Source organism: Lissotriton helveticus, chromosome 11 (genome assembly GCF_964261635.1).
Source record: "Lissotriton helveticus chromosome 11, aLisHel1.1, whole genome shotgun sequence".
NCBI lineage: Eukaryota > Metazoa > Chordata > Amphibia > Caudata > Salamandridae > Lissotriton > Lissotriton helveticus.
Window position 1 is genome coordinate 605036261 of NC_136072.1, and position 72089 is coordinate 605108349.

At 43.7% G+C, this 72089-nt stretch overlaps 1 protein-coding gene across 1 annotated transcript; it reads right to left on the bottom strand.

Moving 5' to 3' along the window:
• Window positions 1–29159: 29159 nt before the first annotated feature.
• Window positions 29160–41622, bottom strand: PAQR9 (progestin and adipoQ receptor family member 9). The gene has a single exon (XM_078666424.1). The coding sequence runs from the start codon at window positions 40292–40294 to the stop codon at window positions 39173–39175; it is 1122 nt and encodes a 373-aa protein (XP_078522550.1). The 5' UTR covers window positions 40295–41622; the 3' UTR covers window positions 29160–39172.
• Between the last annotated feature and the right edge of the window lie 30467 nt (window positions 41623–72089).

Below are 72089 nucleotides of genomic sequence, written 5' to 3' on the forward strand. Positions count from 1 at the left end.
CTATTTTGCACAGTTTACCAGCGATTTTTTAACCTTGTCTAAAATCGTTTTTATTGTTTTAAATCTGTCTGCTGAATTAATAGTTTTGACAAATCCTTACTGCCTGCCATCACGATGTGTCCCTGATCCTCCCCAGTGCAGCCGAGTAGGTGCTGCCGGGGTTCCCCGCCATCTTGGGTGAGGGCAGGTGCAGGGCGACCAGGCGAGTGCTCAGCCCCTCCCACCTCCCGCCCCTCGCCAGTACAAAAGATCAAACGACCTTTCCCTCAGTGATTGTTACTGTATGGGGAGCGTAAGTTAAAGTGTCCTGAGGCGGAAAGCCGGGACTTTCATTTGAGCTATTTTGCACATTTTACCAGCGATTTTTTAACCTTGTCTAAAATCGTTTTTATTGTTTTAAATCTGTCTGCTGAATTAATAGTTTTGACAAATCCTTACTGCCTGCCATCACGATGTGTCCCTGATCCTCCCCAGTGCAGCCGAGTAGGTGCTGCCGGGGTTCCCCGCCATCTTGGGTGAGGGCAGGTGCAGGGCGACCAGGCGAGTGCTCAGCCCCTCCCACCTCCCGCCCCTCGCCAGTACAAAAGATCAAACGACCTTTCCCTCAGTGATTGTTACTGTATGGGGAGCGTAAGTTAAAGTGTCCTGAGGCGGAAAGCCGGGACTTTCATTTGAGCTATTTTGCACATTTTACCAGCGATTTTTTAACCTTGTCTAAAATCGTTTTTATTGTTTTAAATCTGTCTGCTGAATTAATAGTTTTGACAAATCCTTACTGCCTGCCATCACGATGTGTCCCTGATCCTCCCCAGTGCAGCCGAGTAGGTGCTGCCGGGGTTCCCCGCCATCTTGGGTGAGGGCAGGTGCAGGGCGACCAGGCGAGTGCTCAGCCCCTCCCACCTCCCGCCCCTCGCCAGTACATAATGGAACCATCACGCCGGAAGCGCAGCGGACGGGCGCAGCGGGCGCGCCGTCAGCGCGCCGAAGGCGCGCCAAAGGCAAGCCCGTCTTTGCCCGTCCGCGCTCGGCCCGGGCTCAGGGCCACCCCCCCTGGCCAAATTGCCCCAGACAAAGTGACACTTAGATACAGCAGAGAGACACTAATGGGGCTGGACCCATTATCAGGTAAGGCAATCTGCCCACGATTAGCACCTAACCTGAAATCCGAATACAACTACTCCTGCCCTATCTGTCTCACCTATCCACCGCATATAAATCCCCTCCCAATCGACCTAATGGCCAAAGTAAATCAAGTCTCTGATAACAACCTATACCCTTCTGGAGAGACACTGTGTAGAGAACCGGGATGCAGATCCAAAGAAGAGCTGAGAAGCGGGTTATTAAACGTGAGATCTCTTCCCAAACATGCCACCGAGATACAGCTCTTGATCGAATCCAATAACTTGGATATTCTGTTTCTTACAGAAACCTGGACGGTGGCTGGTTTAGAGCTTGAACTAGGTCCAGCATGCCCAGAGGGTTACAAGATTCTCCATAACCCAAGGCCAAAGGAACGAGGGGGAGGAACGGGAATTATTTTCAGGGAGGATCTGAACATCACCTCGCTGGACATAGACAAAACCTCCTGCGCTGAATTATCAGGGATATCTATCAAACTCGGCTCAGGTTACTGCCTCACTGGCCTAATCTGCTACAGGCCACCAGGGTTCATTAATGCTATGCAACAACAGGAATTAATCTCAGTCATTAACAACTTGACACTCACCCACAGCAGAGTACTAGCATTGGGGGATTTCAACCTGTGGACTAACGGCACTTTGGATACTGCCTACCACAATATCATACAATCCTGTGCTAATCTAGGATTAAAACAATGGGTAACCGCTCCCACACACAGGGAAGGAAATACTCTAGATTTAATCTTCGCCGAAGAAAATCTTATAACCATGGGAGAAATCCAACCAGTGGGATGGTCAGATCACCATCTCATAATGTTTGATATTCATACCCTGGGCAATACAGATCAAGTTAATACACAAGTTAGAACTTTTATCAGCCGCGATTGGAAGGGATTACTGAAGAGGAAAGGAGAAAAGGAGACGGACCTCTTTCAGATGCAGACCCTCCTTAAATCAGAAAATGATATTGCTACGAATTACAGTTTACTTTGTGACCATGTAACCAAGAGACTTGACTGCATAGCCCCCCTGAAAGCAATCAGGAAAAGAGGCAGCCCCTCCGCACCCTGGTATACAGATACACTAAAAGATCTGAAAAACGTCTGTAAAAGGGCAGAGAGGCAGTGGAGAAGAGGCTACGAAGAACAGAATAGACTACTCTGGAGACTGACTATAACTCAATACAAGAAAGAGATCGCCACAGCCAAAGCAGAATACTTTGCTGCTATTATCTTAAAAAGCTCCAACAAATCACGCAATATCTTTAAAATTGTAAAATATCTGTCCCATCCTGTTTGTACTAACAGTAATATCAAACCCTCACAGGAACTATGTGATGGTCTGGCCTCCTTCTTTCAGGAAAAAATTTCCAAACTTATTGAAAGTCTGGAGGACGCCCCCTCCTCCATAGTGCAGCACCAAAGCAACATGGAGAAAGATGACAGGGATGAGGAAACAGAAGAACGCATGATACCAGGGGCTATCCTGGACACTTTCGATATCCCCGCAGAACAAGAGTTTGGACAATTAGCCCTTAAAGTAACATCTGGATCCCCCTTGGATCCTCTACCCCACAAAATAGTGAAAGAACTGGGGGCTGAATTCTTTCCTGTACTGCGCCAGCTATGTGCACAATCCTTCTGCACAGGCACTGTGCCGAGGGAGTGGAAGCAGGCAGTGGTCACACCCCTGTTAAAGAAATCCAATCTGGACCCAACTGCCATAAGAGCTACCGACCTATCTCTCTCCTGCCATATCCAGTAAAGATCATGGAACGGATGGTCAGTAGGTCTCTGTCCCTCTTCCTGGAAACTAATAACATCCTTGAGGAGGAACAATTCGGGTTCAGACCAGCCCATGAAACTGAGTCAGCATTACTGATGGTCCTGGATGACCTAAGAATGAGGGCGGACAGGGGGGAGTCAGCAATTTTGATTCTGCTTGACCTGTCCGCCGCTTTCGATACGGTGAGCCACGACATCTTGCTGACTCGGTTGAAAACCGCTGGAGTAGAGGGTATGGCTTTTGAGTGGTTCCGCTCTTACCTGTTCAGATAGATGGCAGGCAGTGGCACTACCCCCGTATCAGTCGGAGTTTGCTATGGTCCCACATGGGGTCCCTCAGGGGTCTGCAATCAGCCCGATCCTTTTTAACGTATATATGCAGCCCCTGATGGCCATCATCAAGGCTCACGGCATTAGCGTGATGAACTCTGCGGATGACACGCAGCTGATGATTTCCCTTGATGGTGCCCATGCAGAATCTCTTGAGACCTTCCACACCTGCATAAGGAAAATGGCAACCTGGCTAAAAAGAAACTCACTACAGTTTAACAGCAGTAAAACTGAGATAATGCAATGCAAAGTGGGAAGAATAGCTAGAAACCTGCCCGTTGACTTCTGGCCTCTGGACTCATGTGAGCCATTGGCACCAGTAACAACCGTACGGAACTTGGGGGTTAATCTCAATGACAAACTGAGTCTTGAGTCCAACGTCAACAGACAGATGAGCAGCTGCTTCACTTTAATGCGGGGCCTTTGAAAGCTGCTGCCCTTACTTCCAGCACACACCAGAGCAACCGTGGTCAGAAGCATCATCCTTAGCCGCCTGGATTACTGCAATGCTCTGCTACTGGAATCTCCTGCTTATCTGATCTCCAGACTTCAGAGCATCCAGGCGGCAGCTGCAAAGATGGTGCTCTCCCGAGGACGTCGATCTTCCACCACTCTTGCTCTGGCCGAGTTGCACTGGTTGCCCATTCAGCAGAGGATCCATTTCAAATCCCTGTGTACCGTTTTCAAGGCTGCACATGGCTTAGGTCCTAAACCCCTTCAGACCAAATTCAAGTGGTATGAACCTACACGGACCCTCCGTTCCTCATCCACCAATCTCCTTAGTATACCCAGGATCAGGAAAGCCACTCATGGGGGCAGAGCCTTTAGCATAGCGGCAGCCCACCTCTGGAATAGCCTTCCTCTGTCAATTAGGAAAACCAACGAACTGATGCTCTTCCGCAAAAGGATAAAGACCTGGCTATTTCCTAATGTCACACCTCCATAAAGCTTCTCCCCTCATTTCTGCCCTTACTGCTCAGCCCCTCAGATGCATTTTCAGCGCCAGGATGCCCGTAGGGTTACAGCGCGCTTTAGAAATGATATAAATAAATTAAATAAATAAATAAATAATTTTTACCCCTACGCTATCCAATGTTTTCCCTACTGTTGCACTCTCTGGAGTGGGAATAGTAATTTTTACCCCTACGCTATCCAACACTTTCCCTACTGTTGCACTCTCTGGAGTGGGAATAGTAATTTTTACCCCTACGCTATCCAACGCTTTCCCTACTGTTGCACTCTCTGGAGTTGGAATAGTAATTTTTACCCCTACGCTATCCAACGCTTTCCCTACTGTTGCACTCTCTGGAGTTGGAATAGTAATTTTTACCCCGACGCTATCCAATGTTTTCCAATGTTTTCCCTACTGTTGCACTCTCTGGAGTGGGAATTGTAATTTTTACCCTTACACTATCCAACGCTTTCCCTACTGTTGCACTCTCTGGAGTTGGAATAGTAATTTTTACCTCTACGCTATACAACGGTTTCTCTACTGTTGCACTCTCTGGAGTGGGAATGGTAATTTTAAGTTCTATGCTATCCAACATTTTTATTACTGTATTTTTTTAACTTATGGATTTTGAATGGTATTTTTATTTATTTAGTTATTTAATTTTTTTGGTATAAATGTAGATAATGTAGTATATAATTATTTTTAAAAATATTAAAGGTATATTTAATTTTTGTAATGTATTTAACGTAATTCTTAACTTTTTATTTATGTTTTTGTTTTATGTTTTTAAATGTATTTGTAATTTATAATATTTTTTATTAATTTATAAATTATTAAAATAATTATTACAACTTATGTATGTGTGTATATATTATATATTTCATTTATATGCCTAAATAATGTATTATTATTATTATATATGTATTATTTATTAATTTTAAACATTATTAGACATTTTTAATTATGTTTATTTTATTTATTAGTGTTATTTACTTTATTTTACATTTATATTTTTACAGAAAAAAACGATATTTTCAACATCGATATTTTTAACATCTATATTTTTTTCCGATATTTTTGTACTTACCATGTTGTAGATAGGATGTCGATATTCTTGACTTCGATATTTCTGCATCGATATTCCTGTAGGTCGATATTTTGTAGGTCGATATTTTGACAGTGATTCTGGGTCCGCATCTCCCGGCTTGAGGCAATACAAAAATGCCCCAGCAGGCTTACCGCTCTGAAATGGTGTCTTCCATTCCTGGTATTCTCCAGGTGCTAGTATATGGCAGGACTACCACAGGAAAACAATAGGTGCTGCAAACCTCCATGGTGTAAAACAGTTGTGCCTGTAGGCCTTGTCTGCCATGTAGGAGTGCTGAAAAAAGAATGAAGAAAAAATATATATATAAAAAAAAGACAGCAGAATATGAAAAAGAAGGGAAGGGAGGGTGGTAAGCAAAATAGTCATGTACCATAGAGAGGAAAGAAGCAGGCATTGGTCTTCTCTGTAAAAGCAAATGAAGAATATCTAACCAGCCAGTGTGTATCATTTAAACTACTTTTGCACTGATATCATATAAAGCATTAGTAACTTGTGAGCATTTTGTATGCCAGTGCATAATCCGTGTAGCTTTTCCTTGTGGATGATTAAACATTCATGAGGCAAAGTTATACCAAATTACACTTGTGTATAGTAAAAATAAAGAGTATGCACTGCTTAATTTGAGCTGGTCGTTGCTGGTAGGGCCCACACCCACTCATTTTTGGAGACCAGCACTTATTTTTCCTCATCAAACATTAACCAAGAGCAAGAGAGGGAAAAACACACAAAGCAGAAAGACAGGGGAAGAAAAAGACAGAAGACCCTTCACAAAAGGAAGAAGCAGGAACCTGAAAGGGTGAGATAAAGGGTCAGGGGGTGTCTGGTAGTGGATTAAAAAGGCATGAGGTGGATTTAAGAATACACAGACACAATATTTGGCATGCATACTTATATATCTATATATTTATTACTTTACTCTTTTCAATGTACTACCCTATGTTTCATCCAATAACTCTCTCAATATATCCTCTACCTCCACTCTCTGACTCATCCCAAACCTCATTCTACTTCAAAGATCTCCATAATAACCCTTTCTAGACTCTTCTCTCTTTGCACCACCCCTAACCTCATTTTACCACCAAGATCTCCTGAAAAAACCTTTGTAAATTCTTGCCTCATGTATCCCTCCTTGGACTCATCCAACACCTCATTTTACTACTATGATATCCCTAATCCATTTCCAGAGACTCTTCCCTCCTCCATCGCACCTTTACTCATCCCAAACCTCCTCATACTACTATGATCTCCCAGTAAACATTTTTTAGACTCTTCTCTCTTATATACCTCCATTCTCTTTTTCAATCCAACTAATAGGCTTAAGTTACATATCCACCACTCAAATTAGTTCATATGTCCCTATGCTAATTAACCATTAATCCTTTTTTGGTTCTGGAGTAGCGTGCTACTCCCCGGACGGCGCTTTGAGGCCTCACTAGGGGTAGTAAGGCCTATATAAATACAATAACAACAAATGCAATAGCTCCGGATGCGAGTTTCTGAGAAGAGCTTTGGGGACTGACACTCATTCTTTTACAATTAAGCGCTGGGCGTATGATAGTAACACAAAAGTCTTGATTTTCATCTGAAAGCTATGTCAAGTAGAACTAAGCATCCTTTGTGTATTTTTAAATATTTTTTTTTTTTAGCAAACCCATTTCCATTCAGGTTTGGAATTAGGTTAGTAATTCCTAAAGGTTCATTGAGACCTTGTTGAGTAGTCCACTGAGTCCTGTGGGGCAGTGGAGACCCAAGTTACATCTACCCCATCGTCAAATTGGCCACCCTATTTTGAGTTAATGGCCACATTGGCTGTTAATTTCTAAACAAAGTGCTTCCACCAGTACTCCAAAAGACATGCCATCATCAATGAACTCTATATGCATCACGAGAACCAACTAAAATAGGACAGACCTCTTGATGCCCTGTGGCTGACTGGCCTCTACCAATGTTTTGCACCAGCGAAACACAGAAACTGAGGGACTGGCAGACCAGAATCCTCGATGATTTGAGGTGGGGTCTTGCTTCGACTAACCCTAAAGGAGTCCCTTTGATATCTGGAGCCTCATTTATGAGGCTATGCGTCACTTTTACGCCGCTGGTGCGTCACTTTTTGTGACGCACCAGTGGCGTACAAAATGTGCCTTGTTGCGCCATATTTACAAAGTGACGCATCTAGGTAGATCCGTCACTTTGTAAACCCCTGCGCCACATTATACCTGCGCCAGGTATAATGTATGCAAGGGGGGCTACTTGACGCAAGAAAGGGTCATAGAAGTGATGCAGTGAAATCTATAAGATTTCACTGCGCCACTTCTAGGACACAAATGCGTAAATTTCTTACGCCTGCCCCATGTGAAAGGATACATTGCTGGAGTTGCGTCACTTTTGTGACACACTCCAGCAATGCGCCACTTTTGCGCCATACAGATACGTCAGAAATACTGACGTATCTGTAACTCCTTGCGCAATGATGCGTCATACTGTAAATATGACGCATCATTGGTGGTGCAAGGAGGGCGCAGTGAAAAGTGACGCATCGCTGTTTTCACGCAGCGATGCGTCACTTTTCATAAATGAGGCCCCATGTATTTTCTTAATGTGGTCTGGCTTAAATGGCCGACATAAATGTTTAGCCGATCAATATATAAACAGAGGGCCCTAATTCGTGAAGGGCCACCACACCCGCGGCAGATGCCACGCAATCGTGGCGGGTTCTTCCGCATTGCAGTTTCTCATTTTGGTGGTCCCACCACCAGTGGCGAAACATAGTGCCCTGCAGCCCCGCGGGGCGGGGGGCGAGCTCCAGGGTGCCCCCTTAGCACAGTACCCTGGCCTGAGTACTCCTAGTTGAGTCCGGAGTGGGAGGAGTCTCCATGTGCCTGCAGGGGTGCACCCTCAAGTTCCGTTATGCTACCGCCCACCACGAGAGCGCCTCCACATGACTGCGGGGTCTCCGTCACAAGTGTGGAGGACTTTTGTGAATCAGGCCAAGAGAACCTGATTTTCCAATTAATGTATGCATGTATTTTGTACCCTTTAGAGTGACTGTACTGAAAAGTCTTAGGCGTAGACACAAGTATTACAGTTACCAAACTTATGAAACCCTAGTGGTAACCAAACCCATGTGTCAGTGTTGCATGTCTGGCACAAACTGGGACAGGGAATGTTTTTATAGTAAGTCCATTTGTTATAAACAATAGAGGGATTTTGCTTCTACTTGTTGTTGAAATTTGGGTCATGGTGTAAGAGATGCCAATGTTATTTGAGAATTTTAATCTGCGACTACTATGTGAGGTTTAGAGTGAGCTGTGATGTTTTATTAGTAGCATAAAGGCTTACAACAAACTGAGGTGAAGTGTCTCAAGACGAGATCATGAGAGTAACTCAAAATAGCAGTGAAAACAGTTAGGAACAGTGGAAGAAAGTATCAGAGTTTGACTGAAAGAGCTGTAAACTGACATTAAGAACCCCTTAAACGCCCCCATTTGGGACAACCAAAATTAAAGTTTTACACAAGAAAGGTGGGTTAATTGTGTTTATCTTATTTGGAGTGTTATTTTATTTACAATTATTTAGAGCAACATCCACAAGGCTTCTAGGTACTGTAGGTATAGCACACAACCAACAGATAGAAGTAAAACTTAGAAAGAAACCCTCCTTTGGATAGGCTTAAGGCATCAACTGGGAAAAGGATTACTATTGTCTCCCAGTTTCTAGTATATATGTGGAGACACAGACAGAAAAAGATTGATACCTTGCCACCCAGTATATAGCAACTAAGATTCTTTGTGTGTCTGAGTTGCACTCCGATGTCATTTATGTTTTTTTAATGGACTGTGCAACAGTGGATAACCAGTATAGGAGTTGTTAGATGAAATTGACTCTTGCATCTTAAAACTGTTGTGATGTTTCTCCTATATGCTGCTAGCCTTAATTGTTGGGTGTTATAAATATTTAATTATGTTATATTCTATATGTTATGCTCCCCCTATATGCTGCTAGCCTTAACTGTGGGTTTTATAAATATCTTAACTATTTAATATCTTCTATGTTATGTTTTTAAGTGTTTTATGCATGATTTTAACATTTTAAGTTATTGTGTTTCCTTTTGTGGCAATTGCCGTAATAAAGCTTATTATGGAGAAATAAATACATATGATTACAATTTTGCACATAATAAATTACAAGAAGTGGATCCTATTTGTTAAAAACAACACATTATATTCAACTTGCTGAACTTCCTCAAGCTTGGCTCTGCACCAAAAGTTTGTGAAAGTAGATTACATTGCCTTTGATGCAACCACTGACAATGATCTGCCTCCACAAGTAATAGTTCTAATTTTTGGGATCTGGATTGAGGACTGGTACACAGAACACAAGCTATGGACAAAAGTATGTAATTTGCACCTTACTACCCTGAAATCAGGAGTGCTTGCATAGAATACCTTAGGAAAGATGGTAATAAGTTTAGAGGAAATCCTTTGCCTTATATGTAGCCAATGCAAGGATTTAAGAACTGCTGTAATACCCGAGGTATACTTTAGGAACAAAAAAATGAAATATTGGAAATTCATTTTTGTGGTTATTTCACCACCGCTCCCCGAAAAAGGGGGTGTTATTAGGGCATGTGTGAAGGCCTCAGAAGCATCCTAAATGTATTCTCCCTTCCCACCTCCTCCAAAGAACATCCTTTCTCCATATCAATTATTACAGACAGCACCATCTACTGTATAGTTGCGTTTTTTTTAAAATATACATTTCTGAGCAGATGGAGGTGAAAATTAGAAAATAAGCAGCCACGCTATTTCTCTAGAGGCTGAAGGATTCTTGGAATAGGGCGTTCCTGGGCCTGTGGTATAGTCAGATGGCAGGAAGCCTCACACAGGAATGCCCAGTTGGTGTTTCATTATAGGCATAGGGCTCATGTTCTGGCAATAGCTTTGGTTGTTATTAGCAGACATTCCCTGAAGATTGGGCAGAAAATGGACCAGGGACCCCGCTGTGTGGGCTTCTTACTCCAACTGGCTTCAGGAGGAAGTGGTTTCAATATGGCACAATATGGAAGAAGGGTGCAGCCTCCCTAGGCAGTGAAAGTATATTGACTGCATTCCTGTGACTGGAGTGTGGAGAATCAAACACCGAAGTATGGAAGGATGATGACAGGTTTGCCTTTATAAATTCCATGTGCTCCTTTTAGCAAAGGGTTGCTGATTAGTTCCTCCTGAGTACTGACATTTGATAGTGATAGAGGAGAGATGGTGAGTCAACAGATTCAGTTTTTAAATGGAGGAAGATATTATGTATGTCCCTGCCTTTTTCTCTGTCCCTACTTACCACTTCAGAAATGATGCTGACAGTCAGGTGCAAAGGTCTCACACACAGTCGTACCCATCTGTTGGGTACTCCTGGTTTGAGACAGCTTCATCACTACTTGTTATGAGTGCCATCATCTTGCACTAAGGCTGTGTCTGCACTACAGCCAGAAAATTACATTTGAAAGGGAGTCACTCCAATGCATTTCCAACATCTTAGACAGTATATCCACATCTCCCATATAAACGTGGTACACAAAACTATCCACCTGTGTACTAGTTCCAGGAAGGGACTTCTCTGCAGAGCACTGGTAGAATTTCTGGTCAACAAGATCTGGTATCTGTCTGACAGCCAGTTCCCCAAGAGAGAGCATCACCTGAAGGCTCAGTAACTATTTCAAGGTGCTGTGGGTCTGCATAGTAACTTGAAGCCTGTGGGGGGGCGTGGCCTGGAGCCTAAGATGGTGGACGTGTAGTTCTTGAGCTCCGTCCATAGCCCGCAAACACTGGCAAGTTATCCTACAATCCCCGATAGCAACCCACCTGATTCCCACGCCGGAAGCCCCCGGGGGGGTGCTGGAGGCGGCGGAGCGGAGCTTTCCCACTCGATCCGCAGCATACGTGCACTGCGCCGCCGGACCTTGCAGCGGCCTTTGTGATGAAGCGAAGCCCCGGGCTCGATTAGGTTACCTACCCGGCCTGCACACCACCATCAGCGCGGTCCGATCGGGACCCCGGCCGGAAATGGTTGTGGACTCCTGCTGAGACACCGGGGCAAGTGATGACACCCTCGCATGCCCGTGGCCCTGCTAACGACCTGTCGGCTACCCTGCTGTGAGGTCCGCGAGTTACGCGGGAACATCCCCGGATCGTCTTGCCTGCTCCTCCTTATACACGGTGGCGTCTACCCCAAGCGGCACTGTTTATGGACAGCAAGGGAAGCACTGCCGCGCCCCGGACATCGGTTCAGGGAGCCCGACTCCACCCGGATTCCCTGAGTGCGTCGGATCTGGGTGCGCACTCTCTCGCCGGCGCCATTTTACCAGCACGTCAGGTCAGTGCATCGCCCTCGGGCCCGGGACTGTGGCGCTTTCAACTTGTGATGGGGCCTTGATCGCGGTGCCGTTTCCCTGAGACCAGGCGCTTCAGAGGGGGGGACATACCCCCGAGAGTTCGGAGTGCTGACACCGGCCCCCTGCACTAGATCGCGGAGCGTGCTTTGCTGCCTGGCTGTGCAATTCCTGCGTGGGCGCTCCTGATCAGGTTTCCACTCTCAACACCTGGGATCATACGGTCTCTATTGATTAGCCCCCTGGAGACGGGGCTCTCATCTGTCATCTGCCCTCTGGGCCACAGTGAACATACTGGATCCCCAACGGCGGCGCAGCGTGCATAGACCCTGCATACTTTCTACCAGCCTTGACCGCTATACCCTGTGAACCGGTGTTCGTGGTCCTACGTTCTGGTTGGGCATTGGAGTGGACAGCTGCGTCCGAAGTTGCCAGTTACAGCGCCATCCTGCACACGAGATCCATGGGCAAGCCCAGGGGCAGGACACATGATAAGGGAGCTGCAATGGACCTGCAGTCCACGGGCTCTGAGGACCCCCTGGCCTCCTCAAATGTGGACATCATCCCTCCGACCGGCAAAGGCTCCCAAGACGCAAAGTTGGACCTCATCCTAAATGAAATACGTGCAACGCGCGAAGCTCTGGAATCGCGAATAGACAACATGGCGACCGGACTATCTCTATTGAAGGCTGACCATCAGAAGCTTGCAGAACGCGTAGCGGAACAGAAGATCACACTAAATGACCTTGTGCCTCAACAGACGGAACATTCCACGAAATTAGAGGGTGTGGAGAAACAGCTTAAACAACTGTGGGATAGAGTTGACGATGCAGAAGGGCGGGCCCGCCGCAATAACGTCCGCATCTTAGGTATACCGGAGAGAAGCGAGGGGAGGAACCCTACCCAGTTTGTAGAGGACTGGCTGCGGCAGTTGGTAGGCCGGGAGGACCTCACTGCCCTCTATAGTGTGGAGAGAGCACATAGGATGCCGCCGCGGCCCCCCAGACCCGGGGCACCTCCTCGTCCGCTGATTGCACGCCTCCTCCATTACAAGGATCGCGACACTGTCCTGCGGGCTGCCAGGGAGAAGGCGCCGATACGCTTTGAAGACAAGAATATCTCAGTCTACCCTGATTTCACCCCTACTGTGCAGCGTGCCAGATCCACCTTCATGAGTGTGAAACGCAAACTCAGGGACAAAAACATGAAATATGCACTCCTGTTCCCTGCACGTCTCAAAATTCTACACGGCAACAGGTCCCACTTCTTTGATTCGCCAGAAGAGGCAGAAGAATGGATGGAAGTCACCCTAACACCGCCAACCGCACAGGACCCGTTTGAGGATCTGCATGACGGGAACCGTGGGCGCCCTCCGGATCGCCGGGACAACGACCCCGGCCCGGGACAACGCTCCGCACATGGTGCATCTCCGCGGCCGCACCCTTCTGGGGCCCGCGAGGACGAGCTACCGTCTTCATCACAGCGACAACGGCTGACGGAGGGGGCACTGGCCGCGCATGATGCGGACTTGACCGACGACAGGCACACCATCACTACTGGCACCCATACGGAGGTGTCTGATTCGGCTGACAGCTTGCAGCTCTTCCCGAAGGTCACGGCCCAGATGGCGGAGGAGTTCTGAACTGCTGCGGCTATGCTCCCCTCCGGGCGGTAACGTATCGATGTTTCCCCCCTCTTATTTAGTGTGTGGTGGGTTGCTTCGAGGGGCCTATTCATTGGTGGGCTGTTGAACTGATGTAGGCCGTTAAGAGACAATTGATAGCGGCCTGTCACCCCCAGAATGCACACAAACTTAACTGACTTGTGCCCACGTTGGGCACCATGGTTTGGATCCCGGGCACGTTTGCCTGGGGACCCTTCTGTTCAGGGACTTCGGGGTTACAGGACACTCTCATCTTTTTATGGAACTGAACTGACATGGGTACCTGGGTGTTTTACCAGGCAGCGCCACATGAATGGAAATGGGGCCACTTAATAAATACCAAATGTGCACTTGGAACGTGCGTGGCATGGGGGCAGTGCAGAAACGCCATAGGATATTAGCACAGCTTAACCGCAGGGGGATACAGATAGCTTGCCTACAAGAGACACATTTGAATGCTGCTGAGGCCATGAAACTGCGCAAGAAATGGAGGGGGCAGCTCTTTGCTACCTCCTATTCTGCGTTCTCAAGAGGGGCTGCAATCTGGTTCCGCAGCTCTGTTCCCTTCCAGATGTTGGAGCAAAGAATAGATAATGAGGGACGATATGCATTTGTGCGGGGGCTGTTGGACGGGGATGCTATTGTGTTTGGGTGTGTGTACTCGCCGAACTCAAATCAGTCGGAGTTCCTTATGTCAGTGAATGGGGTACTTGCAGGTTGGGCGGATTATCGCTTGTTGATTGGTGGGGATTTTAATGCTGTACTTGATGTTTCATTGGATAGGTCACATCCCCCTTTGCAGGCGGCTGAGAGTAAGAAACAGGCGGAGGCTCTTGAGAGATGGTCTGGGGGCTGGGACCTGGCAGACGTGTGGCGTAGCGCTCATCCACGAGACAGGGAATATACTTTCTTCTCCCCACCCCATCAGCTCCACACCAGAATCGACCATATTTTCTGCTCCCGTTCCCTAGCGGATTCCATACTCCAGGCCCAACATATGGGGAAAACCCTGTCTGATCACAGCCCTGTCGAACTTACCTGGCAGTGGGGTAGGCGTCTGGCCCCCATCCCAACTCCAGATCTCCTTGAAGACTCCGTATTTCGGGCCTCCCTATCAGATGCTATAGTTACCTATTTCTCCACAAATGCCAATACAGCCAGTACCCGGCTAATAGAGTGGGACGCTTTTAAAGTTTGCCTGAGGGGAGCGGCAATGGCCACGGGGATGGGTAGGAAGCGAGAAGTAATTGCTAGACTGAAGGAAGTGGAGAACTCACTTGCGCCCTTAGAAAATGAGGCAGCCGGCACCAATGCACCCTTCACACCATTACAGGAGGCTCATATTAGGCACGCGGAACTGCTGGAAGACCTGAGGCTCCTGGACTACAAAGAATACACGAACAGGCAACATACACAGGCGGATAGGGCTGGTCCCCTTCTGGCTCGTCTTCTGCGTGACTCCCCAATCCATCATCCCATTCTGACTATCCTGGACCAGGCGGGCAACCCAGCTAATACCCAACTCGGGATTAACACAGCGTTTAAGGACTATTACACTACACTTTACAGCCCCCCGCAGCCACTACCCGAGGAGGCATTTGAGACCTTCATGAGGGACCTGCCTCTACCTCAACTCACTGAGAGGCAGGCCAAAGATCTAAAGTGCACCATTACGATAGCCGAAATTAAGCAGGCGATAAGATCTCTTCCGAAGGGCAAAACTCCTGGTACAGATGGCCTGCCGGCTGACTTTTATGCGACATTCATTGACCTACTGGCGCCGCGGTTGCATGCTGTTTATATAGAGGCCCTGCGGACGACATCTCTCCCACAGTCCTCCATGCAGGCGTTGATCACGTCCCTATTGAAGCCTGCCAAAGAGGGGCTACGGATGGCTGACTATAGGCCGTTATCCCTTCTTAATACTGACTCCAAGATTTTGAGCAAGGTACTGGCGACGAGGCTCGTGCAATACGTACCACAACTGGTCCATCCGGATCAATGTGGTTTTATTCCGGGCCGCAACACGGCCATGAACCTTAGACGTCTAGCCCAACTGATGCTCGGAGACGGAAGGGCTATGCACTCCGAGGGCTGCATATCTCTGGACCTGAAACAAGCGTTCGACTCCCTTAGGTGGGACTATATGTTCGCCACTCTGACCAGATTTGGGATACCGTCTGAATTTCTCGACTGGGTCAGATTACTATATACAGCCCCCACGGCTAGAGTGCGCACCTCTGGCCATATATCGGCCCCTATAGCCATAGCGAGGGGCACCAGGCAGGGCTGCCCGCTGTCCCCGCTCCTCTTTGTCCTCGCCCTCGAACCTATGCTCTGTAGGCTTAGATCGATGGCTCCCCGCCATGGCATACATAGACACGGGACGGCACATATTGTGTCTGCTTACGCAGATGATATTATATTGTATCTTCGAGACTTGAGGGGAGACCTGAGCCCGATTTCCCAGGTCTTTGAGGACTTTCAGTCGATCTCTGGTTTGACCATAAGTGAATCCAAATCCTATGGCTTCACATTTGCGGACACAGGTCTGACTACTCCACTACCCTTCGCCCCTCACGAGTTCCAGGTAGCGGACACCACCTTTAGATATCTGGGGATGCAAATCTATAGAGAGGCTGCACTGATGATTGACGGTAACCTTGGGAGGGCCATTAGGGCTCTGAAGTCACAGATACAATTCTGGTTGACACTGCCACTTTCCATACCCGGCAGAGTGGCGATATCGAAGATGGTGATGCTTCCCCGTCTCCTCTACCATTTCACCAACTTACCGTACCTGATCCCGGTGGCGACATTTAAGACCCTTGACACTCTTCTCACTGAGCTGGTATGGGGACACGGCCGCAGACGTATAAGTTTGTCCAAGTTACAGCTTCCCTCTGACGCTGGTGGTATGGGCTTACCAGACTTTAGAGCTTACAACTATGCGTGTCAGCTTCAATGGCTGGCTTTCTGGGTGGCTGGTCGCAATCTCCATGAGATTGACATGTCGGAAGAGGATCACGGTAGGGGGAGAATACACACTCTGCTCCTGCCCAACTCGGAATTGCCGAGGGATGCCCCACCACTTCTTAGATTGGCGATCCTTTATTGGAGGAAAGCGCAGAAATACACTTCCCCTAAGTCCTCTTATGCCCCCACGATCCCTCTCTTGGGCATCCCATTGGGCACAGGGACTCTCACGACGACCTCGCTAGCTACCTGGCATGGAGAAGGAGTAACACATGTGGGCGACCTGTTTGCGGGGGGACACTTGTTGTCCTTTGCAGACTTCAGAATCGCACAGGGCGTAACTGGGGGCTCATTCCTGCTGCACGCTGGTCTCAGCAATTATATCACACACAAATGGTCACCTGAGGGCCAAGAACTTGACACGAACCCCCTCACCAAGATGCTCTACCTCATGGGATCGGGTGCACACCTCACGAGATGGCTTACTGCTGGCATCAGAGAAGGGAGAGCGTTCTCTCTTTCGCAGCTTAGGGAGACATGGGAGGAGGATATGGGTAGGCCTATGAGAGACAAAGAGTGGGACCGCGTCCTGCAATTTCCCAAGAAGGTGGCTAGGAACCCCAAGTTCAAATTCATTCAATTAATGCTGCTGCATAGGGCCTACCTGACCCCGCACCGCATACACACGATGTTCCCCGATGCGAAAAGCAATTGCCCCCGCTGCGACTCCGAAGACGCGTCACTAATACACATGCTATGGCAATGCCCCAAGCTAGGATACTATTGGACCACGGTCCATGCTTCACTTGAAAGTGCAGGGGCTCTGTCCCGAACTCCTACACTAGAAGGTACTTTATTGGGGCTGGGGCCCTCCCGACGCCGTAGGTCAGTGGCGACGCGCTTTGCAGACCTGGCCCTATTATTAGCGAAGCGTGCTATTACGATGAGATGGAAGTCACCCAAGCCACCCGACCCTGAATTATGGCAGGCGGAAGTAGTGCGCTGGGGTAAGGCGGAGGGGGAGGCACTGCAGCGCGAGGAATACAGAGGCCTACGGAAAAAGCCGATCTCGTTGGACTGGTTTGTCATCCTGGGTGCGTTTGAATCTGGGGAGGATGGGGATGAGGGGGACACCAGTGACGCATAGAATGTGGAATAGATGTGTCCGAAGCCGGACGTGCATGCACTGTTATTGACCGGAATGCTTACCTATGAGAAGGGGCGCACCTACATGCTGATCAGTGACCTCGCATCATCCATGTGCACAGTGAACAGTAGTTATGCGATGTAATACCTGGAGTAACCCAGAGGAATGTTCATCCAATTTTCAATTAGATACCTGTCATGAGAGTGTCGGGTGGGTTGAGCGAGGGTGGTGGGAGGGTTTGAATATGTCGGGGTTTGTTTTGTTTCGTTGCGACAGTTACGATCGCCACAAAATGTAAATTCAAAATGGTGATGCAAACATATGTTTTAAGCAGGCACATACATGGTTTACTCTGCTTTCCGGGACTTGGATATTTATGTAACTGCTTTAATCATTATGCTAATAAACAGATTTTCAAAAAAAAAGTAACTTGAAGCCTGTCTGGCTGATTAAAGAGTGCCTGTCAGGAAGAAATCCTGCCCAGAAAGAGAAGTCCAGCCATGATTCCGGTGTGAGACACACTCAGAAGACGCTCACATGTGTGGGAGTACATGGCGCCAACTAGAACAGAGAGAGGGTCCATTTCCTCCTTGTGTGGTTAATGTGGCAAACTACATAAGGCAACATCCATCGTCAACATCGGTGAGCTGCCATGACCTGAGGGGGCTGCTGCTGCTGAACAGTTTGGTCTGACCCCACTGCAGCCGAAGACTTCCCCCATAACCCAGAGGCTGCAACTCCCAAAATGATGACTGGTGATCCCAGTGTGGTGTGCCACAAAACTAACAGGACCCTGATCCTGATGCCATTGGACTTTGTCTTGAGACTGAGAAGAGCACTGTGCAACCAGCCACTGACCTAGCCTGCTGCACGGCGACTCCGACATGATCCCAGAGGAGGGTCTTTTCATAAAACTGAGACACTGTATCTTGCCCTACAACAGCATATTTTAACCCAGATAGTGAGCCGCCTGAACTCTCAGTAAGATACAAGACTTAACATGCTATTAAGGTACTTGTTTGTACAACAAAACATTGAGATGGATTGCTTTGTATTGTGCCTGTTGGTTAACTGTTGAGTTTTGAGATCTTGCACTCTACACTACCTCCCAGAGAAGCCTGAGACTGCTTGCCCTTTCTACCCTGACAGTCAAATGAAGAAGGGGTTAACTGGCCAAGTTTGCAAAATCCATAGTAGGGCGGAACCTAGGACACCAGTGGTAAATTACTTCAACCACCCTGCCCCCCACCCGAATGGGGTCTCAAAGTCTCAGCAACACAAAACCTTATTTTACATTAATAAAAAAAAGCTTTAAAGGGAATATGTGCAATTTCTGCCAAATATATTTTGCTAGGTTACTTAAGACCTATTTTTTCTCTTATCTTTCAATCAATATAGATAGTAAACATGCAGTTTTAGGAACCCAGATGGTAACAAAATAACCATAATTTTCATATTAAAGTTTGTTTTTCAATGTTTCTATCATTCTGTACCCATGTAAATTTAATAAAAGTGAAAGAACAAAAGAACACGAGGACAAGGAGTTTTGTTCAAAGTTCAGAGAGTTTGATGAAAAAAAATAATCAACTTAGTTTACCTGTTCTGAAACACCTACACCTTTCAGCAACATGATAGGTTCAGAGTTAACCTCGTGCAGGAGCAGAACATTCTGATCCAATGTGTTTAAATATTTAAGGGGCTTTATAATCACTCTTAAATATCCTCATATACATACTAAGCATATCCAGCTGGGTGTGTGATCCAGAAATGTTATTTACATATCACACTCTCAAATTCCAATAACAAGTTTTAAAAGAAAATTGAGTGCCACACATGCTTTTTTATTTACACATACTCCACACACCTGGGAACGCACATCATAAGCAATCCAAGTATTTACAAGGCAGCCCTCAATAAAGGATCCAACATGTTAGTTGTTTACTTACATAGGGAACTTGTGTCATTAACTTCACTCACGCTAGTCTTTGTAGCTCGCTCTCACAAATGAGACATTGTTCTCAACCTTACTCCATTTCACCAAAGGCATGGGCATTGTATTCCTCTCTAGGCCAAACCCAGAAGTGCCCTTTACCTGCTCTGAAGTGGTAGATAGTTAGCAATGAGGTGCACCAAATTATGTGAGCTGAGGGGTTACCCATCCCTCCAGTGCTCTGTATGAATCTACCTTGTTCTGGATACGCCTAAAGTCTGTGGCTGAGAGGCATGGAGCTTTATGACTTGAGTGAGGTTTGAGTTAAGTGTAAGTTACATCCCATACAATGGAGTATGGTCATACTCAATGCCCTAAAATGCATATCTAGTCTGGTAGTGCAATCAGTGATGACCTAAAACATGTCATACAATTACTGCCTAACGAGAAGTCATTGGTTTTGGATTGCTTCAACTTCTCTTCATCTTCAATTTATTGCACCAAAAGGCTGGGACCATGATAACACAAGGAAATCTGCCCACCAGTGACTTGGACCAAGCCTACTGCCAGACAATTCAGACCTTGGGTCTACTCAAGCAAGAAGATCTTCATTCCTTCCATCCCCTCATTTTAAGTCAAAAGGCAGCCGCGGGCCGTGGAGGGAGTTACGGTGGGGCAGGGAGGCGGGGAGGGGGAGGGGCAGGGTGGAGAGAGCTAAAAACCGGCACCTGGATAATTACAGGTAAGTAAACAATTTAATTAATAAAACGAATTTCATAGCGCGCACTGCATCGCATTTTGCAATGCAGGGCGCGCTACGAAATTCGTTTTATTATTGAAATTGTTTACTTACCTGTAATTATCCAGGTGCCGGTTTTTAGCTCTCTCCACCCTGCCCCTCCCCCTCCCCGCCTCCCTGCCCCACCGTAACTCCCTCCACGGCCCGCGGCTGTCAAAAGGGTCAAGGTCTTGCAGGGTTCAAACCCTGTCTCTTGAGCTCTGTAGACGTAAACTCGATTCTTTGAACCATTCAGAATTGCAGGACCATCACTCACCTCAAAGAACTCACCAAATCATTCTGCAGGCAGCAGCAATGATTCTAGATTCAGGGCAAGCATAGGGCATTATGTAATTCATCATGACAGCCAAGTATAATGGTCAGACTTCCTCTTTGACTCAACAATAGTGGGCGTCCACAAGCCTGTAGAAACAATGCACCTTCTGCAAATACGTTTCAACAACGGGAGAGGGAGGGCAGAAAACACTCTCAGTCCCCCAGGAAAATGTATTTCAAACAACAGAAGAGTGTAATTCAATAGGTGTGTACAAGCACAAACAAGGGAGAAAGGTGAACAAAACAAATCTCATTGGATTTTTTCAGGAAGCCCTCACTCACCGCCCTGGTTGGTGACATGCTTCATCATTGGGCCCACCGGGAGAAGCCGAATGCCTCCCCGGTGTGCTACCACGCCAGGATACTGCGGAGCTGTTTTTTTGTGAAAGTTGTGTGAAAAAAGTAAAAAATGTCCAGGTTGTATCCCACATAAAAAACTTTATTCATTGGTCAACCTGACATATTAAAACGATGTGTTGGGAAACTACCAAATACATTGTTTGCAGTATCCTGGCGGTGTAGCACACCGGGGAGGCATTCAACTGCTCCTGGTGGGCCCAATGATGAAGCATGTCACCAACCAGGGTGGTGAGTGAGGGCTTCCTGAAAAAATCCAATGAGATTTGTTTCGTTCACCTTTCTCCCTTCCTTCTGCAAATACACCATGCATACTGTCAGGTTTGCACTAACCTTGTGTGCAGGAACCAACGGAAGTGATGCTCTTTTCCATCTCTCACTCCTCCCACCAGTGACCACATACACAATAATATGAAGAGCCCTGGTAGAAGCAGGTAAGGAGAAAGGAGACAAGAAGGAAACAGAGACACAGGTCGCCACAATCTGTCTCGTCACTTCTGGGGGTTAAGGTGGTCTGCAGGTTGTTGTGAATCTCTTACCAATAACTCTCTATAACGAACCATATGTACTGCAAAGGGAAACTGGGAATTCCAGAAAACTCTGGCTTTGACTCTCAGATAACTGAAACTCAGTCTTAGAGTTCAAATAGGATGAAGAGACATTTTCCAATATTCATTTTTCACAACATATGACGTCTGGATACTTCTCTGTAATCTAAAATGTCCATAGCTCAATCCTTTAGAAAGTAATACGTATTAGCACCTGAAATTAGATATTTGTGCTGCAGCCCCATTCAACCACGATTATTGATTATCAAACATGGACAGGGACGTAACCGGGAGAGACAATGCGGTTTCTGATTTTATGAATTCCACTTGAAGGCAGGAAAAGAATGTACAGTCCTAGCATTTTGACCAGCCAATTAAGGAAAGGCACAGGAGGCTCGGTGACAGATTTTTTAATTTTGTACAGATAGCACCTTACATGAAGAAACAACATGGTTCATTGAATTCATGGGTAATAAATTGCCATTGAAGGTGGGTGAAGTTATAATGACTCAAACTACAGCGCAGTTAATTGGACTTTTTTGGGTACAACATAGGAAATTACGGAGACTAGGATAGGAGGTCAATTATTATTATTATTATTATATTTATTTTTATAGAGCGCAACAGCTACCCTAAGGTTTCCCGGCGCTAAGAGAGAAACTGAAACAGGTAACAAGGGGAAAGAGAAAATTGAGCAGATGAAGTTTAGTTATTGGTTAAACAACCATGTCTTCAGGTTCTTACGGAATTGCAAATAGCATTCATTTGTGCGGAGTTGGATTGGAAGGGAGTTCCATAACGAGGGGGCCAGATAGGAAAAAGAGCGACCTCCTTGTCTAACTCGATTGATCCTGGGTACCTGGAACTTATGTTGAGTCGAGGAGCGTAGAGTTCTAGTAGGGACGTATTGTTTAACCAAGGAGCTCAAATATGCAGGGGCCTTACCGGCCTTAATTCTATGCATGAAACATAGAGCTTTAAATTTTGCTCGTTGTTCAATCCGGAGCCAATGGAGACTCCGGAGATCAGATGACGTAGAGGATCTTTTTGGTAACATGCATATCAGTCTCACAGCTTCATTTTGCACTGTTTGGAGTTTCTTGGTAACATCCTTGCATACTCCCAGGTATAGGATGTTGCCGTAGTCCAGCCTAGATGTAATTAGAGCTTGGACTACAGTTTTTAGTGTATTCTGGGGGAGCATCCACCTGATTTTCCTTAGCCACTTGAGTATGGTAAAACACGTGGCTGCCACTCTAACCGTTTGTTGTTTCATGGATAGGTTTTCATCAAAAATTATGCCCAGGTTGCGAGCAGTGTTAGAGGGGGTGGGTGTTGGCCCCATCTGAGAGGGCCAATGTTGTGGGCCCCACAAGGAGGTTTGTTTTCCAAACAAAAGTAGTTCCGTCAATAGATTCAAGGTGGCTCTATATGCAAATATATCACTTTTTGGAGAGTGAGAGTTTTAACATTTAAAATAGTTTGTCTTTTATGTCCTAAACAAGGAGGGATTGTTCAACAAAACCACCGAAACGCTGCATCAACAGTGTTGCTTTTATGTCTTTAATTATGTTTATTGGTATTTAATGATTTTATTATTTTTTTGTGATTAATTGAGTATGTATGTAGTAATGAAAGATGCAGTATTGCACTACATTGCTTATTAATGTCAATTGATGTGATTAATTTTGGGAAATTGTATTTGAGAAATTAATGTTTTTGTGATTGTTTGATAAAAAATAAATAAGAATATGCATATTGTGTCTTTAATTGGATTGACAGAGGTATTTTTGTGGTATACAGAGTAAACAAAAATATCAAAATCATAAGTACTTCAGAGGTGACCTATATAGCATAAAGACATTCTACAGGGAGGGAGATATATCTTGTGTATAATTATGAAGGTTTACCATTATGGTGTGCACACTAGTTATATATATGCATGGGGCAAAGCTACTTGAGCATATAAAGGCATACGTGGATAAGGGTCACCAAAGAGGAATGCATCCAAAGACAGAATCAAGATCAAGCACTGATACATCCAGATAAAATGGTTCTGATGAGTGATGCCATAGCTGTTTGCCTCCTCTAAGGCTTGGCTTCTAGAATTTAAGAAGTAACACTAGCATTGAAAGACTTCCCAAAGGTTGAGTAGGCTGTATGCTTGGAACAGGCTTTTAAAAAGGCTTCATCATTCTATCCTAATGGCCCAGGTGAGGTCTGGCTAGCAAGCAACCTTACATGGCTAGAGAAATGCCAATGTATTGGCTAAGAAGCAGAAGTTGCACACTCTGGGGGGATAACTAGAATTTACCACCCCTGCCGTATTTTAAAGCATTACCTCTGATATTAGTTGCCAAGGAAGAAAAGGGATATTAAGCATCTCTCCTTCCAACATAGTTATCAGAGTTGAGGGATGGCAATGGATGCACTATTTGCAGGCAAAATAATAGACTTGCTTCCACTGTCTCCGGAGAGTTATCCTCGGCTGAGTCTAAGACTTCACCAGAGTGTCTACTATGACGAGTTTCTGCCTATTGGGTGTCTCATTTCCTGATGAACATTTTTAGCAAATTCTTTGAATGGACAATATGGAGAATCCTTGCTCTGACGGGGTCCATTCACTACTTGGATAATATCCTATTTACAAGAGAAGTGGTGGTCCAATGAAAGATCCTCATGTAACGCAACTGGAGATATGTAAAGCACTCTGTTACCTGATACCGGGTCAAGTTCACGCTATATAAAACTACGTTAAAAAAAAATCACCTATATAGAGATGGTTATCTTACGTACAGAGGGATTTAAATGTGGTTAAGAAGGATTTTCTTTACAGGATCTCTCTTCATTGGCTACCTATGTCAAAATGCATTATTTTTAAAACCTTATGGATAGCACACTTCGCTGTCTATAAAACTGGACTTGTCTACCTACACAGTAAGGTGGTCTTCCCTCAGTTATAAGGCCTTCTCTCCCATGGGACCTCTACATTATCCTCACTAAGGGGCTCATTACGATAGCGGTGAATCGATTCACCACCAAATTGCAGCCATTCTCTGTCTCCAATATTATGATGGCAGGTGGTTTGCTGGCGGACGGGAATTCCGTCTGCCATGGGTCCGCCACAGGCAATCGGTCCGATTGCCTGGTGGACCCGCAAAGCATACCCAGAAAGGTGGCGGTGCCTAGCAGGCACCATCCGCCATATTAGGATGCTTAATCTCCACCAGCGGTCGATGGCAGTTTAACCGCCATTCACAGGCTGGTGGAGATTGAATTTGGTGGCCCCTTGCGGGCCCCCTCTGTATTGGGAGGAGGTGTAGGTGCACTGGGGGGGTACCCATGGTACCCCCCCTTCATTTCCCTGCACCATGTGGCAGGCACCATATGGTGCCTGCAACGTAGTGCAGGGAAATGCAAGACCATCATGTTTACCATTGCGGCGGGTGCTGCAGCCTGCAGCACCCGCAGCAATGGCAAACATGCCCAATACGACCACCACCGTGGCAGTTGCATTGTAATTCCATGGTCGGAACCACCACCAGATAGGCGGACGGTCCCAATTCCAGTGACGATTCGGTACGCCATCGTAATAAGCCCCTAAATTAGTGCAACCGCCTTTTGAACACAAGCATAAATCAGATCTCCAATATTAAACCTGGATGCTAGCTTTCAGGGTACCCATTCTCATCCCTTAAAAATCCCCTTTCTCTCTTTGCTAAAGTAATTTCTGAATTCTGCCTCATACAAATTCACTTCTGCGATTTTTTCCAAGCTCTTCACTCCTGGCAGGGAGGGCTCTTCATAATTTAGAGATTGAGGGAGCACTTAGCTATTGCTTGCAAAATACAAAAGGTCTGAGACAATCCAAACTTGTTTGTTAATTGTGGGGCTGTTCCCAGCATGAGCATATCTTCCACAAAACATAGCTTAGCTAGGTGCATAATATGCTGTGTTCCAGTTTGCTCCCAAGTGCTAACAGATATTTGCTGGGCAAACTCAATGCTCATTCTACTTAAGGCAAAGCAGCTACTGAAGCAACTCTCATAAGGAATATCTTTATCCCAGACATTTGTACAACAGACACTAAAAAGTGATACTTTGCCAAACATTGTTATATTGATTCTGATACCAGGACAGACAGGTTAGTCACGCCTCCCTCTCTGATCTGTTGCATACTTTTAACTGTTCATTTCAATAATTTTGGTCACCACCTCTGAGTCGGGGTTTGTTTTCAGCTTGCTGCTCTTCTCTACTACTTATGGATACCAAATAGAATCCCATGGTATAAGGGAAGGATACCTACCGTACTTGTAATCGTAACACTACATTGTGATTACAGCCTATGTTAAAGACTACATTTTCAAATATAAAAATGCCAATGAAACATCATATGGAAAGACAGGAAACCTGGGTGGGTTGCCACCCTTTGCATCACAATGCATCAGTTCTCGAAATATTAAATTTACACATTGTCCTCTGCTCTGTCTTCTCCAATTGATTAAATGCTTTCATTTGCTCAGATTGATTCAGCATTATCACAGTGCAAACATGATTGACTGAGGCACGTTACAGCATACTAGCAGAGAAGAAACACAAGCTTACACGAAATGGAATGTATATTTTGTTACCTATTCATGGTACAAGAAACAAAAAAATGTATCAAAGGAAACTGGTCCATTCCGCAAATTTTGTGCCAAACATTGGGGTATTCCTTGTGACATAATATTTGAAGAAACTCTCAACAGCAGCATGTGGTAGCCTGATAACAGTGAAAGCAAGGTGGCTGATATGTTTAGTTTATCAGTACATAATATTACATAGATTTGTGGCAACAAGTAACCCAAGATCAGAATGCGAATGGAAGCTGTGACTTTTTTTAAATGTCTCTGAGCTCTCTGTCAGGGTTCTTTTTTTGTAGGGTGTGTTGCATCTGCTAGCAGATCGAAGAGCCCCTAATGTTTGCCCTGTGTGCCATTTGATCATCAACTGCATACATTTTGTAAGAATAAATTTACAAGAGAATAAGGGTGTCATTGGAACCAACAAGTGGGCATGAAATGTTCCCTACAATGACAAGGAAGCCGTGGAATACGGAGAGAGCCTTGAGATGCCTATTACTATTGTCGACATAAGGAAAGTGATACACTCCTGGGCCTTGGCAAAACCCCTGCCCCACGGTGATACCGCTGGGGTTTTACTGCTTCTGCGCCAATTTCCTATCCCCGATTAGAAAAGTTATATGACAGTGAAGGCCTCCTTCCAGTTACAATGTGGGAGGCCCTATTGGTCTCTATGAAGAAACCAGGCCAGGACCTTGCTGAGATGGGGTCCTATTGTCCACTGGCGATTCTTAACACAGATTATAAACTATTGAGCAGGATCCTAGTGGACAGACTGTTCCCTCTCCTCATCCATCCTGGTCAAAATGGCTTTGTGCTGGGGAGGAACGCCTCCCTGAACATACGAGGACTGTATAGCATTATGGAGTTTGCACCACTAGCATTCCTGAAGTTGGCGTGCTTAGTGCTTGGCTCAGAAAAAGCATTATACGCCCTTAGCTGGTAATACTTATTTGTTATGCTGCGATGACTGGGACTGGGTGGACCCATCTTAAGATGATCCAACTATTCTACATGCAGTTAAGAGCACAGGTTCTTGTGTGGCATTACATATCGGATCCTATATCTGTTTGCAGAGGCACCAGACCTGGCTGTCCCCTTCCCCACTACTCTTTGCTCTTCCGATGGAGCTATTGCTTATTCATCTACGTGGTGATGTGGAGGCCTGGGGCATCCCCCTGAAGGACAGAATGCACATTGTCTCCCTCTGTGCAGATGGCATGCTGCTGTACATAAGGGACGTAACCCAAGATCACCATGGGTGTCTGGCTTGCGGGTCAACTGGGCGAAATTCTGCCTCTTTTTGTTCTTCTTCTCTGCTTCGCATGCTGCCCTAGACATGGACTGTGGTGCACTTTCCTAGCAACACTACACCTTTCACTACTTGGGTATCTACATTTACCACACCTATCAAGATCTGCTGGATGGCAACCTGAGAGCTGTTTCATCCCTTAGAAGCCAAGCTGCCTTCTGGAGGACTTTGCCACTCTCTGTGATGGCCAGGATTGCCCTTGCCAAGAGGGTTAAGCTCTCACAGTCACAATATTTATTTGCAAACCTACCAATATATTTGAACACTAATTTTTTCAAATCACTAGACTGCGAGACCTGATCTGACATGGCAATTGGCGTAGGGTGGTGCTCGTTAAACTTTGACTACCTACAGCGGTGGGCGGGCTAGGCTTACCTACCTTTGAACACCATTTCCTTACCTCAAAGCCTCAGAGATTTTGCTGCTGGGCCTCGGGTGCATGTTTGGAAGATCCTGCAACAGACCAGCAAACATGGCCTCGATCCAAAGTGCTTAAGCACTTCTTACCACTGGGTCGCTCCACTCGTCCTTTCCCTCAGCTATTACGGACTGCCCATCAATGCTTCCACTGTACACTGTGGCTCACAGTGCGAGTGCTCATATAGGCACCAGCAATCCCTCTTTTAGGGGTGCACTGCTTGGGGAGGCCGAAGGCCTTGGCCGAGCTTGTCCACTGGCACGCCCTTGGCATAGAAACATTGGGGGACCTCTTTCGAGAGCACAGCTATTATCCCTCAAGGTCAGTTCTTGACCTCTAAGACACTGATGGACACCCTGCTTCATACTCATCGCAGCTGATGAGCCTCCTCCATACAACATCCTACAGTCAATGAACGCCATGGGCACTGGCCGCCACCTGCCTAAATGGCTCGCTAAACTGAGAGCACAGCCATACGATGAGAGGAAGCTAGAGGACTCTGCACGCACCTCCTATTAACGGATTCGAACATGCCAGTTGCCCAATTTCAGGCCCTTTCTAAGGGGATGTATGACATTACAACGCATGCTTTTACCACGCATGCTTTTACATCGCAGTTTTTACAACGCATACCATTACAACGCATAGCGCTTTTGGGTGCTGGATAGTGAATAGTTTAATTTACTATTCCAACTCCAGTCCCCGTGGATAGTAGGAAAGGTGTTGGATAGTAAATTAAATCTATTCCCTATCCTAGAGCGCCCCCCAGCGCAATTCGTTGTAATGGTTTGCGTTGTAAAAGTTGCGATGTAAAAGCACTGCGTGGTAAAAATTGCGTTGTAAAGGATGTTTCCCTTTCTAAGGACGTCACTTTACTTCTCTAGGAGGCACTTACTTATACCCTGACCACGGCCCAACTCCTCCCTCCCCTATATACTGCAATTTTTCAGAAATCCATTGCCTGACTACTATCGCAGGCCCCTATCTGTGCCATCCCCTGCGTGTAATCACTCTGATTCCCCCATGCTTTCTGCATTGTTTTCTAGTTGCATTTTGTTTTCCCTTTCATTATTCTGCAAACATTTGATAAATGCATGCCTCCAATTTTCGTGTACATATCGAGTTTGCCATATGATTCTGCAGAATTGTCAACGCAAAAGTATATATAACCCTAAAAAACAAATGTTTAAAAAAAACACAATGACAATGAAGTCCAACAGAGAACAAAATAACTGAAACTGATAAAGCCAATCAGGACTTCCGTGACAGGTCGCCCTTTAAATTACCAGCCTTCTGCACACTGATTAAACGGCAAGCAATTAGACTTAAATGGGTTAAAATACGTCGTGCAACGGGATGCAAATAAAAACACTCAAATAATCTTTGGAAAGATGTTTTTAATCTGCTGTGCACTTTCAATCTCCTAACTATGCATCATAAAATTTGCATACACTAGCCAGCATTCAAAACAATGCAAACATAAGTCCATCTTCCTCATTACAATAAAAAGCAAAGATCCGAGCTGAACTCTGTTTACCCGCATGCATACAAACAGCAAAGGAACTTTGACTAGGCAAATAAACATTTGTTCATGGCCAATACAGTAGTCTACAGTACATTCAAGTCACTTGTGTATTTTCACATTGTAATTCTGAGATGCACAGTGCACCTTAGCCCAGTGGCATTTATAGCCGAAGATCATATTATGTTTAAAGAGAGGTCTTTTTTTCAGCACACAGTCACATGTATAAGTTACTGCACATATTTCTTCCTTAGACACATTTCTACATAAAATCTGACTGTTTGTGAAAAATACTTCTTGCTGAATTTTCAATCTAGACACTGATGCAACAGTCCCAAATGTCCAACTTATTATTCATTTATTATTATTTTTTTTACAAAACGTTTTCTTTTCAAAGTAAAAACAAAGTGGAGTTTATTTTTATAGGAGAACCATAAATCAGGGGTGTCAAGCATAGGTCAAGGTGGGCAGGGTCAATGCCAGATTGATTTAGGTTCACACCTGATTATAAAAATGAGTGCCTTCTCATTGACTCGTAATGTATCACCTATAGATGCTATGAACAACTGGAATTAAGTAGACCTGCCTGGATAACATACTGCTTATAATTTAAGAGGTGGTTGTCATATGTGCGGCATCAAAATTCCAATTGATTTGAGCTGCCTCTACCTGTGGTTTGATAGTCAAGGAATTTTACTGAATATCTATAAAACCAGAATTTTCAAAAGTCTTTATGACTATTTCTACCTTAGAGAAAAACTCAGATCTTATTCAATACTGTGTTATTGCTTTGCAAAGCAGGACTGCCCCATGCATTTTATTGGTTAATGCTATGTACAGGAATGGACTGACTGGTAGGTGCCCCAAAAAGGACGGTGGGCCTGGGCAAATTGATCAATCTGTTGGCTTTTCAAAAAGGACTTGCCTGAGAGAACATGTTATAAATTCACAAAAGACCAGGACCAGCCGTCCCCTGTTGGGTAAAACGGACAAAAGAAATACAGGCTTGAGAATAACATCAATGGCTTTTCGGTCAACTATTATTTATTGGTCCCAACCATTAGACGTATTCTTTTCTGGACGTGGAAAACGCCATACATTTCTGGTCATTATTGCTAGTTTACGGTACAGTATTGGCTAGCTGAGGCAGACTGGCTACTAAAACAACCTAGTGCGGGATTCGCTCACTCACAAAGACTCTTGTTCCACGCTGACATACAGTGATAACATTTAGGCCGGGGGTGCATCCAGGTTCTTGGAGTGCAGCATTTGAGCAAACCCTGATAGTCAATGTGCCTGAGTTAACGAGGAGCTCCCTAATGTGCCGACTGGAGTTGCATGGTATATTTGGATGTGCACAGGGCCGGACTGGGAACCCAAAGCAGCCCAGGCAATTTTCTCGGACAAGCCCCTGAGGAATCACTGCAAGCTTGCTGCTCTTGTTCCTAAAGGCCCCATTTTGCAGCACAGCTGCAAAAACGGGCGTCTAGTAACAAAACCTGCCCCCACCGCTGCAAAACCGGTCCCCACCCTTCCAACCCCGCGGGGAAATTTGCGATGCTCGGAAGTGCCAGTCTGGCCCTGGATGTGCCGACAATGCTGGAAACATACCCTGTTTACCCTGTTTCTGCACAGCCCACACAGGTCATCCATTCATTTAACTTCCACTGTACATAATACATAGGAGCTCATATTTTAGATCATTAAGGTCACTTGCTGCCTTTACGTCATGCCATGAATCTGAGCTTTTACTTGAAATTACTGAAGCTAAAAAAGTAGGCGTTAATCAAAGACAGTGTGCATATTCACGGCGTTTGCATGAGCTTTGAGTTGGTGGTAAAACCTGACAATTTACTGCAGTAGGATGGGCGTGAATAAACCTAGGAATATTTCCTTCTTTTTGCAATGTTACCAAAGTGGACAGATATTTTTTCAGAAGCCAAATCCAAGGTCTGTCTTCATTTTGTGAACTGACTTTAACCCCTGAAGAAGGAAGTAAAATCAGAGGATGTGATTTCCTGTTTAAATGTTTGTTAGGTCATAAAATGGACAACAGCCCAAGAAACAAACATGCCTACAAACACTTGAAAATGAGGTAAATGGAAGGAGTTACTGATTGGTAGGAGTGAAAAGAACACGTTAAGCTTGTCTCTAACAAATTCTTCTGAAAAGACTTTTGAGGGTCCCTAATTGCTTTTATCAGCTCAAGCAGCACTTCTCTCCTTGCTCTGCAAATGGCAAACATTACTGCAGCTGTGCATGGACATGATAAAAATAGACTCAAAACATAATACAATCGAATAGAGACATAAACCATAACATTTGTTTGGGTATCTCATTGTGCGGCCCACTTTGCTGCCCTCTAGTTTCAATCAGCTAACATAATAAAACAAAGACCCTTTTTATTATGTGGAAATAATGCTGACATATTTAGTTGAGCTCATCTCGTTACAACATACAGTACCCATTAATGAATGTAAAACCATATGTTGGCATATGTGGAAACACATTTACAACATGTAAACTAGTATCAACAACCAACATTAGGCAAAAAAACAATTGAGGGAATGGATTCTTCACACAAAACATTATTAAGTGCCATGTTTCGTTTTTCTTGCATTAGGTGTTATAAATCTTTTACAGCAGTAATACTAGAACAACAAATGTAATTTTCATTTAGTTCATCGCTATGTCTTAGCCTGCGCTGCTTTTTCCTTCCTTAGTAGAGGCTTTTGAAGCACTCGTGCTCCACCTATCAGATGCCACAGTGGGCCTCCCTCTAGTCTGAGACTATCCTCCCTGAATTACAGCCTGTTTCTACATTCATGCCGGCCTTACCCTTCCTTGCACTCTGTCAGGCTTAAATACGCCTGAATGAGTTTGTCCAAAGGAAAAGCAGAGCAGCGGCTATTTCATCTGACATGGCAGGCGGGCGCCATTGTTCGAGCTTTCAGGAACTACAGTGCTTTTCTGCTGAGGGGCCGGATGCTGCCAAAGGACTTCCATACTCGCTTGCTCGCTTGAGTTGCCTCAAACCAAAGACCCAGCATGCTCGCGAGGACATAGTGCTGATCTGCTATGCTGGCGTAGCAGATAGTCTTTCTGTAGCCTGAGACATCCAATGTGTTAGAAAGCACAGGCAGTAAGAGCGACCATGGAGATTAGCAAAAACAAAGGGTCAAAGCCAACCCCAAAGAATTTCCACTCGCCGCCCAGTCTAGGCCGCAGCACATTCAGGACCCGCTGCACGATCTTCAAGGCTCTAAACAATACTGGATCCGGGTGTCACACAAATTCACCAGGATTAAGTACAAGAACAACAAGGAAAGGAGCAGACAGCATGCATTCTGAGGATATACCTTAGAATCTGTAACAACAGTAAAGACCAGATCCAGCCAGCACCTACCCTCCTCCACTTCCACAAGTAGCTGCAGACTCTTGTCTGCACACCTTTCCTCACTCCCTTACCTCCCTGTGGGATTTTGACACTTCTGTGACCATGCAGCTTATTGTGTACCCGACCTTTCCTTGCACAGTGCTCCACAGTGCTGCCGTTCTCTTAATCTCCTACTCTATACTTAAGTACATATAAGTGATGTGGGAGGTATAAAATATAATAACGCTATTGCAAAATCTTCACAAATTTATTTCAGGAGAGGCACACTTATGATGCTTGATCATATATAAAACTCAGAGAACAGTAAGTAACATACTGTAAGAAAATTAACTCATAGAGCTAGATGTCAGTAGACATTTGCTCTTACCAATTAGAGAATTGTTCATTACTTCAATCACTGGTACACCCATTAACCTGTCAACTCTTCTGCTAATCAGTGGCATCGCGAAATGGTTATTTGCAGGAAGTCTCAAAATTGCCTGTTCATGGCTACAGAAAAGGCATGAGAAAAAATTGTGATCCCATGTAAACGGTTGGGAACACGCCATAGAGGCCTGCAAGGGGCAGCAGGTCTCAATCCCAGCATTTGCATCTTTAGCCTGGAATTTTTTTTTACATTGAAAACATTACTTGAAGGTCGTGGTGCTGCCTTTAAACAAACATTTCGGGAATGAAAGACATATTGTGGGAGGTGGGATTCAGGGACAGAAGAAAATTGGAAAGGAACAAACAGTGGTCTAAACTGCTCTGTCTGCTTCCACCCCCGGGCCGTCACCAGAGGTACACATTGCAAATCAGATTGCACCCTAAGGGCCTAATTACAAGTACAGAGGTCCTCAGGACCGCCGTACATGCGGTCACGGTCCAACAACGGGCATCACTGCGGGTCCGCCTGCAGTATTCCAAGGGTGACACTCAGACTGCCACAGGACCGCCGCCACCGCCACGATCCAGGATCCAGCAGCTGTGGCGCAGGGGAAAGGGGTGGGAATATGCTGGCGGGGCCACAGCGTCACCGCTGTGCATATTCCCAGTTGCCTTCCCATGCCCCATTTCATGGTGGTGAGCCCGCCATGATAAGGGTGGCAGAAATGCAACTAAGGGGGGCCTAACAGGGCCTCCAGCCACCTCTTGCCATAGGGGTGCATGTGGGGGGACACATATTGTACACCCCTAGAATTGCACCCCGGTTCCTGTACGGTGTCACATGCATTACATGGTGCATGCAACACTGTGCCGGAACATGCTGCAGATGCTGTCACAGCGGCAGTCTGCTGGTAAGGCTCTCCCATGAACCTAATGCAGCCGCCGCCATGAGACTACCGCAGCACCGCCCGCCTGCTCTGGATTCAAGTCAGTGTCTGGCAGGCAGGTGTACCATGGGCTTGGCATTCCTCCTGTGTGCGCAGCGGTGGCGGTGTTGCAGGAGGACCGCCAAACTCGTAATCAGGCCCTTACTCGGGTGTCAGTATCTGATGAATGGTTTGTGACTGCAAATGCAGTCACAAACCATTGAGAAACTCGTTTCAGAATCAAAAGGGGGGTGTACCAATTTCCTAACCCTCGTTTTACAACTGGATAGGAGTCCCAAAGTTGCTTTGTAGTGAAGACTTTTCCGTCGCACAAGGTAACTTTTTTACATAGGAAACAACTCTTTTTTTAAAGCCTGTGATTGTGAATCACAGACTTTGTGGCTTTAAAATAATTTAGAGAATGTGGCTCCTAGAATAAGTGTGCATATACCACCATGTTTGTAGGTGGGCAGGATAAAAAGAAAGGAAGTCGTAAACCAAGGGAATACAGGACAGGACAAGAAAGGAGAAAGGAGAGGGAGAGAGAAGAGTAGGGAACAAAAAGTGAGAGGGAGACATTGAAAGAAAGTTTTGAAAACTAACACTTCCCAATGCACTTGCCTTAATGCGAAGAAACACACAACAACAAATATGAGGATATAATAATGAGAATTGCCCATGAAACAAAAACATCAAATAACAATTTTAATGGATTATAAATCGAAGTTAATGAAAAAGCAGCAGAATGTCTGAAACACTATTAAACACCATAAGACCCAAAAACAGGGAATTACTGTTGTGCATTTTAATATTAACAAATTGAAATAATGCCAGCAATATCATTGTTCTGTTATACTCCTGACACAGCCCTTGTATGAGTGACTAAATGCATAAATCAAACTCCCTCTCTGACCAGTTACCTGTGGAAGAAGTCAGCAATCCATCAAATGTTTAATGCAGGAGACACCATCTTAGTTGCTCCAAATCTGAACAGATCTATAAACCAAATAATAAATTGCCTTTCACCCAATTTCTAGGGCCAAACAGTGGGGCCTTTGCTGTCTACCTTCAACTAGCAGAGAGAAGAATCGAAAGGTAGAGGCTACAGCAAGGAGAAGAACACACAAATTGAAAACAACAATACACATATGTAAAACATCAAGCCAGTACAAAAATGCTAAATGTAAATGACACGAGAAACAACACAACTCACATGGAAAACTGATATGCAAACTATTTGTGCTCAGTTTGTCAACAATCCAAAAATCTTTTGGTATTTGCCCACACCCTAAAATATTCAAGAACCACTGAATCTTGACAAAAGGAAACCCTTTGCTTAGCTGAAGTGAGTGATGGACTTTGAGCCTCTAAAAACGAAAAGCAAAAGCTACATTTATGTGCTAAACTTTCCCTTTTCCACTTGAGTGGTTCCCATTTTCTTAATCCCTAGGAAGAATATGCATTTGTAAAGTTTGCAGTCAGTGGGCAGGATACTTCTCTCTTGCTCATGCTGCACTTCCGGTGCAAACCAGAATGATTGCCACCTAACATATTAGAAATACATCACCGATAATCACTGATTTAGGCTCTTCCTGTGCAAACCTGGGCTGACAACACTGAAAGCTATTGAATACACAATTAAATTCTTTTCTCTGAAATTCTGGATCAGACCAGGTAGCGGTTGGCTGAAATACAACAGGAGATACCGGTACTCTGATATAAATTCAACAAAGGTGCAACAAGCACTGCAAGCTGAAATGAAGGAAAAGGCACGTTGAAAGTTAGATAGAAATGAGAGCTCACACCATGCTAGTGGTTGGTGTTCCTGCTTAAGGCAATTGGAGGGGCATCGCACTGAGATGCTGACACCAAAATGACTATAGGGCTGGTAAATAAAAAAAAAACAAGAATGTAACCACAGACACAAACAAGACAAGGGAAGTGCAAACAGTAATGCCTTGAGGTGGCACAGGGAGTCCCATGAGATTCCAGTGCTGCAAAAAGATCAACTCTACAGCACGCGAAAAACGTATGCGGTTATATACACCCGCAACACACTTCAACATAAAAATGTGATGGTATCTCAAACAAAAATGGCCATCGATGAATGCAGAGCTTAAACCTCCCTTAGCAGGAATTTCAGCTAAGCTACTACAAATAATTTCTACTGATTCAGTTGCTGGTAAATGAGTTTTCTTACATTTCATAAACGTCTATGGAGGAAATTCCAACTAATTTCAGTTGCTTCTCTGAGCTAGTTATTGGAGTCCAGTGGTGTCTATTTCTTTCAGTTCACATTTTTTTAACCAGTAAAATGTGTGTTTTTCCAGCTGGATATATATAGGCAATATACAAGAAGTCCCATGCAGCAACTGAATCAAAGAGAGACCATTGTAGCTGACTAGGTGGAATGTATCCGCCTTACTCTATTATTCCTTTGAAATTGGCATGATACAACCATAAACACATCGGTGAGGAATAACGTAAGCCTATTGTCCGTGCATCTGCTTTACAATCATGTAAGGCGGGGTGATGCCAAGCGCTTACATTAAGTGCCAGGAAGTATCCTCGCACGGAATAAAGGCTGAGACAGCACTATCTGACGGACAAATCCCTTCTTCCATTATCCCACAGGCAGTCAACCAACCAAAAAAAGACGGAATGCAATAATTCCTTTTAAGCAAGTGCAACATTAGCAAAAAACAACACTGCATTTCATCAGCCCCAAACCCAAGTGTAGGAAGATTACCCATGATGCTTTTGATCACGCGTGAACTGATTAACCCTTCCCCTCATGATTGACAATCCAGTAATCCTACTGTACAATTAACATCCACGTCTGGACTGGCAGCCTAGTCAATGTTTTATATGTGTGTGGGGGCTTGGGTGATTGATGTCAGCATTTATCCAAAGCACCATTACATTTTCTATCTAAAAAAGATCTGTTTTGCTTATATGATACGGTGGCTGCGATAAAAATACAAGTTTACAGGCAGCTTTTGGTACATGGTCTGCGTTTGAAAACATTGGTCATCGTCTGTTGAGGGCAACTGCACACACTTCTCATCAAACACCATATAATGCCATAGAAGCTGCCCAAAGTGTTATATTGATAACCGGGCCCCAGTGTACGTAACAAAGACAAGCCAAATTCAGGCCATTTAGAAAGTTATCCAGTGCATTTTTTTTGGTAAGGTAGGCAGCTACTTTAAGAAATACACATTTGCTCCCCAGTGCAAGTATCTCAAACAGAAAAACAACAATCAGATGTGACAAAAACATCCAGTGCATAATTGTGTCATGGAAGGTGGACAACTTGGGAAATACGTTTCTAGTACTCTGATCAATGCTGCTAAAATTTCACTTATAAGCCTGTAAAAAAATCAACTGCCAAGCCATTTGGAAGCGAGAACGTGCCTCTCACAGGAGACTTAATTTGAGAAGGTGTAGCAACCAAAGCACTGCACCTTCGTGGTTATTTCAATAATTTAACTAAAACTAAAAAGGTAAATAAAGATAATAGGTCATTATTTTAAGTTAAACAAAAATCCTACTTTACTCTATCAAATGCGCTTGGACGCTCAAGATGGAGGCTGCATGATTTGGTACGGACAGTGCGAGAGAGGTGCAGTCTTGAGACTCTCCCTAAACTATTACCTAGACAGGCTGTATGTCAGAATATCAAAAACAAAACAAACCTCTGAAAAACATACTGTGTTCTAAATATTGTTTCCCATTAGGTGTAGATTTTCTACTATTGACACCAATGTGGCAATATTTTTGTAAACAATATTTAGGACAAAATATTTCTGTCGGACAACATTTACGCTGCCATAGTCTGGATTCATTCCACTATCAGCGTAACTTAGACCATTTCCAGAGTACAAGTGCAGAAATCAATAACACTAAATATTAAACAGTATTCACATAGTTTAAGTGTTGGAGGCCTGGGTATAATGTAGAAACACAAGAATTCCTATTCACAAAACTTTAAAACAGATTGAGAAATATTAGCAGCACTGATAAATATATTCTAGAGCACTCCCCCCCAAAATAAATATTATTAAGTTCTAATTCCATTGTCACCATGGCCTCTGAGATCAGTGGAGTGAGCATACCCAAAATCTTTGTCCAGGAATAGAAGAGAGGGAATATTGTAGGATATTCAGTGTCGTTTTTTAGGGTAGAGCCTTCTGTTTTTAAAAGACAGACACGCCAAATAGTTTTTTTTCAGTTTCAATAGGGGAAAGACTGAGATCTACTTCTGAATTAAAGGAAAATCTCACAATCGGAGTCTGAAAACGTATCAAATAGTGTTGTTCCAGCAAGTGCTTCAATATAAATATAACATCTTAAATACCACCAGAATGTGGAAATAATATAATGTTATCATTCCATGCGTCTTAACATTCTAAATTCAATAGTGCTATACTTTTGTCTTTAAGATATTTCAGTTTGAAGAAGAACTCAGCACGGCAAAGAAACTTCCTGGGTATCCAAATTAATGCCAGGGCAATGGGGCCATTCTCCAGACAGTCAGCTGAGAACTACTCATGAGTGCCAGAGACTTCAGTGCAGTGTGAGCACGCTTGCAAAATTTGATTTATTACGTGGAGGAGTGAGTACAGTCCATCAGCCTGGTAAATCAAGAACAGTTGTGTGGTTTATTGATTTCCCAGCTCCTTGCTTTGTATTATCCATGGCCTTCTTTCTACAGATGACAATAAATTCAGTGTTGGTTTCAGCGTCAGTAGTACAATTCTCTGTTCACATTCATGCCTATGTGTAGGAATCAACGTCAACACTAGATCGCTCTCTGCTCCACTGTTGATGTCAGTAACAGCAGTGCTTCTCTGCTTCCTCCTACTGTACAGACAGATGAATTCTACGTGGGTCTTATTCCTCCAGTGTTTAATATCACACAAAAAATCATTCAGTAAAGTATTCTTCTGTATCCCACTTCAGGCAGTCAGGAATATTAATGCTTGGTCTTTATAACTTTGCGATGTCACTGCCCTTTAAATCTCAGTCCTGAAGGGAACAATGTCAGTATAAATGGCTGGGTTTTCTTTTTTAAGCGTTTTCCATATTATGACTTGGTCTAATGTTCTCTTATCCATTACAAGCCTTCCAACCCATAGTACATCTTGACCTTCCTTCAAACACTCAAATTCACAAGTCACTTGTGCTTACAGTTGAGGCGTGTGCCCTGCAGGCATCTTCTGACCAGCGCCCCCAGACAGAGTAAAAGTAGGCCCATAAAGCCGAGGGTACCAATCAGGGTGGGCTGTGGTGGGACGGTGGCCTCGGTGCCCTGCATATGCTGAAGATACTGTTGGAGGCCTTGCTCCACATAGTGGGCCTGATCATAAATGCTAAGGGCTGTCAGAAGGTGGAAGAGCTGGTGGCTGTGACCCACTATGTCGAAGCGGCCAGGACGCAGGCGCTCCGGGATCTTGCTCACATTGAAGAACGCGGCCACCAGGAGCCAGAGGTAGCGACGGTGGAAGTAGAGGAACAGCGTAGGATTGCTGCGTCGTAAGTCAAAGAGCAGGCTCTCACCCATTACAGGACATGCCATGCTCAGTGGCATAATGAACACGAAGGTGCGCACAGCGAATGGGTAGGAGCAACCCTGTGCACGACTAAGACAGCATGCAGCCGTACAGCCAAGTGCCAGCACAAAGGCCACAGGAAGTATGCATGCATGGTAGAGCTTCAACCAGTGAGACACCTCCTCCGCGCACCAGCCAAGCCAGCCCTCCACATAGGGGGTTAGGACTCCGGCATCCAGCAAGCGCAGGCGTGGAAGCAGGTAGTGTGAATAGGCCACAGTGCTGGCAAAGCCATAGTAGCTAATGGAGGCGTAGTCAAGGTAGAAGAAGGCGGCACGCAGGCGCAGGGAGAGGCAGCTGAAAAGATGGGCGGCACAGCTCATGCCCAATGTCAACAGTACACCTGAGGCATAGCACCAGAGTGGCAGCAATGCAGGGTGCAGTGGGGAAATCCCGGCACCCTGAAACAGCAGCAGCCGCCCAAAGCGGCAAACAAACACCAGCAGCGGCACAAAGTGAGTCCAGAAGTTTAGCGTCTCGTTGGTCGGCTGAAATGCTGAAGCCAGGCACTGCTGCGCGCTCAGGTGCAATCGCCGGTAGCCTGAGAGTATAAAGCACTCCACAAAGTCCTCAGGCACCTGGTCCCAACGTAGAAGTGTGTGTGGAGGCGGGGGCAGAGGTGCTGCCCCTGCGGAGGAGGGCGCGGGCTTCTCAGACCGGACTGTGGAGTCTGGCTTTGGAGACATGATGCTGCTTCCAACACCCAAGGTGGTGGGTGTGCAGAGGCCTATGATGTTGCTTCTTAAAGTCTTCGTTGATGCAAGTCCCACAGGGAGGGGCCTGCTCGGTGATGTTCTGTCAGTTAACTAGGGGAACATCTTTCAGCTTGTCACCTTAAATGTTGGAAGGAAGCATTGGCTCTCGCTGGAAAGACAGAATGGTGTAAGGGAGGGGGTGACATATGGTTGTCTGAATGGAAGGTATAGTTTCCCTGGCTGTTCATTAGAGAAAGGGCTCGTGAAGGAGGAGATCCGCTGGTACTTGTTAAAGTCCGAGTGGGAATCGCTTGCTGCTGTTTGCAGGGCTCTGCTCCTACCTGGAAGACCCAATGGGGCGAGGATATCCGCTACGGATGCTAGAAAGAGAAGGGGAACTCTTTCGCTGTAGGCGGCTGGGTCTGTCGCGGCTTCCTTCGCTGGTGAGAGGGACTCTGCACTGCGGATGCTTTCGAGGACAGCAGCGTGTGATTCTCGCCAATGTGGGAATCCCGGTCCCTGTCAGCGGGGTCCCCGCTCGGTCTTGCCGCAACTTCCACGCATGGGTCCCCAAATACCCCCAAAGATCAGCCCAGCGTCATCTTTGGTACCACGGTCTCTTAGCAACTGAAATTGGGATGTGGAGGTATTCCCTGTCCGCGGTGGGGCAAGGTGCGACTCCCCGTCTCCAAGTCATCGAGGGCCGGCCCACTGCGGTCTCTGCCGCGGCCGAAGGAGAGTGCCTGCTTGGCTTCGGGGCGCCCCACTGCCGTTGCGGGGCTCCCCTCGCTCCTCTGGTAAAAAAAAAAAGAAAAAATAGTCCGCTGGAAGGGCAGAAAAAGCCGCGCTTCTTTCTACTAATGTTGCAAATCAAAGCGGCACCAAAGCGCAGTGCCGCAGCGGATGCAGGCGGCTCCCTCCGCGCCCGCACAGGCTCCGGCGGGCCGTCCTCACTGCAGTGCTCCGGCCGGTGCTTCCGAGTCCCTGCGCCTCCTACGGTCGGACCCGCGCCCCGTCCCCCCTCAGCAGCATCCCCGCCTCGGCGCTGGCGGGCCCGGCCTCCCTCGTCTATTATTCAGCATCGCCGGCTCCCTTTGTCCTTCGGCGGCTCCGGTGTCTGGCAGCCCCGGGATCGGCTTCCCTGTCAAGGGCCGGTCTCTGAGTGACTGATGGCGGCTCCCGCAGGGGGCGAGCGGCTCTCTTCTCCGGATCATGTTACGCGCCCGGGAAGGTCACTCACTCGGAGGCGCGCAGTGCACTGTGGCGGGACGAGGGCACCTCTGCGACCCCCTTCCATTCATGTTGCAATCTCACGGAGCGCTTTCGGCAATCTGACTCCAGCAGCAGGCAGTGCCAGTCCAAGGTCACCGTGCAGCTCTAGGAACACTGCCCTGAACTCATAAGATGAGGGTGCATGTATTTTTAGCATACCGAGACCCTCATTTAAAAACGCGATGCCACTTTACGTTTCTGCTACATATTCTTGAACTCTGACCTAATTTCATAAATTTGCGTAATAGTGCTTAAAAAGTGTATAAAACAAGGTGCATTAATAACAACCAGGGTTACTGGAATTATGCAACAGGAGAGTGAGAAATTATGTGGCAGCGTGACTAAATTATGTGGCAAGGCAAACAATGCTGCATAGTGGCAGCCCTTTTTTGAGACACTATTTCTTCATTATTGTGTCATTTTTAGGTCTCACTTAAGGCGCTGCATGCTTCGGCTGGTGCAAGAAATATTGTTATTTTATAGTGGACGTAGAGCCTGCTCATTGGTTACCATTGGTAACATTGGTTGGCTTCATTGTCACTTTTATTCGCTTGCTTCTTATTTGTTATCTGTGCTGGCTTTTCTTCATCATAGTGTCTTCGCCCACACCTGGAGCATAGACGCAGGACTGGCTTTAGCACTGGTGGCACCCAGTGCAACAATGTTTGTTGGTGCCCACCCCAATGACCACCTCCGCCACGTATTCCCTCACTACCACCCTTTAACAGTGTCCCTCAAGTCTCCCTAACCACTCTCCCTCAGACACATTTATTTCATTTTATAGCACCACTCATTCCAGTGTAGGGTGTCAGAGCACTTTACATCACACACATATTACACAGAGACAATTAATCATACGTGTGTAAATCAGTGTATAGGAAATGTTACATAAGACAGAGGACTACAAGCTGTGGGAGTCACATGTCATCCATACTTGTCGGCATCATAGTTTACGAGTGCTTTGCCTGGAGAAGCACACATTTAAATTTAAAACATAACACCATGGTTGGGGGTTCTTATTAAAAATAAGAATTGTTTTCTACTCAAATGAACCCATTTTGCAACATTAGGATAGTGAAAGACTGGGGAAAAATGATAACGGTCTAACCTATACAAGACAGTTTTCATGCAGCTCTTTGATGACAGTTAATTGCTCACTATTCCTCATTAGGATTTTATCTTATTAACTGCAAGTAACAATAGGATCTCTCTGACAAAAGTGGTACCCTACTTACCTATTGGAATCATATGTTTTGCATGATCTGTATGGTACTAGTTCATTGCACCAGGCATATTAACCCTCTGTGCTACCTTATGATGAGTCAATTCAATTCAATTTATTTTGATTCAGAACTCCAAAGAGTTCCACATAAAATATACAAAAGGAAAAAAACTCCAATATACCGTATCATAATCCTCTCTAATAATTTTTAAAAAATGTATTAAAAAAGCTAAACATTTGAAAACATACTGATTCAGAGGGAGGGGCCAAAAGACAGTTCCAGGCCTCCTGTGCTTTAAAAAATACAGGTTTTAATAATTGACATCCTAGTGGTTGTAGTGGGGGACAGACAAATAACACGTGATTTAAATATTGCACCCAATTTTCCACATAGTTCACAAAGTCTGTATTCCCAAGGAAATCCCTCCCATGCACCTGTTATTATTCGCTAAGGGAGCAAATTCAACCTGAACAGCAGGATGGTTCTACGTTCTCTAAGGGGGAGGATCCATACGACATACAGTTTTTTTATACATTCTACTCCCCACTATTGTGTCATTCCTAGAATGCTCTGAACACAGTGCAGTATCTCTTTTACGACTGACTACATAGATTAATTTTTGATTAGAATTTTCAATACTCGTTTTGATGAGTAAATACTTCACTAGACAAAACTCCAAACTCTCTCTTTCTCCAGAAAGAACATTAATCGCCGAAGTTACAGTGACAATTTTATTGTTGCCTTAAAATTGCTGGAGGCACGAAGACATTGGCAGGCACTTTTAAAACCATAATTTACGGCGCCCCCACCCGAAGTCATCGCCTGGTGCAGTGGCACCAGTCGCACCACCCAAGAGCTGCATTGCACGGACGCATTGTTATACTTACACTGCTTGCTACATTTTTATTTTTGTTTAAGCACTGTATGAGAGCGCATGTGTTTTCTTGCTATCTCTCTTATTTGCTTCTCCCTATGCCATGTCTGTGTTCCTCTTGTTCGCCCGTGTGATTCTTCTGTCGTTTCCCACATTGCCTTCTTGCCCATCTGTTCCATTCCAGCCTGCTACATGGCTCTCTTTTGCCCTATTGTCCCCACATTCCCATGTTGCTTCCCCACCTGTTCTTTTACACCCCTCCAGCCATGCATTGTGTTGCTTCCACTCTCAACTCCCCATGATGCTTCCACCACCGTCACCTGCTGCCATGTTGCTTCCGATACCCACATAAAATTTTTTTTTTTTGTTTTTAGATCATGATCCAACTTGGATCGGTAACTAAAAGGAAAAAAAAGCTGCCAAATCATTTAAATTTCATAGGCGCGTGCATGCGTGGGGCACACACCTACTAAATGATCAGGTTGGCTGCTTCAAAAGCTTTTTTTAACATTCTTTAGTGAAGGTACCAAAAGGAAGATCTATTAGCTTTGCCAATGCCTGTTACAAACGTTAGCACTGTCTGTGCAGAGTTCCACCTCATTAGTACTAGTTTAACACCCAAAAACAGCAACTAGAAACCATTGGCGGCTGCAATCGAACGGGTATGGAGGGTAGGGGCGGGGGGGGTTTGGTGGGGGAAGGTATGAAAAAAAATAAAAACGTACCTGGTTACTGTCACGACTCGTGATGGAGCGAGATAGAAAACAGAAATCTGTTTAAACTCGTGAAGTCACATTTCCATAACATAAATAATATTAATGATTTGTGATGTGTTATGCTAACACAACCTAGATTAAACTTTACACACGGGGACATTAACATGTGTGCTCATAAACGTGCATAATTGTTGCATCTTTTGTTCGTGCAAAAATAATAAATTAATGTTGTCATTTTCGTTTTTGTCATTACTAACTGCAGCAGATTTAAAAGAAGCATGTGCTTATTTTGCTTTCCTTGTCTATGTGATGTTATTTCTACTATTCTAGGTGCATATAAGGTTTCATGGATTCATGAAGACTGGTAGATATAAAATGCTGCTTTATTTGTTTGCTTTGTGCTAGGTAACATTAGACTAATTGGGAGGGTTAATCAATTAGTAAACGAAGGGTGGAAACAGAATAAATAATATTTCTTACATTAATACTTTTCTTGTGTTTGTTTTATACTAGAAAAATAAGTTGCCTGCTTTTGGGCCTAGTTTGCTCGAGTTTGCTAAAAGATGAATTTAATTCTGCAAGGAGCACGAGATGTCCATGTTGAAAAAAGTTTCCGTCAAAATCACATTCACTGAACAAAGATGAAGTGTTGTCATTATTCTGTCGGACGTGGCCAAGGTCAGAAACCGGTAGAAAGAACATTTGTTAACTTGGCATCCGAGGAAGTGAAATAGAGTCAGTGAGAACTTTTGCTCAAATTTGTTGCAAATCAAGGAAGCTTTGGAACACGTACAAGAAAGACAATGGTCCCAAAGAATATGACCGAATGGAAGTTTTGAAATGTAGGTGACATGTCACTTGTCACTCTCGGACCAATGAGACATCGACTTTTGCAGAAAATTTTCCTTTACTTAGATTAGCTAGCATAGAAAGGTATAAAAAGTCCAGGCCCCAGGGATGGGCTGGCTGCTGCTTTCTGACTTTCAGATGAGGGTGTCGTGCTGCTGGACTTTGCGTGGAGCACGTAAGAATCCTCAAAGAACTTTACTTTATTTTCACTCATTTAGCTTAGCTAGGGACTTAGGATTTTAGAAATGCTAAACTTATAATTTCTTGCTTAAAACTGTATTTTTCTTATGATACTTTTCAAACATGCTTGCTATAATTCGAATAAAATTGCATTTATAAAACTATATTTTGAATAATCTAAAATTAGTTAATAAAATCTTACTTTTGAAAAACAAGCTGGTCTTGGTTATTCAGAAGCGCAGGTTACTATTAGCTAGATGCCATCGCCATGATGGTCATTTAAATAATTAGGATTTGTTCAAATGACGTAATCATTTACCGCGGTTGTATATAGTTTGTATATAATTTGTAAATAAGGTGTATATAGGTTTAATTTGATCACCTGATTCAATAGGTCAAAATATGTCATGTTTGATTAATGGGTCCATGAGTTAGAGTAATATTTTATGTAGTAGGTTATAGAGTTGGGTAGCATTGCTTATGGCATATTTCCTATAGGCCGCTGGATCAATTCTTCTGGTAGCAGAAATTGATGGTTGCTAAGGGTAACCAAGGTGTTATTGGTATGTTATGGTATAGAAATAGGATCGATGTTTAACACATGTTGAGTTCGTTTTCGTGCTATATGTGAGTTGTACCGGTACGGATTGTGTGATGAGAAGGTAGTCACGCAAGGCATTTGATCTGTTTCAGAGTAGTGATATCGCCGTGTATCACAAGTGTTGTGGCCGTGCAACACAGTTTTAGGGCTAGGTGTGAATCTTGTATAGTGAGGATTATCTAAGAAATTTGAACAGCATGAGAATAGGGACAAAGCGCCTGTTGTAAAACTCACTGTGATAAGAGTATTAGTTATATTCGAGCTTGAGTGAAGGGTAGGGTAACGTCGGTACATGATTATCTATAAACAGGTGAGAGTCCTGTAGGGGTACATGTTTTATATCTATAACCAGGTGAGAGTCCTGTACGGATAACGTCGTTATTTTGCTAACGGTGCATGATATCTATAAACAGGTGAGAGTCCTGTACGGATTTCATGTATGTTTGAAGTTAGGGATTTTTCCGTGTGAAAGTGCGAGTTTGTTTTGTAATTTATGTTCGAGTGGAACTTTCGGACAGTCACTTGGTTGTGCGTTCGGAGGGAAATGAGTTCATAATTACTTGTTTGAAGGGCAGAGTAAAAAGATTACTCTACTGGCAAATGAAAATTATTCTATGAGAATAGGGCCGACTATTCCAAGTTGAGAATACTTGAATGTATGTAAACTATCCTATTTAGAGAAACAGACAGATGAGTCTTTATTGTCATTGTTAAAATTAATTTTCACCGAAAAAGTGTTTTCAAAATGGCGCTGTGAAAAGATTTTGTGAAGGAGGGGTAAGCGCTAAGAGTGAGAAGCGAGAAACCGCAGCTGCTGTGTACGTCACAGAGCCGCGCTGGGATTGGGTGACATACGTCACAAGCTGTGCTTTGATTGGTTCTTGAGTCTCTGACGAACTGTAAGCTGATTGGTTCTTCAGAAAATCTTCATTTTTATTGGTTGAGTAAAAAGGTGACGTAGCTCAACTCTCATTGGCTTGTTGGTGTGTTTCGCGCACGGATTGGTTGTTTTTGCGGAACATCCCGGAAATATTTTATGAACGAATTCGTTAATTGAATTTAACTCCTAAAAATGAGTTATCATTTTAAACACGTTGAGAAAAAGCCAACGTTGTTTCAGAAACTTAAAATTTTTATCTCGCCTGACAAGAAAATTGAAACGCGAGGTGGTAAATTACTTCATAAGTATAAAACACCTGCAGCGTATATGGAAGGTGAATATGGTTATCATACTGTTTTGTGGTTTGATATTTGGAAACACTACACAAAGGATGATGGTGTTTTGACCTGGCCTGATGATGGTTCATTTAATGTAAAGGTTTTAAGAAATTTGCGAGAGAAAATGAATGCTCTTAATCCAAAGCCGAGACCAACTCAATTTGAGGCTTTAGTTGAATGGGAAGATGAGATGTACCAATTACAAAGAGAAGCAAGTGGAATTAAAAGACCTCCTAAAGCTCCGAGTTATAGAAGAGAAACACATGAAGACAGGATGCGAATGTGGAGACAGGGAAGCATGAGTGAGGGACTCTATTTAATTAGAGAGATGGTTTTAGGTTCTCCTGATGGAAAAAGAACTGAAAAGAGAAATAATGCCCCTGTAGAAAGTGAATCTGAAGATGCAGTTTTAGAGGAAATCTATACTTCGGATAAAAGGAATCAGCCTTTGAGACCCCCTAGATCATGGTCTACTCCGATGGTTTCTACAGAAACTACACCGAGTGCACTTCCAATTAATGAAGCTCCTAAATTGTACCCAAATAATTGTGAAATCCTTGAAACTCCAAGAAGACCAGAAACTGAGACAAATACAAATGTCTGTGAGGAGGGTAGGCATTTTTCATTAATTCCAAGAGCAAGGGAAGCTCCAAAAAATTATGTGAGAGAAGTCAGAGATGTGGAGGCTGGAGATTCTTCTGAGTATTTACGATCAAAGGAAGAATTAATTCGACAAATAACAAAAAGCATGGAAGCTGTGACAGTTCCGGTAACTATTGGTCCTGTTCAGCCTGTTTTTGAGCAAAGAGAAGTTAATAAAACAGGGTTGACTGTTCCTTTAAATGCAGAAATTCAGAAGGTTGCTGAAAAATTTTATTCAGACATATCTGAAATAAACTCTTCAAGATCGAGAATGCCTAATTTGACTTTTAATGAGGATTTATCTCCAAAATCACCGATGGGTGCAGAATCTGATGCTGAGAGTCCTGAAGTCAGAGTGACAAAACCTAAACTTGATGTTGCAAAATTAAAAGCAAATATTGAGGAATTAATAATTGGTACGATTGGTCCTGACAGTTTAAATTATTATCGAGATGATGAACTACTGTTCATTTGCAAGAGTATTCAGTGGAAAACAAAAAACAAATATGATCAGTTGGATGAACTGGCAGCAGAACTTGAAATTGATTTGAGCAGGCAAAAGAATTTTGCATAACATTACAGATTAGACTTTTCAGAAAGCGACATTGAGAATTTGAACTCAATGGGAAGAATAATTCACATAAAAGATTTGATTGTTTACATTAAAAAACTGGGAGAATTGAGTAAGTGGAGAGTGAAATGGACGAAAAAGAAGGAAGATGAGAAATTGGAAAAATTGTCAAAACAATTTCCAATGAGAGAGATTGCAGGTGGAGGATATGTTCATGTCCCATGGTCAAGACGGGACATATTGCTGTTTACAAATGATTTTCCAAGACTGAGGGAAAAACCAGTTGAGTGGTACAGGCAAGTGGACAGGTTCATTAAAGTCTCAAAAGTTTTGTGGATTGATCTGGATGGATTTTTTGACATTGTTGTCCCATCAGATCTTTGGACAGAATGCAAAATAGCCATAAGTTGGCCAAAAATAGAACCTGACCGAATTAAAGAAACAGGTGCTCCAAATCCCATTGTAATGGATTTTTATGAAAAAGTGATTTACTGGTTGAAAAACAAAATTCCACCAAAAGAGGTTGATTGGGTTAAGATAGAAAGAACAAACCAGGAAACAAAAGAATCAGTTCATTCATTTTACGAAAGGTTATTGTTGATCTTTAAACAATACAGTGGCTATGAAAAACTAGACGAGAAAGATATGAGTCATTTCGTCTACAGATTTGTTTATGGTCTGAAACCAGAAATTGCAGATATGATCAGAAATAGTATTGTCGGATGGCAAGCACTTTCTGTTGATGACATTTTGAGAAAAGCAAAATACTGCAGTGATGAGTTAGAAGTGAGACAAAAGAAGCTCAAGGAGAAAGCCATGTGGGCTCAGGTAAAATTGGCTGAGCAACAGATTGCTAGTCTTGGTAATAAAAACACAAATTTTGTTCAAACTACAAATTCGAATCAAGGGCAAGGGAAGTTTAAAGGTAATAATTTTGTCAGAAAAATTAACCCAAGGATTGAAGAAATGAAGCAAAAATTACCTTGTTTTAATTGTGGCGAGATTGGACACTGGAGAGACGAATGTAAGAAACCACCCAGAAATTTAAAAAGTCCATTGTTAAATCCACAGATGCAGAATGATGTTGACCTGCAGCAACAGCTACAGTTGCAACAGAATTTAAACGAATTAAACCTTCAGCGACAGTTGCAGCAACAGGTGAATAACCGTCAGAATCAATTGCCACAGCCACCGTTTCCAAATTGTGGGGGAACTCAAAAATATAATTCAGGTGTGGGATTTCAAGGAGATGATCAGGTAATAAAACCGCAAAGGCAAAAGGTGCAAAATGCAGCACAACAGTTTTTGTTAACAGAAGGTCAGGAAAGTGATTCTGATGATTATTACTGACGGTGCCCGAGAGAGGAGGAAGAGTGTGTTGTTGGAGCCACTCTTGAGGTTGACCAGTCTGGTCCATTTGTAAATGGGAAAGTTAATGATGTGGACATCACTTTTCTAGTGGACACTGGTGCTACCCGTTCTACTGTTAGATCAGTGGAAATTGAAAACCTACCTCTCTCCGGGGATACCATCCAAGTTGTTGGAGTAAGCAATCAACAAATCAGAACTGATTTGACTGATCCAGTACCAGTTGAAATTGGAAATTTTAAAGACAAACACAGATTTGTGGTTTGTAACAGTAGTCCAGTGAATCTATTAGACAGAGATATATTGTGCAAGATGAATTGCAGAATATATTGTTCTCCTGAAGGAGTTGAATTACAAACAATGGAGGAAGATGGCTTGTACAGGTTGACAATGATGTTAATGGAAACAGAGGAAACAAAATTGTTTCCTGCGTTTGAAAAAGAAAATCTGCCAGAAGAGCTCAAAGAAACAGTGAAATCTGAGATTTGGGATTTGACTGGGAATGAGATGGGTCTGATGAAACATGTCGATCCAGTCAAAATCACACTGAAGCAGGGAATATAATTTCCTAATATTCCTCAGTATAAGATGAAAGCAGAGACAATTGAGGGAGTTATACCTGTGATTGAAAAATTCATTAAACAAGGTGTTTTAAAAGAAATTGAGAGTAGCCCTTGTAACTCACCGATCATGGGAATTAAAAAATCAAAAGGAACGTACAGGATTGTACAAGATTTGAGAAAAGTTAATCAGATTGTTGTTCCATGTTGCCCTGTGGTTCCAAACCCAGCAGTCATTTTGTATCAGATTCCACATGATGCTGAATGGTATACTGTCATTGATCTTTGCAATGCATTCTTTACTGTTCCTTTACATCCAGAGAGTCAGGAAATTTTTGCTTTCAGATTCCAGAGTAGGACCCTCGCATGGTGTAGAATCCCTCAAGGGTATACAGAGAGTCCTTCAATCTTTAATGAGCTGTTAAAGAGATCCTTGGAAAATTTAGATTTACCTGGCAGGTCTACGTTGGTGCAGTATATCGACGACTTGTTGATAGCTGCTAAAACGAGAGAAAATTGTGTGACAGACACAATAATACTTTTGAATCATCTTGCAGATGAGGGACATAAAGTGTCTCCAGCAAAATTACAGTTTTGCAAACAAGAAGTGAAATATCTTGGTCACAGAATTGCATAGGGAAAAAGACAGGTGACAGTTGAGAGAATAAAAATGATTCAAGCAATGCAACCACCAAGAACACAGAGACAGGTTAGAATGTTTTTGGGAATGGTTGGCTACTGTCGACAATGGATAAGTGGATTTTCGGTAATTGCGAAACCACTACAGAGACTGACAAAGTCTGATGTGAAAGATCCAATTATTCTCAATGAGGCTGAGATGGAATCTTTTGAGAACCTGAAAAAGAGCTTATGTCAAGCTCCTGCTTTGGGCATGCCGAATTATGAGAAAGATTTTGAACTGTATTGCAGTGAGAGAGAAGGATGTGCATTGTCTGTGTTAATTCAGAGACATGGGAATCTAAAGAAACCCATTGCATACTTCTCTGCAGTTCTTGAGCCCATTGCAAAAGCATTACCAGGTTGTTTGAAAGCAGTTACAGCTACAAGTGTCAGTCTTGAGCAAAGTGAAGGAATCATAATGGGATTTCCTGTGAAAGTTTTTGTGCCTCATTCAGTTGAAATATTACTGACAAGAGGTAAAACTCAACATTTAACAAGCAGCAGATTGACTAAGTATGAGAAAATCATACTAGGAGCAGACAATGTTTCCATTTCAAGATGTTTGAATCTGAATCCTTCTACATTATTGCCTGATTCTGAAATTGTTGATGAAAATGAAGTGGAACATGAGTGTTTGGACGTCATGGAGTTTTGCACCAAACCAAGGCAGGACATTAAAGATGTACCTTTGCCTGAATCAGATGTTGTCTACTTTGTGGATGTCTCCTGTCTGAGGACAGAGGGAGGTGTTTTGAAAGCATCATACTCGGTCTGTACAGTTGCAGATGTTAAGGAAGCATCATGTCTTGAAGGAATTCGTTCAGCACAAGTGGCTGAATTGATTGCTTTGATTCGTGCTTGTGAAGTATCAAAGGACATGAGGGTTACCATCATTACTGATAGTCAGTATGGGTACGGAGTTGTGCATGATTATGGACAGCTCTGGTCTCAGAGAGGCTATTTGACTTCAGCAGGGTCACCAATTAAAAATGCAGTTTTCATGAAAAGATTAATTGAGGCCATACAGTTGCCGAAAGAGATCGCAATTGTAAAGTGTGCTGCACACACAAAAGGAGTGGATTATATCTCAAAAGGCAATGCCTATGCAGATGAGACAGCAAAATACTGTGCGAGAAAATGTTGTGCATATAATCGGGAAAAAAGTAAAGAATCTGATTCAAATTCATTAATGCTAACAACAGTTGTAGAGACATGGCAGGAAATCAGAGACTTACAAAATGAAGCAAATGATGAGGAAAAAGATCTATGGTTAAGAGCAGATTGTAGACCACGTGATGAGGATGGAGTGTGGACCTATAAAGATGGCAGAGTAGTCTTACCAAATTGTTTGATTGCTGATATGGCCAGATTGTATCATGGCCCAGCTCACCTTGGAAGAGATTCTATGATCAGACTTTTCCGAGAGACTTGGTTCAATACAAAATTCAGAACGATTGCAGAGTCTTTTTGTCAAAGGTGTTTGTCATGCCAACAAATGAACCCAAACAGAAAATCAGTTGTAGGTACAGGGGTAATTGGTCGAGAGGGTGGTCCCTTTACCAGATTGCAGATGGATTTCATTGAAATGCCTCTACACAATTGCTTGAAATATGTTCTTGTGATTGTTTGTTTGTTTTCAAGATGGGTGGAAGCATTTCCTACACGACATTGTGATTCAATTACAGTGGCAAAATTGTTACTCAGAGAAATCATCCCAAGGTACGGTTTTCCAGTCACTATTGAGAGTGATGGAGGAAGCCATTTTGATAACAAACTGATGAAGCTGATATGTGAGGCATTAAGCATTGAGCAGAAAATACACTGTGCATACAGACCAGAGGCATCTGGGGTGGTTGAAAAGATTAATGGGACAATTAAAAACAGGATTGGAAAAATGTGTCTGGAAACAGGTGTAAAGTGGACTGATGCTCTTCCACTTGTTTTAATGTCATTGAGAAGTACACCTGATAAAAAGACAGGTTTGAGTCCTCATGAGATACTGATGGGAAGAGTCATGAGGCAAGCTTTTGTACCTGTAGGCAAACTGTTGAGCATAAATGACAGTGCTATTTTGGATTACTGTAAAAAGTTATCTGATATAGTGACTTCTGTGTCTAATCAGGTGGGAACTGAAGCACAATCAAATGAGAAAGTTCTGACACATGATTTGAGACCTGGTGATTGGGTCAGAACAAAAGTACATCGAAGAAGAAATTGTTTGGCTCCTAGGTGGCAGAAGCCTAGACAAATAATTCTGGTCACTACAAACGCAGTGAAATGCAGAGGATTGAAAAGGTGGATACATCCTAGTCATACTATTCCAGTGCCTACTCCTGAGAGTTCTGATGTAGAAAGTGATACTACAGAAGATTCTGATTCAGAAGTAGAAGGTGAAACAAATCCAGATACTGAAGATCGACAAAGAGGTCGACATCTGGAACTTGCGCCTGTGAATGAAGAATTGACAAGAAAAGGCTCTGAGATAATTGAAATAGATTCTGGAGAAGAAGAGAATCTATTAGAAGGAAAAACGACTGAAGATTCAGTAAAGAAGATTAATGGAGTAAGTTCCATTGAGGACAGAGAGGCTGAACCAAAAGAAATTTCTGACCAGGAGAGTATCGAAAAGCAGAAGTTAAGCTCTGAAGTAAGGAACGGAAATCCAGAATCTGGGAAGTTGGAGGTAATTGAAGAGGAGGAGGAAGACGAATTACCGAGTACCAGTGATGGAAGACAAAGTATAGTTCCTGAAGGAGTGAAACTGCCGAATAGAGAAGTTCCTGAGTCAATATTTGAAGTTTCAGACTGTGATACTGAAGAAAGTGACGTGGATGGTGAAAGTAGAAGTCCAAAGAAAAGATCTTGGAAGTCTGAGACAAGTGCTTCAGAACGAAAGAGAAAATTTGTGAGGAAGACAGATTTCTGGCCTGGTGGAAGATTGAGAGTCAGGTTGATCAAAAAACCGAAGGAGCAGGTAGAAGAAATCAGTAGTCAAAAGGGTTCTGAAAAAGAAGTTGGAGTTGGGAGAAAAATCGAAGTAGTGACAAGAAAAGGAAAGAGGATTATAAGGCCAAATCAGAAATATAAATCCCCTGAGTGTACTTATCTAGTAATTCCACCTGTCATTGACATTTACGATAGTAGTCAAGAGGAAGAAGAAATTGAAGAAATTAGTAACAATGATTGAAGTACAGAATTTTTTATTGGATTTTTGGGTTTTTAATTTTTGGCAAAAGGCTGAAGAAATCTTGTTAGGTGACACAAGGTCGAAGAAAAGTTGTTTAGTTGAAGAAAACTTACTTGTGACATAAGGTCGAAGAAATACTGTTAGGGTTTTAAAAAAAATATATATATATATTTTAAAAGGGGGGTGTAAATAATTAATCATTTCATTTAAATTTAATTTTTAAAATAGTTTTTTAATTTTTCCTTTTAAGGCAAAACTAACCAAGGATGCCTTATGTCATGGAACAGAGTACTTCAAGATGTTCCATTTTTAAGAGATGCTGTAAGATGACTCTGGTGTGTCTGCTCATTTTAATTCTGCTCTGGTTAGTTTTAGCTGTTATTATTCCATTTGAAATTAACAAAGATTTTCATAAAGCCAACATGACAAGCAAAGCTTCAGTTAGTCAAAACAAACATAGTGCAACTGGCAAAGTTATTGATCATCAACCTAACATTCATCAGGACAAATCTATTAGTGATTTTTCAAGCAATACATTCACAAAGCTTTTGAGTGAATATGTCAAGGTAATGGATGCAAAAGATTGCTATGTCTGTGTTAAATTACCTGCTTCTGTTTCTGAGGGAGTGACATACAATATGCTTCCTCTTACATATGGTGTGACATGTAGTGTGTTAACTAGCTTGTTCTATCAGACTGGACGCTTAGAATACTATTATTCAGATTTTGACGAGATTTTTGCCAATTTAAAAATTGAGGGTGCTTTGAATAAGCATAAGAAAGCCAAACAGATGAGGGAATTTTTCCTTGTTACTAATGAACTCACCTATGAGTATGCTTACAAGAACAATTTAACCTGCAAACTAAGTGCTGAAGGAAAGAAGTTTTTGAACCTGGTTGAAGAAAGGAGAGCAATTTACAAAAGAAATGAGATAGTCAAGCAGACTAAATCCAGGTTCTGGCAGAAAGAGGATGAGAAGCTTAATGGCAAAATGCTTGATAATGTTGCAATTCACATAGACAAACCAATTAGTGGTAAGCTTTGCATTAGGAGAGACAATACACTTTTTGATAACTACTTTGTGGGTGCAAGTAATTGTGAAGATACATATCAGATCATGGGAGGTTGGGGATTCAAAGGTGGAAAAGATCCAATTTTTCCTGGGATTTATTTTGTTTGTGGTGACAAGGCTTACTACAACCTTCCTGATCATTGGTATGGAACTTGTTATGTTGGGATTGTTTTTCCTAAAATGTTCCATGTTGACAGAGATTCAGAAGGATTGTTCAAAATTCACAATTATGTAAATAGGGTTAAAAGAGAAACTTTCACAGAGGTTTTGGGAGATATTTTTCAAGCAGTGATACCTTTTGTAGGTATAACCCTGAACGCAGGAAGAATCAGAAAATTGTCCACAATTGTTGACAGATTGTCAACAGATACAGCTGATGGTTTCCAATTAGTGAATGTTGAGGTCATTGCAATCAGATCCATGGTGATTCAAGATCGCCTTGCTTTAGACATACTCCTGGCAAAAGAGGGAGGAGTCTGCGGCATTTTACATGTGCAACATTGTTGCACATATATCCCTGATGAAAGTAAGAACATTGAGATGTACATTAAGAACATCACAGAGATGCATTCAGAGATAATTCCATTAGAAGAAGAAGATTTTACAGAAAGACTTTCAAAAAGATTCCAATCAATCAAAAATTGGTTCCATGACATTGGAAGTTCAGTTCTTGGCAAGATTTTGGCACCTTTGATAGTGATAATATTCATTTTCATTTTGACAAAAATTGGTTGTTTGTTGCATAAGAGAAAGAAACAAATGAAGGAAAAGAAAAGAATTTATAAAATCAAAAAAGATGAGGAAAGGGAGATTGAGTTACAAGAATTACACAGAGCACGTTATGACAATTGCAAGGATTTTGCAGAAACAGATTTTTAGAAATACTGACACAGATGAATTTGAATCATTTTCCAAAAAGTCTAAATTTCCAAATTTTGGGTGGTGGTGTGGTGATTTGTTAATCACCAGATGAGGGAGTTGATGGAGCGAGATAGAAAACAGAAATCTGTTTAAACTCGTGAAGTCACATTTCCATAACATAAATAATAATATTAATGATTTGTGATGTGTTATGCTAACACAACCTAGATTAAACTTTACACACGGGGACATTAACATGTGTGCTCATAAACGTGCATAATTGTTGCATCTTTTGTTCGTGCAAAAATAATAAATAAATGTTGTCATTTTCGTTTTTGTCATTACTAACTGCAGCAGATTTAAAAGAAGCATGTGCTTATTTTGCTTTCCTTGTCTATGTGATGTTATTTCTACTATTCTAGGTGCATATAAGGTTTCATGGATTCATGATGACTGGTAGATATAAAATGCTGCTTTATTTGTTTGCTTTGTGCTAGGTAACATTAGACTAATTGGGAGGGTTAATCAATTAGTAAACGAAGGGTGGAAACAGAATAAATAATATTTCTTACATTAATACTTTTCTTGTGTTTGTTTTATACTAGAAAAATAAGTTGCCTGCTTTTGGGCCTAGTTTGCTCGAGTTTGCTAAAAGATGAATTTAATTCTGCAAGGAGCACGAGATGTCCATGTTGAAAAAAGTTTCCGTCAAAATCACATTCACTGAACAAAGATGAAGTGTTGTCATTATTCTGTCGGACGTGGCCAAGGTCAGAAACCGGTAGAAAGAACATTTGTTAACTTGGCATCCGAGGAAGTGAAATAGAGTCAGTGAGAACTTTTGCTCAAATTTGTTGCAAATCAAGGAAGCTTTGGAACACGTACAAGAAAGACAATGGTCCCAAAGAATATGACCGAATGGAAGTTTTGAAATGTAGGTGACATGTCACTTGTCACTCTCGGACCAATGAGACATCGACTTTTGCAGAAAATTTTCCTTTACTTAGATTAGCTAGCATAGAAAGGTATAAAAAGTCCAGGCCCCAGGGATGGGCTGGCTGCTGCTTTCTGACTTTCAGATGAGGGTGTCGTGCTGCTGGACTTTGCGTGGAGCACGTAAGAATCCTCAAAGAACTGTACTTTATTTTCACTCATTTAGCTTAGCTAGGGACTTAGGATTTTAGAAATGCTAAACTTATAATTTCTTGCTTAAAACTGTATTTTTCTTATGATACTTTTCAAACATGCTTGCTATAATTCGAATAAAATTGCATTTATAAAACTATATTTTGAATAATCTAAAATTAGTTAATAAAATCTTACTTTTGAAAAACAAGCTGGTCTTGGTTATTCAGAAGCGCAGGTTACTATTAGCTAGATGCCATCGCCATGGTGGTCATTTAAATAATTAGGATTTGTTCAAATGACGTCATCATTTACCGCGGTTGTATATAGTTTGTATATAATTTGTAAATAAGGTGTATATAGGTTTAATTTTATCACCTGATTCAGTAGGTCAAAATATGTCATGTTTGATTAATGGGTCCATGAGTTAGAGTAATATTTTATGTAGTATGTTATAGAGTTGGGTAGCATTGCTTATGGCATATTTCCTATAGGCCGCTGTATCACTCGCTCCCTGCGTTTTTGTGTCCACCACCAGGGGGCTGAACTGTGGGACTCTCCAGTGTTCTAATAATCTTCTGGATCCTTTCATTTATGTACATACTAACTTCCAGCAATTTGGACTCTACTTGGAAATGGCCCTCCATTCCCAATCCATGCTGGGTTTTGTGAAAGCCAACCTGCTCATGCCTGAAACTCCATTACCTAGAATTCCCTGCTCACTGCTTCATCTCCACCCCTGCAGTCCAGGAACACGGAGACAGAAGAGTAGGTTCAGCCGCACTGTCCACACTTCAAAACTCTCAGTACGCACGAGTGCGGCACCTCCACGCCACCTGATGTGGCTCTAAGCATTATTTTAATCTAAGTTGGACCTTGAACCGCACACACAGTGGGTAGCACTTTAGGGGCACCAATTTGCGCGGGGTAGTTTCTCACTATATTTTTTTTGTCCAGACGAAGCACCACGGATCCTTAAGACCAGTTAAAGGCGCGAAACATGTTGACAAACCACTGGGGGAGATACCTGAGATAATCTCCCTAACACGACAATAGAATACTTTCCCTACCTAGTCGATACATACTGACTAACAGGGTTCCTTTTAAACCTCTAGGGTAGCACTTGCCTGTTATAGGTTGTTATCTCAGAAAGGGCGGTCCATTGATAAAAGGATAGCTTGCAACCTCCCCTATCAGTTTTGACTCCCAATCACATATTACTACTCCACTACACTGATCACCTCACTTGCCCTCATCATACAGCAACCTCTCTAAAAGATCTCCACCAAAGTGACCCTTCGGGGGACCCGTAGGGCATTGCAGCGCTGGCCCGACACAGAGTACCACCCTATGATGAAGCATGACATCCCCTAGGGGGTGTGTGAGGGCAACATGAGACAGTTCTACTGACTGTCTCCATGATCTTGTTCCAGGCACTCTCTACTAATGAGAGAACCTTTCCTCTTTTCTCAGGAACAGAAGCCTCTTTTTGAGTCCACTGTAGTGAGAGGCTACCTAGAACCCAGCAAGTAAAAGAGCATGGGGCCACAACAGTGGGTGTGGTGGTGGCAACCTGCCAGAAAATGGTTGTGTACAATCCTGGGCCTCTTCCTACTTAAGAAAACAGGAAGGCAGCAATGGGGAACAGCATGCTAGAAGTGGACCAGTAGTCCCGGAGGTAGTCTCACAAGCAGAGAGGGTGTTGTAGTTCCCTCCATTGGTTGGCTGAGAGAGCAAAGGCATACAGTAGAGATGACAAAGACGTTGAACAGCATTTGTCGCTTACGAGAGTCCAGTGGTGGCTGTTAGAGTACCACTAACATATTGAAATATGTATACATCAAAAAACCTGAGGGACATCGCCCCTCTCCTTCAGGCCTCCAAGAGACACATTCATCTACATTAAAACCATAGCGAGGTCTTCATCCAAAAAAAACAATACAATAAAAAAAAAACACTCTCGCGTCTAACAGTTTATACCCCAAAGGCATTTTAATTAATGTAAGATCTGCCCCAAGGACATGTTTGTTAAATCAATGTTCTTACTAAAACATATGCTATAGATTTTCCATGTATTATGAGAACCACCTCTTCCCCCTCATCTACACCAGCATTCAACCTCCCTTTTCCAGATGACTACACTACCCTTCACAAGGACGTACCCCACGAAAACATGGGTGGTCTAGTGGTGATGCACCCAATAAATTGTATAGGTACAAATGTAGTCTCTCCAACATTTCCCTACTTCAAATGTTTCTCCACCACTATCAAACCAAATCAGTACAGAATCAAAGCAAAATTAGGTACTTCCATACCGTATACCACCCCAAGACACAATACACTGTTCTTTAAACACTGCAGCGAACTTGTCACCTCCATGTTACTCAGGGTTGGACTGGCATTCTGGGCAGTTTGGTAGTCTGGCACTGCCTGATAGGCTTGCTTGAAAGGGCCAGTGTTGGAACAATTTTTGTTGGCCCTATGGGCCAGGAAAGGACCAAAAGAAAAAACACCCCACAACCTTGCACTTTCAGGCTGGCCCATCAATCTGTGCCAGACTGTTTAAAAGACCAGTCCAACACTGATGTGATCTCACTATTACGTCAATATTAGGTCTTTCAATGCTTTAAACTAGCATGAAAATTGTATAAGCTAAACAAAACCTGCTTACCCCATGACCTCTTACAACTCTTCTCCCTGGTGACCTCTAGTCACTGTAAACACCCTGAACACTATGATACGCCCCTCCACCCCACCAGCATGATCAACTTTAATAAAGCCATCAAGCGGGACTTGACAGATCAGTACTGTCCATTATTTATCTACCATGCTTGGGCATAATGACAGGTAACCAAAACTGACAGAAATCAAGAAGAGACTATGAGACATCTCCCTTCACCAACTCTCTCAAGAACTTACAACTCTAGCAACATCCTCAGATCATACCTCAGTCCACTGAATTCCCTGGCAGTCACCACAGCCACGCCACCCTAAATATAACGAATAAGCTTACCCTTTTAACACAGAAATCCATCAAACAGGACCTTCTGCACCCTGGTACACCACAAAGCTCAACATCAGTAACAGGACAGTCTGAACATTAGAAAAAAACTCCTGGATCACTTCTAGCTTTGAAAGACCAAAATACTACTCAGAGTCCTACCCTGGCTCCCTAAACTTAACTGCTACAAAAACAATTCAAAGTGACCTAGCTGTATTTAAGAATGACCTTTCTCATTAAACATTGTGTTAAACCATCTTAAAAATCTAACATTTGTAGTTCTGCTATGATTGTAAACAACATACCAAATTCTTCCTTGTGAGATGCCAAAAAATATACAATGAGCATTCTAAAGAAACATTCTAAAAGAGCCATCATTCAACCAACTAGACAATGATCCGTCATGCAAGCTATGACCTTCACAATGCACCTTGATCACTGTCTTGCTGACATTCCACGATCAAGACCTAGGTTCTCCTTATTCTTAAAATCATCAGCCCCTCACTAGAGGAATTTAGAACCTATGAGAAGGACAGTTGTATTTTTTGCGCGGGAATGACTGTTTGAGTAGAATGTAATTTTAATTTGTTACGTATTAAGTCAGTGAGTGTTATTTAATCTCAGCAGTATTTACTGGATCATTGTGTTGTATAGTAAACAAGGAATTGCTTTTCTCAGCCTTTTCCTTGTCTATATGCCTGCATGATGGATATGTATATATGCTCTTTTTAACCTTCAGTCTGAGACTCATCTGCCAATTTAACATAAGTTTTACGCATCTTATCATTGGTATGTACCCAATGAAGTGTCTTCCTTGAAACTAACTCTATTATCACCGATGTACGATTTGGACGGCACTCCTGGTTGCAAATTAACTGGGAGAAATCATTAATCATCCCACTTACCGATTCCACAGAACAATATGTCCCAGATTTCCCGCTAGACTGGCAGACGGAACCGACTCGATATCTAGGAGTTTGGTACAGTCGAGACCCAGAAGAGGTTATTAGGACAAACTATGGTAGGGTACTCGCAGAATTGGAGGGGCACGTAGCCCGATGGATACAGCTACCACTGTCACTGGCAGACCGAATTGCGATAGTAAAGATGAATATTCTACCCAAATTCCTGTACTTGTTCAATAACATACCTATCACACCACCCAAAGCCATTTTCACTAACATAACGTCACTAGTATTAAAACTAATCTGGGCAGGTAAACAAGCTCGCATTGACCTACATACCCTAACACTACCCTACGAGAGAGGGGGGTTTTGTGTGCCGGACTTCAAACTCTACTACTTATGTGCACAGGCACAATATGCATCACATTGGTACCACCCCACGACATATCTGACACACACTGCGGTTGAGGAGGGTGACGCCTCGCCAATCCCATTGACAGCGATAGTGACACACAAGAGGCCTCCGCTACACTCTAGAGATATCAACACAATAGATACTACAGCGCATGCATGGCGGACACTAGGGAGAATGGCCCATAAGCTACCTCTCTATGCACCAGCGCTCCCACTCCATTTCCACCAGGAGGTGTCGGTAACACATGAAAAAGTAGGCATGGACATATTGCGGAATATAGGGATAGAAACATTCGGGGATCTATATCACGAGGGAACTTTCTGCAAAACAGTAGATTTAACATATATTAGCAACCCAACATTACTCTTTCGATTCACGCACTATAGATTGCAGAGGGCCATACAGGATCTATATCCAGACTTCCCACAGGAACCGCCAACTCTGCAATCGCTGCAATTCATTATAACGTCGTCAAACACATCACACCTGGTGTCTAGATTGTACAAGATAGCCCAAAGTGAAATCCCATATACTTCTGAGAAAGCGATGCAGAGATGGAATGATGTTTTGCCAGAGGCGTTACAAGAGAATGATTGGTTGACTACATGCTCGTTGCTTAAACTACTCACTCCAAATGGGGATCTGCGTATCACGCATCTGAAATATCTACATCAAACGTATCACACACCAAAACGATTGTATAAATATGGGTTGCGAGAAAATGCCAGATGTAAAAGATGTGGATATGATGAGGCGGATTTTGTGCACCTAGCATGGCACTGCCAGAAGATCCAGGAGTATTGGGTGGGGGTTGCAGGCCTGCTGGGCAAAATGGTGGGAACTGAGGTAGACTGCAACATGAGGGTATGTTTGCTGGGCCTTCTATCAGGGGTTCGGGCGGGGAAGAGAAAGTTCTGTGCGGTGGATTTATTGATTGCTAAGAGGCAGATATCAAAATGCTGGGAAGGGAGAAATGTACCTAATATCAAGACTTGGCTAAAAGATATGACGTACTGCAGAGATAAGTTAGTCACTTATGAAGAGGATCTGCCAAATAGATCACGCCCGAAGGACTTTTGGTGTTATTTGTCGGATTATCTATTAAAGGAGGAAAGTGACGGGGAATCAGAGTAAAAATACAAGAGGTACTGAAGTGGCTTGTGCTAAAATGTGGCATGGGGATATTCGGCACATTCAGGAACAGTTGTGATTATTCTGTTATACCAAAAAGTAATGACGCATACAAGTGGCGACGGAGTGTGGAATTGACCACGGCTCTTTAAGTTTACTGTTTACAACTGTTATGCTCAAGCATTGGGCAAAAATTTAAAACCAAAGTTCATGTCATAGCAAGAAAAAGGGGTACCAGGGTGAAATGATTTGTCTTGCAGTAAAAATTAACATGACGCCGCTGGACCCCTGGGTTATCAGCTGAATGGCTGTGTGCTATAGAATATGGTGATACTCCTATATGCGGCCGGCCTCCGGGTTGTAGGCCATTGGCGGTTAAAATTGTGTCGAACTGTCAAGCCAATAAAGATTTTGTTGAACTCAAAAAAAAAAAAAATAAACTCTATTATCACCGGATGTATCCTGAACCTTGAAATGCTGCTCTATTTATTTATGAAAGTTTTTTACAATCTGTACTTTTATGGCAGCAATTGGCCGAATAAAGTTTTTGTGACTGACTGATATATGCTCTGTTGTGACAGAGCAGTGCATGTGCTGTCGGCACTGGAATGCTGGAATTAGTGCAGAGTTGTAAGAGAGTAAGCTGGAGTTGGAACATGAGTAGAGATGAAGATGATAAGCTGCAGCTTTATGCAGGAAACCCTGATAGAAGCTGAATTACAGGTCATCCCTTTGGTGGATTATACGAGCATGACTGCAAGATGAAAAGTGGACTCTGAGGGAAATAGTACTTCAGGTGTACTGCCAGGATTACAATATTTGAGCAGTAGTGAGGAATGGTCTAGTGTGGCTGTTACAAGGCAATGGATAAATGTGACACTACATCTGAGTTGTAATGTAATATCTGTTTAAAGAAAACAGATGACAGGACAAAAGAAAGTAAAAAAGGATGTACAGTGGAGTCTGTTTACACATCCCTTACAGTATTCACAATATTCTCTTTAACGTTCATAAAGATAAGGTTTATTTAGTGCCAAGTACTGTTCTGTACTAACACTATAATATGTTATGTATTTATTATTTTAATTGCATTTTGAGTGTGTACTCAAAGTGAGATCATTGATTGGGGGTCAGTAGGGCAAAAGAGAGCATGGTTTGTAGGTGTTACTCAAATAGGATGAAATGCTGAGTGGTAGAAGGAAGAAATGTATTTAGAGGGGGGTCAAGCAGAGTTCTTAGGGGCACATGCATAATTGTAGGCAATTGCGATTCCATAATTAAGATTATTAAGGAATTGCACTTATGGAACCGCAATTGCCTATGCATATAGGTTTCCCTAAACTATTAGCGATTTCTACATATTCCTTAATTGCAAATTGCGAGTCGCAATTAAGGACTAGCTTCTCATTCATTCCTATGGGCCTAAAGGCCCATAGGAATGAATGGGAATTGCATGCGCAATTTGCGAGTAATAGGTACTCTCAAATTGCGCATGCAATTTCAAGGGTGCAGGGGGACCAAAAGGCCACCCTAATGCACCCCTGAAATTTGCATGTGATCACATGTTGCGCACACACATGCCCCAAGGGCATGTGTGTGTGCAACATGGCACTTTGAAAAATGCACCTTTTTGCATTTTTCAAAGTTTTTGCAAATTACCATCAACTTTAAATTGATGGTAATTTGCGATCCCAAATTGCGAAAGCGCAATTTTAAAGTGCATCATGCATTGCAGTTAGGGAATTTCAATTTGCGATTCCCTAAATGCATTCACAATTTAGGTAATCGCAAAACTTTTGATTACCTAAATTGAGAGATTGCATTTGGGTTGATGTATCTCAAATGCAAAACTACCGGTCGCAAAGGGGCAGATTCTGGGAATCTGCCCCTTTGCAACCGTTATTTACAAGGATGCATGTGCCCCTGAGTCCTGGTGCTTGCAGGTAATAGGCAACAGCACTCCTTTATGGGGAGCAAAACGTACATTTCATCAACAGACATTGACCCAGAGCAAGAGGGAGAAAGGTACCAAAGGTGAGAAAGAGAAAGGAAGAGAGAAATAGGAAAACCTTTATACTTGGTACTTTTCAATCCCGGCATTCTGGAGTAATGAAACCCTAAAAAAGGATCCCGCCGGATGACACATTTCAAACCTCTCTTAAATATAGTTAGGTTACACCTCTACTCAATTCAAAATTAACCAAAATGTAAGAACAGTTTCTAAGCTTCCCTTTTTTAGAAAGGCTACAAAAAATATGTTTCCACACCTCTAGAACAAAGAAATGTTAAAGGCTTATTAAGCTGGTTCCCTCCTTAACTGTAGCATGAAAATAGCATCTCTTTTGGTTCTCTATGATACCGTGGACGTACAGAAAGGAGTAGAACTCTGAAGTTTGATGTTACTGTATTTTATGACTTCAACACTTTACTCACCTGACCTGATCAATAACCATAAGACCATCTCACACACTTTAGTATCCAGCAAACTGGACTATGGGAGTTCCTTCTATGCAGGAATCAGCAGGCTACCTACCGGAGACCATCCAGAACTCTGCAGCCAGACTCACCCTCAACAATACATGCAGAACCTATGATACTACACCTCGCGCGAGCTCCACTTGCTCCAAATACACAAATGCGGGTTTTTCAAATTCCTCACTCATACTATTCAGGCACTACACATCCGTCCCACCTGTCTAAAAAGTCGCATTTCCTTCTACAATCTCTCCAGACACCTTTGCTTAGCAGGACTCCTACTAGCATACATCCCATGCATACACAGAACCGGATCCGGAGGGCGGGACTTCTCTTAAGTCGTTCTTAAAGCATGGAGCGACCTACCACTACACTTCAGAGCCTCTTCCTCTCTACCACAAGAAGCTGAAGACCTGGGGGCAGATTTACTAACATTTCACACAAAGTAGTGCTGCATGTCAACTTTCTGTGTTATGTTGCATGAAAGGGAGGCATCAGTAATACGCCATATTTATAAAAGATGTGGTGCATTTATGCTGCCTCCTTGCGCTCGTGCACTGTGTGCAGCCTAGCACCAAGGCAGGCGCCTTTGCACCATTGTGCAAGGGTGCCTGAGATACGAGAAGGATTGTTTTTGTGCAAGAAGGGACACCTTCCAGCACAAAAACAATCCTTAAAGATATTTCTCCCCATTACGCCTAGGTCTGGGAAGTATACTATTTTGAGACATTCCCAGGTTTACAGCTATTTGTAAATCAGGGAATGCCCCCAAAATCCACAGGTGGATGCGTGGCAACATCCACACTCTAGCCATGGAACGCCTCCCTGCTGCAAGGTAATGCAAGGCAACAAAATACGCTGCCTTGCTTTACCTTGCATAAACCACACAGAACCATGCAAAGTGGCTTTGCGTGGTCTAATAAATCCCAGTTAAGGGCTTGCGTTGCCTTTCATTGCCATGCATCACCTTTTGTGTCGCAAGGGCAATGCAAGCCCATAGTAAATCTGGCACTTGGCTCTTCGAATTGTCCCACCAGCTCTAGGTGAAGTTAGACTTTTACCTGCTTTATGCCAGAATTCCCACCTAAGTGACGAGGCACTCTGCGAATCCATGTAATATCAAATTATCCTATTCTCAAGATCATAATTTATAAAACTTAAGAGATCACCAGTGCTGCTTTTAAACCATGGTGTACCAAAGGGGTTAAACTTTTATCCCCTTCTTTTCTACCTTTGCTTGCCACTGACAGTATCCAAACTTCTCAGCAGAACTTATATTTTTAAGTCTGGCCTTGAGAGCGGTTGAATTGTTTTCATCAATCTTTTCTAATAAAAAAAAATCTAATTGTAAAAATGCATACATACTAACATACATAGATGGGTGTTGACATAGTCATCTTTATCCTCTGGCCTGTTCAACTGTCTATGACAGCATACACCGACGGGCAAGGGTCAGACCACTTCAGCCATTGGCTCTAGTACATTATGAGCAACAGCATTTTGCTTGTTCACATCCACCTTAAAATAAATGCACTTCGATGCCAGGACTGGTTTGTCTATACTTTCTTTGCCAATGTGTTTTTGTCTTATTCTTTATCCTTCTTTACTTCTATACTCATCATTGTGTGTTTAAAATCTGTCTTCAGTTTACAGTAATTCAAAGCCCATAGTGCCTTTCCTTAGCATTAATAAGAATCACATTATGCTGTGATGTGCATTTAAATTAAAAGTAGTTGGTACACCTGTTCTGCTAGATATTTTTCTACTGAAATTATATGAAATGTTTATTTTTCTTTAAATGTAACATTTTTATTGCAAGTATACTGCTGACACGTTTAGGTGGTGACATGTTTTCTTCTATTTATTTGTTTGGCATATGTTTGCAATAAAAAAAAACTCTTGCACCAGTTGCCAAGGACAGGCCTGTTGGCTTTGCTAAAGCTTGTCAATTCTCTTGTTGACAATTAATACAATTTCGTTATGTCATAAATTCTCTATGTGGTGGACAGCACATCATCGCTTGAAAGGTGCTGGTTGTACATGTAGAAACGCGGCGAAATAGCGGCCATCTTGTTCTGGAACCTGATTTAGACCTATCTGATAAATGAGGGTTATTTCTCCATGATGTATTGTACTATTAGCGAATTTTGATGCTCTAAGCCAGGCATGGTGGCTTAGTGACCTAATGCACTAGGCAGCGCACCCAAACCAACGGACCACGCACGCAACCTGGGCTTCATCCTGGACTCCTCCCTATCCATGACCAGACAAGTCAACGCTGTCTCCTCGTCGTGCTTCAACATCCTACGCATGCTACGCAAGATCTTCCGGTGGATCCCCACCGAGACCAGGAAGACGGTCACCCAGGCCCTCGTCACCAGCGGACTGGACTACGGCAACTCCCTCTACGCCGGAACCACCGCCAAACTCCAGAAGAGACTCCAGCGGATCCAGAACGCCTCAGCACGACTCATCCTGGACATCCCCCGTCGCAACCACATCTCCAGACATCTGAGAGACTTGCACTGGCTCCCAGTCAACAAGAGAATCACCTTCCGTCTCCTCACCCACGCACACAAAGCCCTGCACAACCAAGGCCCAGGATACCTCAACAGCCGCCTCAACTTCTTCGCTCCCAAACGCCAGCTTCGATCGACCGGCCACGCCCTCGCCGCCGTCCCCCGCATCCGAAGAGCCACCACAGGGGGAAGGTCCTTCTCCTACCTCGCCGCCAAGACCTGGAACTCCCTCCCGACCCACCTCCGCCTGACCCAGGACCACCTCGCCTTCAGGAAGCAGCTCAAGACCTGGCTGTTCGAGCAGTAGCGGACCCCCCCCCTCCCAAGCGCCTTGAGACCCTCCGGGTGAGTAGCGCGCTTTACAAATGCTTTGATTGATTGATTGATGCATCCATTGCAGCGACCTGTGTTCGACCTCATGATCACAGGTTCAAATCCTGGTGGGTCCACTCAGCCTTTCATCCATCTGAGGTCGATAAAATGAGTACTGTTGGGTAACGATACACTTCTGGCACTTGAAGCGCCAAGATACCAATGGGTGAACGTGCGCATTACAAATACTCATGGGGAGACGCTGCGCTGTTGGAGTTGGAAAGTGTGCTAAGAGGCTGCGGGGCATAAGGACAGACCAGGGCCAAGCGCGGGCCCGTTTGAGCCCGTTCGAGGACGGACGAGGACGGGACGGGGCTATCCTCTTTAGCCTGCACTTTATCATCTAAATGAAGGTTAGTAGCTACACTACATGATTGTAAACACCGATAAACCGTAGAATCTTATTGAAGCAGCTTCGTGAGCTACTAACCTGTCTAAATAACTGCTATGGCATCCATAAAAGTGGGGAAAGGTAGAAAGTCTATACCTGGCGGGTCAATCATAGGAACACTGGACCTGTTTATTATTAGGGCATCCTCCATGCTCGCATATGATATTGAAATAACGGAGAGGAGGCTATCCACGGATCCCGCCCTCGACAAACGGTCGTCGCTGGGCCGTTTGGCTCAGGCTCTAACGCCAAATCGGCAAGCATCAATTGCCTCTGTTTTACTGGATGATAACAGCGAAAACGTCGAGGGCTGCTCCCAAGTACCAACAGGAATTAACTCCCCGGCACCAGTAGTAAGCGGGGAGGCAGCAGCCATCGCTCAGGGTGCTCCCGTACAAAATTATGATGTCTCTAAGTCTCTATGTCGAGACTCCAAACCCGTTCAGTTACCAACTCTAAAATGGGAGACAAGGTCCCTGCAGTAGATTCCAAAAGGAAGCGCAGAGGAGCACCTATAAACAATAGAAAAGCTAAAATCCTGAAACGAGACAAAGTGGGGGTAGAACAACAACCAATGACTATAAACATCCCTGTTGTGCTTCAGCAGACTGACCAGGTGCCTATGATTTCATCAATTACGGATGTTGCTTGGCCCTCCGAATTGGGAGAAGACTTTTGAGACAAAATGGAAAGTATTTTTATTAAGTCATGTCTGGCATTCCACAAAAGCCTTACTGCCTTGGAAAACAGGCTTGCCCATTTTGAACAACTGTATGTAGTTGCCCAGGGGGAGGAGGGCGGTACACGTGCAACCGCCGATAATGCTACTCTAGCAAGGTCGTTAAGGCCTGAGAGTGATGCTTTTCACCATTCCGAGAATGTAGTTGTACAACATTCCGTGCTGTTAGAACCAAACATCTTAGCGAATCCACCTATGTCAAATGCCCCGGTCAATGAATACATCTCCCAATCTAGGGATAGTGCTGCGAACAACCAGCTAGCTATGACTACAGATAGTGTGGATACGGGGGGAAGAGGAACAGAATATCCTCAAACCCAACCGCATAGTAGTATAACTAGCAAGGCGCCAGCTAGCGACCGAAAAAGCTTAGATCTCCCTCCTGAATCTGTCCCCTACGTGATAGTACTCGCAGGGGTCCCAGCCTTGAACCAGGGAAAAAGAGAGGACTATGGCGACCTCAAAAACAAATGTATCCATTGGATGAATTTTAATAGGCCACTTCCTCTACATATATTAAGTGAAATTTTTTTTGCTCGACGTGTGCACTGAGTGGGCCCGCGGGCAAAAAATATAAGAGGAGACTGTGTGGTAATTAATTTCAGGGACAGTCGGGTGGTGGACTAGATTTGTAATTGGGTTCCAGCAGACTTAGGGACTCAAATCCTTTCCCACCCCCTAACGTATTTCTACCCAGCCCCCTCTTGTAACCCCAGAGTAGGGCAGACGTGGGGGGTGTCTTCCAATGTGCAGGGACTGCCAATGGTCAGAGGAAGCCAAGAACTAAGTTTTTCTCTTATTAACTGTCCTAGTACTCTGGGGGAAGGGCTAGCTAGGGAAACCGCAAAGGGCACGATGAGGGGGTGCAGCGGGGCAATTTTGGTGGGAGCTGTGCTTAGCGCTCCTCCACTAACAAACATTGAGGACACTAGAGGTCCTTCTCCCCCGTTGGACCCAGGAGGGATGGACGAAAGGGCGCCACGGGCAAGGGGTCTGAATTTTGGACTGAATGAGAAGTCCATTGACAACCCTCTTGCTCGAGACAATAGCCCCATTATAGTAGCTAATGAAACTAAGGCTAATGATTCTATCAAGATTCTTTCTTGGAACGTGGCCGGGATTAAGAACAAACTCCTGTGCCCAGATTGGGGATCCTTTGTCGAGAAATGCGACCTTTGCCTATTTCAGGAGACGTGGGCCCTGGAGGAAACCCAGAGGAGTGGGTTAGCTACAATTAGCACGCTGACAACTACGAAGGGTAGGAGTAGACCTTCGGGGGGACTAAGAATCTGGGTGGGCACTCATGTGGGTGCCACGGCAGTGCAGATTTCAACTAATTCCCCCGATGTGCAGTGTGTCCTTTTAGCATTCACAGACAACAGTGAAACTGCTTTAATAAATATCTACTCACGACCCACCCAGAGCGGGAAGGAGTCTGGAGCCATAGACCAACTTAGGCAGTTCATTTCAACCCTTGATCCTGCAGTTAACTTAATTGTGGGAGGCGACTTTAATTGCCAGTTTGAGCCCCTTTCTGATGCAAGCTCAGACAGCCTAGACGATGAGGATCAGTATTGGTCCATTCCAGACCCCCATATTCCGGTAGTAAAAGCATGGACACCCTTGGTGCTCCAAATTAATTCCCTTACGCTTCTGTCCTCTCTTAGGGCTTGCAATGGGAGGACAAAATTGGATAGACCAGGCCGAATGACATTCAACAGAGATGGGCATAATTCTATCCTTGACTATATTCTGGTAGAAACTCGAATGTGGGACATGGTTCAAGACTTCCAGATCCACCCCAGGAAAGATAGTGACCACAACCCTCTCGTATTGACGCTCAAACCAGGTAGTTTGGGACTGACTAACCCGACCTCTGAGCCAAGCACTATGGACCCTCAGCTTATGCTAACCAACAATAGGCGGAGAGTCAAATGGCCTTGTATACAAGGTTCGCCAAGAAAACTTGCTAATATCTATTAAAGGGTAGTCCCTCGCCTAAGAGAGATGGGTGAGGTGGAGGTATGGATGTATGTCAGTACAACGCAATCTTTTAGATCGCGGTACTTGACATCGCAGATTTTACAACGCAAGTTGTTACAACGACTTGCGTTGGAGGGCGCGGATTTAGGAATTTTATAATTTTATATTCCAACACCAGTCCCCGTAACAGTAGGGAAGGTGTTGGAATATAAAATTACAACATTCCTTATCCCACAGCGCCATCCAGCGCAAGTTGTAGTAACGACTTGCGTTGTAATAGCTGCGTGGAAAAGGTCGAGCGGTGTAAACACCGCGTTGTAAACGACGTTTCCCGTAGGTATCTACTCCATACTTTGGACTAGAGGATAAGCCGTTGGAAATACATAACCAGTTAATTCATAATCTTTCCGACGTGTTTTACAAAGAAGGAAGTAAAAAGGTAAAACTAGCCTTGGTCCATCCATGGTATAACGCTAACAGCAGGAAAGCAAAGAGTGATCTGACAGCTGCGGTAAAAGTAAAGGATAGGCCAAGGATAAAGCAAAGCTGCCTCAATTACAAGCGGGTTATTCTTAAAGAAAAGAATGGGAGACTGATAACTGGGAAGAACTTAGAATGGCACTTAAGTCCAAAGACTCGAAACTCTTTTGGACAATTTTTAGTTGCGGGGGCAGGGCGGGCAAAACGGCTACCGAACCAAACATATCTGCCGCAGCCTGGGAGGCCCACTTCGGAGCGCTGTATGCTCAACAGAGGGAGGAGGGCTTCGCCAACCCACTCTCAGCCCTCCTCCACGAGTGTCGACTGGAGGGGGACAGGGAGATCACGGATCTGGATGTAGAAGCTGCCATCCT

Excerpts from the sequence above, each read along its gene's own strand:
- PAQR9 (XM_078666424.1), bottom strand. The coding sequence starts at position 40,294 with ATGTCTCCAAAGCCAGACTCCACAGTCCGGTCTGAGAAGCCCGCGCCC.